The sequence below is a fragment of the Scyliorhinus torazame genome, chromosome 10 (genome assembly GCF_047496885.1).
Source record: "Scyliorhinus torazame isolate Kashiwa2021f chromosome 10, sScyTor2.1, whole genome shotgun sequence".
In the NCBI taxonomy this organism is placed as follows: domain Eukaryota; kingdom Metazoa; phylum Chordata; class Chondrichthyes; order Carcharhiniformes; family Scyliorhinidae; genus Scyliorhinus; species Scyliorhinus torazame.
This window is the reverse complement of record NC_092716.1, coordinates 113,399,727-113,471,815: the sequence shown is the minus strand read 5'-3', so window position 1 is coordinate 113,471,815 and position 72,089 is coordinate 113,399,727. Positions and strand designations below refer to the sequence as shown.

At 50.5% G+C, this 72,089-nt stretch overlaps 1 protein-coding gene across 1 annotated transcript; it reads left to right on the top strand.

Moving 5' to 3' along the window:
• Positions 1–11,901: 11,901 nt before the first annotated feature.
• On the top strand, positions 11,902–56,293 carry LOC140430871 (lysosomal protective protein-like). Its single transcript, XM_072518634.1, has 11 exons — positions 11,902–12,113; positions 20,787–20,898; positions 21,832–21,969; positions 24,436–24,594; positions 25,640–25,731; positions 39,398–39,482; positions 40,814–40,963; positions 41,342–41,472; positions 45,523–45,685; positions 50,580–50,669; positions 54,666–56,293. Exons 1-11 carry the CDS (start codon positions 11,959–11,961, stop codon positions 54,747–54,749), a joined length of 1,359 nt encoding a protein of 452 aa, XP_072374735.1. The 5' UTR covers positions 11,902–11,958; the 3' UTR covers positions 54,750–56,293.
• Positions 56,294–72,089: the final 15,796 nt, after the last annotated feature.

Sequence of the window (72,089 nt, the reverse complement as noted above, 5' to 3'; positions counted from 1 at the left end):
CTGAGATGAGCAAGGGGTGCAGTTTACAAACATGGAGATAAGGCAGGTCAGCTCCGGAGGGAAGCAGTGGCAAGGGAAATTCTTCAGGTGAGGGATAGGGCAGGGAAGTTGGTAGTCGCTCCGGATCTGATTAACAAGGATTTTGAGATTTATGAGAGGTTGTACAGGTCAGAGCCACCTGGGGGAGACCATGAGTTGAAGGAATTTCTAGATGGGTTGGAATACCCGAGGTTAGGGGAGGGGGACAGGGATACATTAGAAGGAGCAATAGTGGAGCAGGAGATAAAGGATGAGATTGGGAGGATGCAGTCGGGGAAGGTGGCAGTGCCGAATGGGTTTCCAGTGGAATATTATAAAAAATTCAAGGATAAGCTGGCACCCCTGATGGTGGGATGTTTGAAGAGGCGATAGGGAAGGGGGTGTTGCCACAAACCTTGGGGCAGGCATTGATTTCACTGTTGCTAAAAAAAGATAAGGATCCGACGGAGTGTGGGTCGTATAGGTCCATATCGCTTCTGAATGTGGACGCAAAAGTATTGGCGAAGGTACTGGCGGGTAGGCGGGAGGAGTGCCTCCCGAAGGTGATAGGTGAGGATCAGACGGGGTTCGTGAGAGGGAGGCAGCTCTTTTTGAACATTAGGGTATTGAACGTCGTTATGGCACCGGCGGAGGGAAGGAAAGAGGTGGTTGTGGCATTGGACGCTGAGAAGGCGTTTGACCGGGTAGAATGGGGGTACTTGATGGCAGTTCTGGAGCGGTTTGGGATTGGACCAAGATTTGTGAACTGGGTAAAGCTACTATATAAGGAGCCGAGGCCGAGTGTCCGCACAAACAACAGCAGCTCGAGATACTTTTCTCTCCACCGTGGGACTAGGCAGAGATGTCCTATGTCCCCCCTGCTGTTTGCATTTGCGATTGAGCAGTTGGCCATCGCATTAAGAAGTTCGGGAGCATGGAAAGGAATAGTGCGGGGTGTCCTTATATGCTGTCGACTTGCTGTTATACGTGTCAGAACCGAGTGTGTCGATAGGGGGAATATTTGGAGCTGCTTCGAATATTTGGGTCTTTCTCGGGGTACAAGCTGAATCTAGACAGTATTTTGTGGTGTCTCGGCCGGGGGTGGGGACAGAGGTGAGGGGGCTGCCATTCCGTAGGGCAGGGACTCACTTTAGATATCTGGGGATGCAGGTTGCCTGGGAGTGGGGGGGGCGGCGGCTTCGCAGGTACAACATCTCTAGTTTGGTGGGGAGAGTGAAAGCTGATCTGGCAAGGTGGGATGGTCTCCCTCTGTCACTGGCGGGTCAGGTACAGGCGGTTAAAATGAACGTGTTGCTGCGATTTCCGTTTATTTTTCAATGCCGGCCTCCACATTGCTGGAGGAGGTGCTGACGACAGGGGGACTGGAGAAGGGGGTAGTGTCAGCGGTTTATGGAGCTATTTTGGAAGAGGAGAAGGCACCACTGGAAGGGATCAAAGCAAAGTGGGAGGAAGAGTTGGGAGAGGTTATGGAGGAGGGGGAATTTTGGAGCTGCTTCAAGTATTTGAGTCTTTCTCGGGGTGTGAGGTGCTCCGGAGAGTAAATGCCTCCACCTCGTGCGCGAGGTTGGGGCTGATACAGCTGAAGGTGGTATACAGAGCACACCTCACGAGGGCGAGGATGAGCCGATTCTTTGAAGGAGTAGAAAATGTGTGTGAGCGTTGCGGGGATGGCCCCGCTAATCACGTTCATATGTTTTGGTCCTGTCCAAAGCTAGAGGGTTACTGGAAGGAGGCTTTTAGGGTAATTTCCAAGGTGGTGCACGTGAAACTGGACCCGGGTCCCTGGGAGGCCATATTCGGGGTGTCGGACCAGCCAGGGTTTGAAACGGGTGCGGAGGCAGATATTGTAGATCGTTGCTCGCCCGAAGGTGGATCCTGTTGGGAAGGAAAGCAGCCTCTCTACCCTGTGCCTTGGCGTGGCGGGGGGACCTGTTGGAATTCTTGACTCTTGAGAAGGTTAAGTTTGAACTGAGGGGAAGGATGGAGGGGTTCTACAATTCATGGGCATTATTCATTATGCACTTTCAAGAACTGAATAACATCGAACATTAGTTGGGGGGGATGGGTGGGAGGGGTGGGGGAGGGGAGCTGTGTGTAGTAAGGGTGACTGTGGGTGATTCCTGATTCCTTTTTGTCATTTGTTTATGTAAACATGCGGGCTAATGTTTGGGGTTTGGTGGGAGGATGGGATTGTTGTTATTGATATGGGGATTGACATATTTGTTGCTGTTTATTGTTTATTGTTGGTGGATGTAAATTTGGGAGAAAATGTGAAAAAGGAGAATTAAAATATATTTTTTTAAATATTTCCTGTCTGCCTAAAAATGACCAAATTTACTTTAGCAACTCTCCTCCTTTTTATACACTTGTAAATGCTCATATAATCCATTTTTATATTTATGGCTAGTTCACTTTCATAATTCATGTTTTTCCTTTTTGTTGACTTTCCTTGCTTCTAAACTGGGTGCGTTTCCTGACTGGGACCTGTATCTCTGTCAAGAGAAGGTGCTTCCCTCACACTGAAGGGTCCTCACTCCACTTGCTCCATTTGGAATCTGAAACACCAACTCTTGGCTCAGCGTTTCCAATGGGAAAGGAAATAGGATTTCACTCTGCTAATCCAGGTGTCAGTTTGTGGACCCAATGTCCCAGGATCAGAACTAAACAGTGACAGTGTGAAGTAGTTTAGAGGACATCACAATATCAAAAATACTTGAGGATTTAATCGTTAGGTAAATAATAGGCACAAAGAACTCTTGGCTCTAGCACGGTGACGGCAGTCTGCTGACAGAACTAACCCTCTCCTGTTATCCCTTTACTTCAATAAATGCACGTTGAAATCTTTCATTAATCAATGGAAAACTCTGAATGTTGGACACAGGAAGGTACAGAAAAACATTGTTTATCTGAGCACTCTCAAAATCTGATACTCCCTGAACAGTCGCTGCCTCGAATATCTATCCAGTTCTCCCTTCCTCTCATCGGTCCATTTCACATGTTCACCACCACCTTCGTGAAATAGTTTGAACTAAGTTGACTGCACCTTCCCTCTTAAAATACCCACTGGTTCTAGAGCTGGTGTCAATGGTGAATTTATTATTGGAGTTCAATTTTCAGTCCTCCTCTGATGTCTGACCCGTATTCGATACCTTCCTACTTTGTATTCTGATCAGTCCTTCGGCCAATCCACATAACCTGCACATCTTTGGGTGTGGGGGTGGAACCCGTGCTGACAAGGTGAGAATATGCAAACTCTACACTGACAATGCCCCAGGGCCAGGATCAAACCCGGGTCCTCAGCGCCGTAAGCAGCAGTGCTTACCACTGTGCCACCATGTCGCTCATTAATGCGTACTGGGTGAAACATCCTCTCTATATGTTCCTTATATTAGGTGGGCTACTATCTCCTCTAGGCATCAACCTTCTGTCCATTGCAGATCGCATTTCAAAGCAGCCTCTTTAATTTCAATGGATGATCTCTTCCAGATTGCTCTCCCCCCACTCATCCCATTCTCTTGCTCATCTGTTATCCTTCACCACTTCCAACTCTCACTGGCCCCAAGTCAACTTTCCTCTAATACATCAATTGTGTGTCACATGTCCAAATCCACCCCCCCCCCCCATACCCCCCCCACCGCCACTCCCCACCCCCATCCAGTTATCCCTCTTTTCACCAATCCCATTCTCCCTCTCCTCACACATCACATTCTCCCCCACTCCTCACTCCACTCATGCTCCTCACACCTGTGTAACTCTCCTTTTCCTGAGAGATTATGAAATGTGAACAGATAGGAAAGGATGCACACAGCTTGAAAGTATTGGCTTCGATCACGCTTCTCCAACCTAATATTTCAAAATTTCGTTCGCTCAGGAGCCAATGAGGAAATTTCAGAAAGATAAAGTTTGGCACAACATTAAACATGAGGTGTGAGGGGATTGAGGCGTTAGGGGAGTGTGCGCGCGAGGGGAGTGGGGCGCGCTGGGAGTGTGCGCGCGGTTGCAGATTGTGTCTATCAGTGTGGCTCACCCCCAGTCTTCAGGTTCTCGTTCATCCACACTCACCATCACCCACTCTCAGTCAGCACCCCGAGGCTGCGGGGAGCCAGAAACCTACCCTTTCACCCCAATATATTTTCATTTATTACTTTTTTTTCCACTCAACAAGTTGTTTCTTTTCGCACCTAAGTGTGTCAAACTATCTCCTCACGTCCCTATACCCTCACTCTCTCACCCCCCCCCCACCGCTCACACACACACTCACCCCCACATTTTATCCTCCCTCACACTCTCTCTCCACAAACACTCACCCACACACTCTTACCCCCCTCACACACACTCCCCCCTACACACACTCACCCTCCCTGCTCCCACACTCTCATCCCCCTCACACATACTCACCCTTCCTCACACATACTCTCGCCACCCCAGCTTACCCCACACGCACTTCCCCCAATATATTCACTCCCCCCCACACACCCCACACACACTCACCCCCCACATACATACTCACCCCCCACACACACACTCACCCCCCACACTCACTTACAGCCCACACTAACCCCCCCCACACACACACTCCCACACAAATCCACCCCACACACACACTCACCCCCCACACACACTCATCCCCTCATAAACTCACCTCTGTCTCACACACACTCACCTCTGTCTCACACACACAATCATCTCCGTCTCACACACACACACACACCTCCCTCAAACACAGTCACCGTACTCGCACATACAGACTCTCACCCCATCACACTCTCACCTCCTCACACACACAATCACCCCCTCATTCTCTCCTCCTCACAATCTCTCTTGACCCTCCCACGCTCACTTTCTCATGCAATCTCCAGTCACTCTCACTCTCAGATGTCAGTAGGCTCTGCTCCTGCTCTGCTGTGACGTACCTGAGCCCAGCTCCAGCTGCCTCACACCCTGTACCAGCCCTCATGGGATTCGCTCTGGATGCCTGGGCCCCACTCTCATCTAAAGTACTGGCGCAAGTTTAGGGGCATTGTTAATGACACCTCTGCCATTCTTGCCGGCTCGGTACTCCACAAGCCCAGTAGTAGTGGCTGCCCTGAGGGTGTGGGGACAGTAGCGGACGCATATGGGAGTAGAGGGGACGTCGGTATGGGTGCCGATTTGTGGCAACCACCGGGGGGCTAGATGGGGGGTTTCGGAGGTGGCAGTGGGGTAGGATCGAGCGGTTTGGGGACTTGTTTATCAATGGGGGCTTTCCATGTTTGGAGGATTTGGAGGAGGAGTTTGAGCTGCCCGGTGGGAATGGGGTCCTTTACTTGCAGGCGAGGAACTTTCGACCTTTCCGCACCTGCCGCTCCAGGGGATACTGGACAAGGTAGTCTCGAAAACGAGAGTGGGGGAGGGGAATGTATCAGAGATTTATAAGGAGCTGATGGAATGGGAGGGAGCCCCGATAGGAGAGGTGAAGTGAAAGTGGGAGGAAGAACTGACAGGGAATTAGAGGCAGGGTTGTGGGAGGATGCCCTGAGTCAACTCATCCTCGTCGTGCCAGGGTTAGCCTGATACAATTCAAGCAGGTCCACAGGGCGCATATGAAGTGCAGGTTCTTTGAAGGGGTGGAGGACAGGTGTGGGCGCTGTGCGGGAGGGCCCGCAAACCATGTCCATATGGTTTGGGCATGTCCGAGGCTTAGGGGATTTTGGCAGAGATTTGCCGATGTCATGTCAAAAGTACTGAAGGTACGGGTGGTTCCGAGTCCAGAGGTGGTGATTTTTGGTGTGTCGGAAGACCCAGGAGCCTAGGAGCCGAGAGAGGCTGATGTTTTGGACTTTGCCTCCCTGGTAGCCCGGAGACGGATATTATTGGCGTAGAGGGACTCGGAACCCCAAAATCGGGGTATGGGTTAGTGACATGGCTGGGTTCTCAGGCTTGAGAAGATCAAGTTCGCCCTGAGGGGATCAATGCTAGGGTTCGCCTGGAGGTTGCAGACGTTTATCGACTTCTTTGGAGAACATTAAGCTGTCAGCAGAGTGGGTGTGTGGGGTAAAAGGAAAGAGGGAGGCATCAGGGGTTGGTTGAGGTGGGAAATAGTTAGCAGGAAAAGGGGATTGGCGGAACTGTGTTTGTGAGCCATGTTGGCTGGGTTTGATTGCTGGTTGGGTGGGTGCTATTTACTTTGTTGGTTTTCCTCTTCAAAATTGTTAAAATTATATGTGCCTTAGTAAATTTTTTTTTTTTAAACATTCAGGTTTGGGCTGCTAAGTGGTGCATAACATTCAATCCATACTTTTTGTTAGTGCTCTTTGGGGGGGTTTAAACTAATGCAGCAGGGGCATGGGAACCTGGATTGTAGTTTTAGGGTAAGGGAGAATGAGAGTATAGAGGTCAGGAGCACAGATTTGACGTCGCAGGAGGGGGCCAGTGTTCAGGTAGGTGGTTTGAAGTGTATCTACTTCAATGCCAGGAGTATACGAAACAAGGTAGGGGAACTGGCAGCATGGGTTGGTACCTGGGACTTCGATGTTGTGGCCATTTCGGAGACATGGATAGAGCAGGGACAGGAATGGATGTTGCAGGTTCCGGGGTTTAGGTGTTTTAGTAAGCTCAGAGAAGGAGGCAAAAGAGGGGGAGGTGTGGCGCTGCTAGTCAAGAGCAGTATTACGGTGGCGGAGAGGATGCTAGATGGGGACTCTTCTTCCGAGGTAGTATGGGCTGAAGTTAGAAACAGGAAAGGAGAGGTCACCCTGTTGGGAGTTTTTTATAGGCCTCCTAATAGTTCTAGGGATGTAGAGGAAAGGATGGCGAAGATGATTCTGGATATGAGTGAAAGTAACAGGGTAGTTATTATGGGAGACTTTAACTTTCCAAATATTGACTGGAAAAGATATAGTTCGAGTACAATAGATGGGTCGTTTTTTGTACAGTGTGTGCAGGAGGGTTTCCTGAAACAATATGTTGACAGGCCAACAAGAGGCGAGGCCACGTTGGATTTGGTTTTGGGTAATGAACCAGGCCAGGTGTTGGATTTGGAGGTAGGAGAGCACTTTGGGGACAGTGACCACAATTCGGTGACGTTTACGTTAATGATGGAAAGGGATAAGTATACACCGCAGGGAAAGAGTTATAGCTGGGGGAAGGGCAATTATGATGCCATTAGACTTGACTTGGGGGGGGATAAGGTGGAGAAGTAGGCTGCAAGTGTTGGGCACACTGGATAAGTGGGGCTTGTTCAAGGATCAGCTACTGCGTGTTCTTGATAAGTATGTACCGGTCAGGCAGGGAGGAAGGCGTCGAGCGAGGGAACCGTGGTTTACCAAGGAAGTGGAATCTCTTGTTAAGAGGAAGAAGGAGGCCGATGTGAAGATGAGGTGTGAAGTTTCAGTTGGGGCGATGGATAGTTACAAGGTAGCGAGGAAGGATCTAAAGAGAGAGCTAAGACGAGCAAGGAGGGGACATGAGAAGTATTTGGCAGGAAGGATCAAGGAAAACCCAAAAGCTTTCTATAGGTATGTCAGGAATAAGCGAATGACTAGGGAAAGAGTAGGACCAGTCAAGGACAGGGATGGGAAATTGTGTGTGGAGTCTGAAGAGATAGGCGAGATACTAAATGAATATTTTTCGTCAGTATTCACTCAGGAAAAAGATAATGTTGTGGAGGAGAATGCTGAGCCGCAGGCTAATAGAATAGATGGCATTGAGGTACGTAGGGAAGAGGTGTTGGCAATTCTGGACAGGCTGAAAATAGATAAGTCCCCGGGACCTGATGGGATTTATCCTAGGATTCTCTGGGAGGCCAGGGAAGAGATTGCTGGACCTTTGGCTTTGATTTTTATGTCATCATTGGCTACAGGAATAGTGCCAGAGGACTGGAGGACAGCAAATGTGGTCCCTTTGTTCAAAAAGGGGAGCAGAGACAACCCCGGCAACTATAGACCGGTGAGCCTCACGTCTGTAGTGGGTAAAGTCTTGGAGGGGATTATAAGAGACAAGATTTATAATCATCTAGATAGGAATAATATGATCAGGGATAGTCAGCATGGCTTTGTGAAGGGTAGGTCATGCCTCACAAACCTTATTGAGTTCTTTGAGAAGGTGACTGAACAGGTAGATGAGGGTAGAGCAGTTGATGTGGTGTATATGGATTTCAGCAAAGCGTTTGATAAGGTTCCCCACGGTAGGCTATTGCAGAAAATACGGAGGCTGGGGATTGAGGGTGATTTAGAGATGTGGATCAGAAATTGGCTAGCTGAAAGAAGACAGAGGGTGGTGGATGATGGGAAATGTTCAGAATGGAGTACAGTCACAAGTGGAGTACCACAAGGATCTGTTCTGGGGCCGTTGCTGTTTGTCATTTTTATCAATGACCTAGAGGAAGGCGCAGAAGGGTGGGTGAGTAAATTTGCAGATGATACTAAAGTCGGTGGTGTTGTCGATAGTGTGGAAGGATGTAGCAGGTTACAGAGGGATATAGATAAGCTGCAGAGCTGGGCTGAGAGGTGGCAAATGGAGTTTAATGTAGAGAAGTGTGAGGTGATTCACTTTGGAAGGAATAACAGGAATGCAGAATATTTGGCTAATGGTAAAGTTCTTGAAAGTGTGGATGAGCAGAGGGATCTAGGTGTCCATGTACATAGATCCCTGAATGTTGCCACCTAGGTTGATAGGGTTGTGAAGAAGGCCTATGGAGTGTTGGCCTTTATTGGTAGAGGGATTGAGTTCCGGAGTCGGGAGGTCATGTTGCAGCTGTACAGAACTCTGGTTCGGCCGCATTTGGAGTATTGCGTACAGTTCTGGTCACCGCATTATAGGAAGGACGTGGAGGCTTTGGAGCGGGTGCAGAGGAGATTTACCAGGATGTTGCCTGGTATGGAGGGAAAATCTTATGAGGAAAGGCTGATGGACTTGAGGTTGTTTTCGTTGGAGAGAAGAAGGTTAAGAGGAGACTTAATAGAGGCATACAAAATGATCAGGGGGTTAGATAGGGTGGACAGTGAGAGCCTTCTCCCGCGGATGGAAATGGCTGGCACGAGGGGACATAGCTTTAAACTGAGGGGTAATAGATATAGGACAGAGGTCAGAGGTAGGTTCTTTACGCAAAGAGTAGTGAGGCCGTGGAATGCCCTACCTGCTACAGTAGTGAACTCGCCAACATTGAGGGCATTTAAAAGTTTATTGGATAAACATATGGATGATAATGGCATAGTGTAGGTTAGATGGCTTTTGTTTCGGTGCAACATCGTGGGCCGAAGGGCCTGTACTGCGCTGTATTGTTCTATGTTCTATGTTCTATGTTCATACAAGGGGCAGGCAATGACCTCCACTAACAAGAGAGAATCTAACTGGGGCAGCACGTGGTGCAGTGGTTAGCACTGGGACTATGGCACTGAGAACCCGGGGTCGAATCCCAGCCCTGGGTCACTGTCCGTGTGGGGTTTGCACATTCTCCCCGTGTCTGCATGGGTTTCACCCGCACAACCCAAAGATGTGGAGGTTAGATGGATTAGCTAAATTGCCCCTTAATTGGAAAAAAAAATAATTGGGTACTCTAAATTTGTTTAAAAAGAGGGAATCTAACCATCTCTCCACAATATTGAACTGCATTGTATTGTTGAATACCCGAATACATCCTGGCCCCGAGTCACTGGCCGTGTGGAGTTTGCACATTCTCCCTCTGTCTGTGTGGGTCTCACCCCACAACCAAAGGATGCCAAGAGTAGGTAGATTGGCCACGCTAAATTGCCCCTTAACTGGGATTTTGTTTTAATGAATACCCCGCTATCAACATCCTGGGGTGACCGTTAACAATTAAATTGGAACAATCAGATGAATGCTGTGGTTATATGAGCAAGTAAGAGGCCGGGAATTCTGTGGAGAATATCTCACCTCTGACTCCCCAGAGCCTGTCCGCCATCTACAAGGCTGTCCACCATCTACAAGGTGAAGTGAAGGTAAAGGTAAGGAGGAAATAGCGGGGCACCTGGAGGGAAATTGTCCCATTGGGCAGACGCAGCATGGGTTCACAAAGGGTAGGTCGTGTCTGACTAATTTGGTAGAATTTTTTGAGGACGTTACCAGTGCAGTAGATAACGGGGAGCCAATGGATGTGGTATATCTGGATTTCCAAAAAGCTTTTGACAAGGTGCCACACAAAAGGTTGCTGCATAAACTAAAGATGCATGGCATTGAGGGTAAAGTGGTAGCATGGGTAGAGGATTGGTTAACTAACAGAAAGCAGAGAGTGGGGATAAATGGGTGTTTCTCTGGTTGGCAACCTGTAACTAGTGGGGTCCCTCAAGGATCAGTGTTGGGCCCGCAGTTGTTCACAATTTACATAGACGATTTGGAGTTGGGGACCAAGTGCAATGTGTCAAAGTTTGCAGACGACACTAAGATGAGTGGTAAAGCAAAAAGTGCAGAGGATACCGGAAGTCTGCAGAAGGATTTGGATAGGTTAGGTGAATGGGCTAGGGTCTGGCAGATGGAATTCAATGTTGCCAAGTGTGAGGCTATCCATTTTGGGAGGAATAACAGCAGAATGGATTATTATTTAAACGGTAAGATGTTAAAACATGCTGCTGTGCAGAGGGACCTGGGTGTGCTGGTGCACGAGTCGCAAAAAGTTGGTGTGCAGGTGCAACAGGTGATTAAGAAGGCTAATCGAGTTTTGTCTTTCATTGCTAGAGGGATGGAGTTCAAGACTAGGGAGGTTATGCTGCAATTTATAGGGTGTTGGTGAGGCCGCATCTGGAGTATTGTGTTCAGTTTTGGTCTCCTTACCTGAGAAAGGACATATTGGCACTGGAGGGAGTGCAGAGGAGATTCACTAGGTTGATCCCAGAGTTGAGGGGATCAGATTATGACAAGAGGTTGAGTAGACTGGGACTGTACTCATTGGAGTTTAGAAGGATGCGGGGGGATCTTATTGAAACATATAAAATTATGAAGGGAATAGATAGGATAGATGCGGGCAGGTTGTTTCCACTGGTCGGGGAAAGCAAAACTGGGGGGCATAGCCTCAAAATAAGGGGAAGTAGATTTAGGACGGAGTGTAGGAGGAACTTCTTCACCCAAAGGGTTGTGAATCTCTGGAATTCCTTGCCCAGTGAAGCAGTTAAGATTCCTTCTTTAAACGTTTTTAAGAAAAAGATAGATACCTTTCTAAAGAATAAAGGGATTCGGGGATATGGTGTATGGGCCGGAGAGTGGAGCTGAGTCCACAAAGATCAGCCATGATCTCATTAAATGGCGGAGCAGGCTCGAGGGGCCAGAAGGCCTACTCCTGTTCCTAGTTCTTATGTTCTTAAGGCACAAGTCAGGAGTGTAATGGAATACTCTCCATTTGCCTGGATGAGTGCAGCTCCAACAATCAAGAAGCTTGACACCATCCAGGACAAAGTGGCCCACTTGATTGTCATCCCATCCACAACACTAAACATTCACTCCCTCCAGCACCCACACAAATAGCAGCCGTGTGTATCACCTACAAGATGCACTGCAGCAACTCAACAAGGCGCCTCAGACAGCAACGTCCAAACCTGTGGATGGTTGCTGGGAAAACTCTGGAAAATATGTCAATGGTTGAGAGGAGCACGAGTTCTTATCTGCACTGAATTAATGTATTTAAAGGACAGGCTAAGGACACAAGCCATTTAATTACTTTACCAAGACTATTGGTACATTTTCCAGTGCAAATGATAGATTGTCACCTGCATTGATATTCCAATATTTGGTTTAATACCTTGCGATTTATTTCCTTATCATCTGATATTGTAACTCCCTGCCTCTTTGTATAATTTACTATCAGTCATGTGATCATGCAATTCCTAGCCCCAGTTATATAAGGAGTTGTCTGCCACCACATTCCTGTGAGATCCTCCGGGTTGTAGTTGTTAATCTTACGGTCTCCCTCTCTCCGCCTGCTTCGCAGCAATGTGGTGGAGTTTGCTGTTGCTCTGTGTGGGCGGCGCTCTGGGATATTACGCCCCAGATGAAATCCTGTCCTTGCCGGGTCTGAACACCCAACTAAACTTCAGGCAGTGGTCCGGCTACCTGCAGGCATCTACAGGCCAACATCTACATTACTGGTAAGTGAATGGGGCTCCACAGGAGCTAAGGCACGGGGATACCCTACCCTGGCATTGGGCACAAGGTAAAGTTAGTGTCTGACAGTCCCCTGGTCTCCTGAACTCACAGTGGGTGAAGATCCCAGATTAGATCCCTGGTCTGTGTAGAGTTGGAAATTAAAACTGGGCTAAACTAAATTCTGGATTTGTGGATGAGGTGGAGTTGGGGAAGATTGTGATTGAGAGACTGTGCAGCGTTCGCTAATACTAATCATTTTCCAGTTAATTCCTGAGTGATGCCCTCCACTGTTCAATATCCCATTGGCACCCAGTGTTTGGGAAAAGGCAGGAAGAATGGGTGTTGGGGAGAGAACAGATTCTCATTACTGCTCATCTCAAAGTGCATTACAGCCAATGACGTTGTTTTGAAGAGTAGCCACTGTTGAAATGTAGGAAATGGAGCAACCGATTTGTGCACAGCAAGTTCCCACAGACAGCAATGTGACTCTGACCAGATAATTTGATTTTGTGATGCTGATTGAGGGAGAAATATTGGCCAAGGTAGTGGGGAGAACTGCCCATTCTTCTTCAATGGGATCTTCGAGGTCCACTCGAAAAAACAGTCTTGATTTCACACTCATCTATCCAGGGCTGGAAAAGTTTGTTTATGAGGAAGATTGGGTCAGCTGGGGGTGTTTTCACTGGACATTGGAGGCTGAGGGAAGATTTAATTGAGGTGTATAAAATGATATGAAGTCAAGGGTTAATAGGAAGGATCTATTTATCTTCGCAAAGAGGTTAATAACCTAGATTATTAAAAGGAATTGACAGAAGGATGTGCCCAGCTGGTCAACATCATTTGTCTAGTGTGTGGGTCAGAGAATGTATTTGTTTTCTGCTTTTGTGTGATTGTTTTCTCCACATTTTCAGCCTCCACCACTGAATAGCAGCAATGTGAAAAAGAGAGCCGAACGTGTAAATCTTTCTCTGTCAGTAAATAGCCCCTCCATCGGCAGCAAGTCCTCCATTGTGCCTCCTCATGGAGACACACAAAAACTAGGCCCCTCGCAGCCCCTAGGTTAATGTTTCAGAGGAACACAGAGGAGGTTTGACTCTCAGACATGTGGGGCTGGATTCTCCATTATTGAGACTATGTCCCCCACGCCGGTGTCAAAACAGTGCAGATTTACTCCTGAAATTCCTGCAAAAAAGTGAAACGAATTCCCTGCCCTGCAGGGGGCGAGCAGAGACGCAGAGTGAATCTCGCAGCTTTTGCTGCAGATACGGGAACCCGCACTTCCGGGTCAGAGGACATGCAGCCGCGCTGTGCTCCATGGCGGACTCGAACGCAGAGCCAGAGTCAACAAAGAGACCCCCGATCAGCCGCACGCCCATCCCTTAAACCCCGCACATTAATGCCCTGGCCACCTATAAGGCACCCCCAGTCACCGATCCGCCCGACCCCGACCAGGGCGGCTGCGGACTAGTGAGCATCCCGACCGGCAATAGCAGGTTAGTTCCACGCCAGCGGGAACTCGGCCGATCGGGAACGGAGGATTGCTGAGCAGGCCTCTGGAATTGGTCCCATGGCGACGTGGTGTACTCCCCGGTTGTGGTAATACCAGGTATTGCGGTACCAGAGAGAGGAATGACCATTGGCTAGACCGCGGGGTCTACCATTGGGCAATGTACATAGCCCCGCCCTGAGAGGCAGGGTACAAGAACCAATGCCATCCCAGGAGCCTTCACTTCTGTAACTTCGCTGCTGGGTACAGTTCTATCTGATTAAAGCTGAATCGATATGACTCCACATGGACTCAAGATTATTGACTGTGTATCAATTTAATCAGATAAGTACTTTGAAGGATGGATCTCCGCATCAAGCCGGCGTGCCTTCAGCTCAGCCCTCACGCAGAAAACTCTGCCGCGATTTTTAAGCATTGGCTGGCATGCTTCCAGAGCTACCTCGATACGGCTGCCGACACCCCCACGGAAAGGCAGAAAATACACCTCCTACGCTCGCGGGTCAGTCCGGCGATCTACCCCCTGATCGAAGGGGCGGCGAACTATGATAAAGCCATGGAACTGCTGGAAGGACACTATATTCGTCCACTTAATCAGGTCTACGCCCGTCACCTGCTGGCAACGAGACGGCAGAGCCCAGATGAGACGCTAGGAGATTTCTACCGGGCACTGATCGTGCTGGGCCAAAACTGCGGCTGCCTAGCGTGATGGCGAACGAGCACTCCGAACTTTTAATTCGAGACGCTTTTGTGGCAGGTATGATCTCCCCCAAAATTCGCCGAAGGCTACTCGAAATGGACACGCTGGGCCTCACCGAGGCCCGGGCCCTGGCAGGGTCCATGGACGTGGCGTACAAAAACGCCCTTGCGTACGCCCCCGCGCGCTCCGCGCCCCCCTGGGCTGCGTGGCACCCCGCCGCAGCAGCCCCCAGACTTACCCGCTTAACCCCCAGACTTACCCGCTAACTCCGCAGGCCTGCGCGGCAAGGCACCCCACTACCGCCGCCGGCCAACGCTGCTTCTTCTGCGGTCAGGCGAATCACCCACGCGCGCGCTGCTCGGCCCGCACCGTCACCTGCAAAGGGTGCGGCAAGAAAGGCCACTGTGCCGCGGTCTGCCTCGCCCGTGCGGTATCTAATGACTACCCTCAGCCGTTCTTTCAGCCGCCCGCTGTGCAACCACAGCCGTTCTTCCAAGTCCCGACCGTCCCAGGCCCACCGCCGCACTCCCTTTTCCCAGCCCCGCCGGCCCAACGCGCACCACAGCCTTTGCCCCGCGAGGCAGCGTCGCAGCCGCAGCCATTCTTCCCCCCGGCAACCATGCTGGAGGAGTGCGCGCAGCCATTTTGTCCCTCGCCGGTCCAATCGTCGGAGTCTCCGTCCCCGAATTCCATGGGCGATCCCTGGCCTGCGCCATCTTGGATGGGGCCTCAAGCCCCCAGCACGGCTGGCTACGCGCTGCCGGACCAAAACCCCTTGCTGCAGCTGGCCTCCACCACGCTGGAGCAGCATGCGCCGCCAGTTTGCTCCTCCCCGCCGCCATCTCCGGAGTTCCCGGACTCCACGTGCGATCCATGGCCGGCGCCATCTTGGATGGGGCCTCAAGCCCCCAGCACGGCTGGCTACCTGCTGCCCGACCAAAACCCTTTGTTGCAGCTGGCCTCCGCCTCGCGGGAGCAGAGTGCGGCGCCATTTTGTCCCTCCCCGCCGCCATTTTGTTCCTCCCCGCCGCCATCTTCGGAGTCCCCGGACTCCATGTGCGATCCATGGACGGCGCCATCTTGGATGGGGCCTCAAGCCTCCAACACGGCTGACGATGCGCTGCCCGATCTTCACTCCTTGCTGCAGCTGGCCTCCATTACCCTGGATCAGAGTCGGCCCCGAACGCTAGCAAAGGCCACCACGACGATCGCCATCAATGGCCATGTGACATCATGCCTCATCGACTCCGGGAGCACGGAGAGCTTCGTCCACCCCGACACGGTAAGGCGCTGTTCTCTGGTCACCTATCCCACCCAACAAAGGATCTCCTGGCCTCCGGGTCACACGCGGTGCAGATAAAAGGGTTCTGCCTCGCGAACCTCACCGTCTAAGGCAGAGAATTCCGCAATTTGCGCCTATACGTGCTGCCGCACCTCTGCGCAGCCACCCTTCTGGGACTGGATTTCCAGTGCCACCTACAAAGCCTTACTTTTAAATTCGGCGGCCCTATACCCCCCATTACTGTTTGCGGCCTCGCGACCCTCCAGGTCGACCTGCCTTCCGTTTGCGAACCTCAGCCCGGATTGCAAACCCGTCGTCACCAGGAGCAGATGGTACAGCGCCCAGGACCGGACATTCATCAGGTCCGAGGTCCAAAGGCTGCTGAAGGAAGGGGTCAGTGAAGCGAGCAACAGCCCCTGGAGGGCTCAAGTAGTGGTGGTAAAGACCGGGGAGAAGCATAGGATGGTCATCGACTATAGCCAGACCATCAACTGGTTTACGCAACTGGACGCGTACCCCCTCCCCTGTATTGCCGACCTGGTAAACAGGATCGCGCAATACAAGGTCTTCTCCACGGTAGATCTCAAGTCTGCCTACCACCAGCTACCCCTCCGTAACAACGACCGCCAGTACACTGCCTTCAAAGCAGATGGGCGGCTCTACCACTTTTTAAGGGTTCCCTTCGGTGTCACAAACGGGGTCTCGGTCTTCCAGCAAGAGATGGACCGAATGGTTGACCGGTACGGCTTACACGCAACGTTCCCGTATCTTGACAACGTCACCATCTGCGGCCATGACCAGCAGGACCACGACACCAACCTCCGTAAATTTCTCCAGACCGCGCACCTCCTGAATCTGACCTACAATAAGGAGAAGTGCGTGTTTAGCACCGACCGTCTAGCCATCCTAGGCTACGTTGTGCGAAATGGAGTCATAGGCCCCGACCCCGAACGCATGCGCCCCCTCATGGAGTTCCCCCTCCCTTACTGCCCCAAGGCCCTAAAGCGCTGCCTCGGCTTCTTTAGCTACTATGCACAATGGGTCCCTAATTACGCCGACAAGGCTCGACCCCTAATCCAATCCACAACCTTCCCCCTGTCGACGGAGGCCCGCCATGCCTTCTGCCGCATAAAGCGGACATCGCAAAAGCCACGATGCGCGCCATCGACGAGTCTCTCCCCTTCCAGGTCGAGAGCGACGCGTCTGACGTAGCTCTGGCCGCCACCCTCAACCAAGCGGGCAGGCCCGTGGCTTTCTTCTCCCGCACTCTCCATGCCTCCGAAATTCGCCACTCCTGGGTCGAAAAGGAGGCCCAGGCCATAGTGGAAGCTGTGCGACACTGGAGGCATTACCTGGCCGGCAGGAGATTCACTCTCCTCACGGACCAACGGTCGATGGCCTTCATGTTCGATAATGCACAGCGGGGCAAGATTAAGAACGACAAGATCTTGCGGTGGAGGATCGAACTCTCCACCTTCAATTACGAGATCTTGTATCGTCCCGGGAAGCTGAACGAGCCTCCTGATGCCCTATCCCGCGGCACTTGTGCCACCGCACAAGTAGACCGCCTCCGAGCCCTCCACGAGGACCTCTGCCACCCGGGAGTCACCCGGTGTTTCCATTTTGTTAAGTCCCGGAACCTGCCTTACTCCATCGAGGAGGTCAGGACAGTCACCAGGGACTGCCGAATCTGCGCGGAGTGCAAACCACACCTCTACCGACCAGAGAGGGCGCATCTGATAAAGGCTTCCCGTCCCTTTGAACGCCTCAGCATGGACTTCAAAGGCCCCCTCTCCTCCACCGACCGCAACACGTATTTCCTGAACGTGATTGATGAGTACTCCCGGTTCCCATTCGCCATCCCCTGCCCGGACATGACCACAACCACCGTCATCAAGTCACTCCAAACTATTTTTACACTGTTCGGTTTCCCCGCATACATCCACAGTGATAAGGGGTGCTCCTTTATGAGCGACGAGCTGCGCCAGTTCCTGCTTAGCAAAGGCATCGCCTCAAGCAGGATGACCAGCTATAACCCCTGGGGAAACGGGCAGGTAGAAAGGGAGAATGGAACGGTCTGGAAGACCGTCCTGCTGGCCCTTTGGTCCAGGAATCTCCCAGTCTCCTGCTGGCAAGAAGTCCTCCCAGTGACCCTTCACTGCATTCGGCCACTGCTATGTACTACCACGAACCAGACACCTCATGAACGTCTCCTTGTTTTCCCCAGGACGTCCTCCTCTGGGACCTCGCTCCCAACCTGGCTAGCAACACCCGGAACCATCCTGCTGCGGAAATATGCGAGGGCGCACAAGTCGGACCCGCTGGTCGAAAGGGTCCACCTGCTGCATGCCAACCCCCAGTACGCCTACGTAGCGTTCCCCGACGGACGCCAAGATACGGTCTCCCTCCGGGACCTGGCACCGCCCGGAGCCCCACACGCGCCCGAGCCACTGCCCCCCCCCCCCCCCACACCACACCTGACTGGAGGGTCAGTACTGCCGCCAGAACCCCGACCCAGAGCTGAGCAGGCACCGACGCCCCCTACAGGCACCCCTTCCTTCTGCCCATTTTTCGACCTTTCCAGCGCCGCCTAGGGGTGACGAAACTGCCTGGGAGGAAGACACCACGTTTCCGGAGTCACTACCGCCGGGGCCCTCACCAGGATCGCCGCCGAAACTTAGACGCTCCAGTAGGACGACCAGGACGACCGATTGTCTGATTGCAGCACCATGAAGAAAATTAACAACGCAAGAACTATCTCCGCAACCCTCGATAGCATGGTACCTGCAATACCTGGTCCTACCATGAAAAGGCGACAGTAATACTGGCCATCACCCCACTGGTTCTAACAGGGGGTGAATGCGGTAATACCAGGTATTGCGGTACCAGAGAGAGGAATGACCATTGGCTAGACCGCGGGGTCTAGCATTGGGCAATGTACATAGCCCCGCCCTGAGGGGCGTGGTATAAGAACCAATGCTGTCCCAGCAGCCTTCACTTCTGTAACTTCGCTGCTGGGTACAGTTCTATCTGATTAAAGCTGAATCGATATGACTCCACGTGGACTCAAGAGTATTGATTGTGTATCACCGGTGACGCCAATTTTCGGTGCCCGGATAATCGGCAAACCGGCGCCAGGCCGATTATGGAATAAAACTGGATTCTCCGCCCTGGCGCCAGCGGCGATTTCGGCATCGGGCTGCGGAGAATCCAGTCCGTGGTGTGCAGGCCCACATGCATCTGGACACGCCCTGGCACTCATGAGCCAAACTCCCAGCTATGGATGGATAGCCCCATAATCTTAAGGAATGTGGGTTATGGGGGTGAGACCCTCCAGACATGGGGAGAATGTACAAACTCCACACAGGCAGTGACCCGGGAGCATGATTGAATCTGGTTCCTCGGCGACGTGAGGCAGCAGTGCTAACCACTGCGCCACCTTGCTGCCCTATTTAGCTCTTTCTTAAAACCCTTTGACTCAGATTCCACCGCACAATGGGCAGCGAGTTTCACATATTTGCCACCCTCTGCGAGAAGTAGTTCATCCTCATCTCAGTTCTAAATCTATCGCCTCTCAACCTCTATCCGTGACCATTCTTTCTAGATTGCACACAAGGGGTAACCATTTGGTCTACGTTTACTTTATCAATCTCATTTTGTATTTTATACACCTTCCAACAAACGTTGAGACAGCGTCCACAATTCTGCACTCTCAACAGCAAGAGCAGAAAAATGTTGATTGGTTTGAAGCTAACATCACTGTGATGTAGCCTGTCATTGAAGCCAAGGTTACCTCTCATTAATTACAAAGGAGAGCCGAACGAGAAGACTCTGAATGCACCAAGAGTTGCATTAGCATTCCAAATTGAAGAACAGCTTTGGCAGCAAATGGTCAGACCCTTTTACATCTGGAACACTGTGTGCAGTTGCGGTCTCCATATTTAAGGAGGGATACACTTACATTAGAGGCAGTAGAGTGAAGGTTCACTAAATTGGTCCCTGTGATGAGGGGGTAGTCCACTGATGAGAGGCTGAATAATAGAAGAGACGTCATCTCATTGAATGATAAAAGATTCTGAAGGGGCTTGATAGGATAGACGCTGAGAGATCATTTCTGCTCATTGGGGAATCCAGAACATAGTTTCAGAATAAGGGGCTGATCATTTCGGACTGAGATGAAGAGCAATCTTTTCATTCAAAGGGTTATGAATAATTGGAATTCTCTACCCCCAGAGAGCTGCGGATGCTTCATTGCTGGATATATTTAATGCTGCTATATAGATTTCTGGTCTCTCAGAGAATCAAGGGATATGGGAAGTGAGTGGGGAAATGGAGTTGAAAGTCAAGATCAGCCGTGATTAGTTTGAATGGTGGATCAGATTGACGGGCCGAATGGTCTACTCCTGTTCCCATTTCTTGTGTTCTGATCTGTACCTCAGCTCCACCGCCCCCCATCTTTACTTCACCTCCCTTGATGCCGCTACCGAACAGAACTTCATTGATCTCCATCCTGAAAGCTCCAAATGCCCCTCAAAGTCCCCAACCTTGTGGGTGAGACCTCAAGATTTCCACTCCCCTTTGGCTGAAGAACTAATTTATAATTTCACTCCTGAAGGGTAATCCACTAAAGGAAATTGATTCTCCATATCTATCCTGTCAAACCCTTTTAACATATTAGAGACCTTAATTAGATTGCCCTTACTGGAAAATGTCAACAGTATAAACAGAATAATTGCTTTCAGAAGACCAGGGCCAGAAGTGACCTTGATGGATCACTCTCCAATCCAGTGACTATAGAGTAGATAGGGAAATACTGCTCCCATTGGTTCAAGGATCACAAAACCAGAAGACATTGATTTAAAGTGTTTGACAAAAAAGAGTGATGTGAGGGAATGGTTAAGAGCTGGAGAGCACTACCTGAGTGGGTGATGGAGGCAGCTCCATTTGTGGTTTACAAAAGGAAATTGGAAATTATGAAGGGAAAAGATTGGCATTGCTACAGTGAACAAACAGGAGAGTGAAACTAGCTGAGTAGCTCTCATAGAGAGTTAGTATGGTTACAAACCGTTGAATAGCTTCCTCCCTGTGCTGGAATTGTTTAATGATTCTAAAACTGTGCCTCACCTCTCCATGCTCTTGCAGGTTCCTCTGTCCCAGACATTAATTCCAACTTGTTTTGGCTCCTGCAGGTTTGTGACATCCCAGCAAGACCCAGCCAATGACCCTATGGTCCTGTGGCTGAATGGTGGACCTGGGTGCAGTTCCTTAGATGGATTGCTTGCTGAAAATGGACCTTTGCATGTAAGTGCTCGCCTTACTGAAGGGTGATGATTGAGTTTACTGTTGGCAAATCTCAGTTAAGACAGCAGTGTTGACTTTAAGTCACGCCCGGGCTGGTTGGAAGGGACAGCGAGGGCTCCTGGTTCTGTCCTGACCCATTGCTCACCGACCAGCCCAAGTTGGTGTTTGAAGATCGGAAAACCCAAACTCTTGTTTCCCCTTTCCATTCCCAGAACATGGATTAGGAATGGAATCTGTAACCTTCTGGTTAGTCTAGCTCAGTGCTGTCCAGGGTTGTACATTCATACTCTGAGCCATTGGGGGAATTGAGAATACAGTTTTGATTTGGAAACATAGAAAATAGGAACAGGAGGAGGCCATTTGCCACTTCGAGCCTGCTCCACCATTCATTATGATCATAGCTGATCATCCAACTCAGTAACCTGTTCCTGCTTTCCCTCCAAATCCTTTGATCCCTTTAGCCCCAAGAGCTATGTCTAACTCTTTCTTGAAAACATACATTTTGGCCTCAACTGCTTTCTGTGGTAGCGAATTCCACAGGCTCACCTCTCTCTGGGTGAAAAAATCACTCATCATCTCAATCGAAAAAAGTTTACTCTGTACCCTTAGACTATGAACGCCCACCACCGGGAACATCCTTCCTACATCTAGCCTGTCTATCCTCTTAGAATGTTATAGGTTTCTATGAGATCCCCCCTCATTCTTCTGAACTCCTGCAACGAAATAAGGGGAAATTGCACCGAGTGAACAGGAGGCAAATAGCCAAGGAGCTCTTGAAGGTGTGTGTCGGGTTCTTTGTGTCGTGGGGGGATGGGGAGAGATTGTGGAGGCTGGGGGACAGTTGCAGTAGCAAGTGGGTGTCTGGGGGAGTTGGTTAATGCAGATTCAGGTCGATAGATCACCTTCTGTTAACTCCAGTGTATTTACTTCCAGGTGAATGACAATGGCCGTACACTCTACATGAACGAGTACAGCTGGAACAGGGTGGCCAATGTTCTGTACCTGGAATCCCCGGCTGGTGTTGGCTTCTCCTATTCAGATAATAAAAACTACGCCACCAATGATATGGAGGTATTGCGCTCAATCTGCTGCCGCTGCTGTGACACCCAGGGAGTGAGAGCAGTTTGTTGGGGGCTGGGTCACCACTTCTGGCCCGGAGAGGGTAGAAATGTGCCAGTAAAAGACAAAACAGGGATCCTTTGTCAGGATCTGCTATTTATTTCTTGTGTCCACCAATCAGCGTGTCACACAAGATAGCTGTTTGAGCAGCTGCTGTTAATAATCTTATCCAGACTGTTGAGTGAAATGGACCTTGTTCTAAGTGAGCCTTTGCACATCACCAGCTTCATTTTCTTCACTGAGAGACTGAGTCTCTGATCTTCTCTTCATCCTCTCTCTATAATGTTTTCTGCCTTCCTGCCTCTGATTTTGAGAATGATGGAACTTCCCCTACTCTGTTTTAATTGTTTTTTTCAATAGTTTCTGACATTGAGATGTCTCATTGCGCTTCATGCAATGATCTATCTATTGATACGTGACAACAGTTGCCATGTAGGTTAATAGGTTAACTTTCTGTGCTCTGTCGCTCTGATACGACGTTCCTTGCTTTTAAACTGGGTGCGTTTCCTGACTGGAACATGTATCTCTGTAAAGTGAATTTGCTTCTCTCACGCTGCAGGGCCCTCACTCCACTTGCTCCATATGGAATCTGAAACACCGACTCTTGGCTCAGCGTTCCCACTGGGAAAGGGTTTAGGATTACACTCTGCTAATCCAGGTGTCAGTTTGTGTACCCAATGTTCCAGGGTCGAAACTAAACAGTGACAGTGTAAAATAGTTTAGATAATCAGGCCATCACAATATCAAAAACACTTGAAGGATTTAATCGTCAGGTAAATAATTGGCACAAAGAACTCTTGGCTTTAGCACAGTGACTGCAGTCTGGTGACAGAACTAACCTTCTCCTCTTATCCCTTTACTTCAATAAATACACTGAAAAATCTTTCATTAATAAATGGAAAACTCTGAATGTTGGACACAGGAAGGTACAGAAAAACATTGATCATCTGAGCACTCCCTAAATCTGATTGTCCCTGATCAGCGCTGTCTCAAATATCTAGCCAGTTCTTCCTTCCCCTCGTCAGTCCATTTCACATGTTCACCACCACCTTCGTGAAGTAGTTTAAACTAAGTTGACTGCATCTTTCCTTTGAAAATACCCACTGGTTCTAGACCTGGTGTCAATGGTGTATTTATTATTGGAGTTCGGTTTATCAATTCTCTTAAAAATCTTGGATAAAACTCTCCTCAGTCTCATCTTCACCACAATGAACAATCCCAGGCTCTTCAAATTTTCCTCACAGCTCCGTTGTCTTAAGCTGGTTAACCGATCCTTGCACTCCCTGTAATGCTACAATATTCTTCTTGTGGCACAACCACCAGTATAAGTAGTTAAGTACTCTCTAGGGATTTTCCTCATATTCCTGTGTAACACATCCCAATATTTGGCTTACTGCTACTGCGTACAATGCTATTGGCTTCAATGAAATCTCCATCATTGCCGCATGTCTCTCTGTATTGTATCACGGAGCAACGTTATTTCATTTATGTTCTCACTTGTTTCCAATTCCTAACTAACATTTAGCCACTTTTTTACTAACTTCCCAAACTATCCACTTTCTTGTTTATGTTGTCTCTTCCCTCCTGTTTGCCTCCACCTAATAATGTGTCCTCAGCAGTGAGCCCGGTGGAACTGAGTCATGACCCTTTTCCACTCTGATGATGGGTCATTGTGCTCAACCTGTTGGACACCCCGGGTAGTTACAGCAGTTTTCTGGGGGTTGGTGATCCCTGTGGCACTAAGTCATGACCCTTTTCCACTCTGACCCAGCTCCATTCACAAAAACACTTTCGCTTTCTCTCGTTTCATCAATTTTCAGAACTCCTGCGCCGTTCTGTAGCCAAGAACAGTTTGATTATCGGGTCAAAGAAAGTAAAAAAACTTGTATTTCACAACCTCGGGATATCCCAAAGTGCCTCAGAATCAATCGAGTATTTCAAAAGCGTGGTCATTGTTGTAGGAAATATGGCAGCTAGGGTTGGGCACAGCAAGATCCCACAGTCACTAGCAAAAATTTCCCTGGTTGTCTTCATAATAGTGCCATAGGCCTCTTGCTTCGCTAAGAGGCATTTGGGACCTTGGCTTGGTGTCTCATCTGTAAGACAATGCATCTGACTGCAGGCGGTTCAATACCAGCACTGGGGACGACCCTGGATGGTGCTCTGAAGTCTCCTGAGTGGGACTTGAACCCACATCCTACTAACTGTTTGAGGTACCGGAGCTACCCAGCGAGCTGACACTCAAATGACTTGGATGATGAACAACTTCAATCTCAAAGTTTTCAGGGCAGCCAGCACCCTGAACCCAGTAATGTCAATGACTTTAGCTGGCAGGTTCTTTATGAGTCTTTCACCCTGCAGGAAGCACAGCTCTAACTCCTGATCTTGTATTCGCCTCCCTACTCCTCACTTCAACAGGTTGCCGAGAACAACTACCTGGCCCTGCTGGCTTTCTTCAGAAAGTTTCCCAGCTTCCAGCGGAATGACTTCTACGTCACTGGTGAAAGTTATGGGGGCGTCTATGTGCCGAGTCTGAGTCTGAAAATCGCCAATGGCCCAGCCAAGATTAACTTGAAGGTATTCCCATTTCCTTCTGCTCGAGAAACTGGATCAGCGTCTTCTCGGCTCCGTGTTCATCCCTCTACCTGTTATTGTTTGGGTGGATTGTCCTGCCTGTAATCTGGAACAGTGGCTCAGCCCCACACATGGGATTGAAGCAATTAATAATGGGTGTGAGAGAGTAAAGAGTCTGTATTTGATACAACATTTTATCACAATGTCAGAAAGAGCCTCGCAGGTAATTTTCTTTTTAATAAATTTAGAGTACCCAATTCTATTTTTCCAATTAAGGGGCAATTTAGTGTGGCCAATGCACCTACCCTGCACATCTTTCAGGCTGTGGGGGTGAGACCCACACAGACACGGGGAGAATGTGCAAACTCCACACAGTGACCCTGGGCCAGGGTCGAACCCGGGTCCTCAGCGCCGTGACCACTGCGCCACCATGCCGCCCTAGCCTCACAGTAATGAAATACTTTTGAAGTGTCATCATTATAGTAATTTAGGAAACATGACTGCCAATTTGGACACCACCAGATGAAACAAACAGCAATAATTTGCTTTACTAATGTTGGTGAGATAAAATGTGGCCAGAACATTAGGGAGGACTACCCAGCTGTTCTTTGATATTGTGCCGTGAGATCTTTTACCCCCATCTGAGATGACGAGGTGAAGATTTGGTTTAATATCTCATTAAAAAAAACAGTACCTCTGACAATGAGTCGAGATGTATCAGGCTCGATTTCTCTCCTCCAGTTTTTGAAGTTGGTTCAAACACACAAACTCATGACTCGGAGATGAAAATGATACCCATTGAGCGACTTGCACAGGCTGCTCTTCTTTAGTGTCTAGGTGGGCAGGAGCAACGCCCAATCCTACAGCCAATCCTTGGTGGCAGCTGATTTAGGCATATCGCTGCAGTGGGTATCCTTCCAGTTAAAATTTTCCCCATTGTACACGCTGATTAATGTCGGCATTGGTATATCCTGGAGTCACTGTCTTCCGAATGTGGATGGGGGCAGGGGCCCAGCTTGTTGTGGTGATGCTACATTCTCTGTTCTAGGGATTTGCAGTCGGGAACGGATTAAGCAGTACGTATTTCAATGACCAGTCAGTCGTCTATTTCGGATATTACCACGGACTCTTCGGGGACACGTGGGTATTATGTTCGAACCTCTAAACCAGATGTATTAAATCAAAACGCGAGGTCGGGCTAAAAGGGGCATCGTGTTCTCTCCCTGAAATGTTGCACAGACCATGGTTCAATGTTGGATAATCTATACCCACTGAATGGCAGCCAGACCACCAGTCCGAGCAGTGATCCTATTAACACATGTAAGATTCTGAGGGGACGGGGAAGATGCAAAGAAAATATTTTCCCTCATGGAGGAATATTGAAGGGCACGGTTTCAGATTAAGGTGTTCTTCTATGTAAGGTCGCGATGAGGAAGAATTTCTTCTCTCAGAGGGTCATTAATCTTTAGAATTCTCTCCCCCAGCGAGCAGTAGGAGGCTGGGTCATTGAATATATTCAAGGATGAGCTCGACAGATTTTTCATCTACAAGGGAATCAAGGGATATCTGCCAGGCCATGATGAGATCGGCTTTGGTCTTATTGAATTGCAAAGCAGTCTCAAGGGGCCGAATGGCCTATTCCTGCTCCTATTTCTTTTGTTAACTTTGGTTGGAAAAGATAAATGTTATTTCTCTCACATTTGTGACTTTCCAACTCCTTGGGTACAAATCACAAAATGGTGACAAAGAGACAGGGAGCCTTTCCTTATTCTAATTGGAGTTCATTTTGGAAAAGCAAAACACAACAGATTGAGCTTTGAAAATCACAGAAGGGAGACAAGGAAGGGAATAAGATACTGCTTCTGGGTTAGGGGAGCCGATCCTTTTTCTCGCTGCTCTTTGGGGAGCAAGTACGAACGGGCTGACTGGGGCAGGGTTTGGGAAGAGCACGAGGATGGAGCAGGTGGTGTGAATATGTAAGTACATGATAGGATGCAGGAACAAAGAACAAAGAAAAGTACAGCACAGGAACAGGCCCTGCTGCCCTCCAAGCCCGTGCCGACCATGCTGCCCGTCTAAACTAAAACCTTCTACACTTCCGGGGTCCATATCCCTCTATTCACATCCGATTCATGTATTTGTCAAGACGCCCCTCAAACGTTACTATCGACCCTGCTTCCACCACCTCCTTGGCAGCGAGTTCCAGGCACCACTCCCCTCTGTATAAAAAGCGTCCCTCGCCCATCTCTAAATTGTGCACCTTGCACCTTAAACCTATGTCCCCTCGTAAATGACACTTACACCTGGGAAAAAGCTTCTGACTATCCACTCTGTCCCATGCCCCTCATCATTTTGTAGACTTCTGTCAGATTGCCCCTCAACCTCCATCGTTCCAAAGAACGAGTCTATCCAACCTCTCCTTATAGCTAATGCCCTCCATATCAGGCAACATCTTGGTAACCTCTTCTGTAACCTCTCCAAAGCCACCACCTTCTGGTAGTGTGGTGACCAGAATTGAACGAGAGTAAGGAAACACATTTTCTCCACAACCTCCAGTTGATTAGAGGCTCCTTGCCCCGATACAATATCTCACATCGGAAAAGAAATGAAAGGCAAGACAGAAAGGCAGAAGCAAAAAGAATAGTTAAGAGGAAAGAAGCAGGAAGAAAGAGGAGGCAACATGAGACATCAGAGAGAGACCAGAGATATTTTCTAACTTATCATGTTCAATGTCACAGGAGATTGTTTAGTTTCCATTATACATTCCAATGTCTACATTTATAATAGAAACATATTATTTAACAATAATTAAACATAATTTTTAACAATGTAATTGCATCTTCCCAAAAATGGTCCTGCAGCATCTCCACTGGTAGGGGGGGGGGAGGGTGGTAATTACAATGCTAAAAGTCGACATAGACACCTTACATTCTAAATGTGGACATAGGGGGCGCGATTCTCCCATGCCATGCCGTATTGGAGAATCGCTGTTTGCGCCATTTTTTCCCGGGGCGCCGGTCCGACTCCAGCAGGCGATTCTCCGAGGAGCAGAGAATCGGCGCCATTTGCGTGGCACGTTTGGCGCGGCGCCGCTCGCGGGCTGCTGTCCACGGCCGGGCCGCCGATTCTCCGGCCTCGATGGGCCAAGCGGCTGCGCGTAAACGGTAGAGTCCCGCCGGCGATGTTCACGCCTGGTCGCTGCCGGTGGTAACTCTGCCCGATGGGTCGGGAGGTGGCCTGTGGGCGGGGAAAAGTGCTCCTTCACCAGGTGGGGGCCTCCGATGGGGTCTGGCCCGCGATCGGGGCCCAACGATCGGCGGGCCGGCCTCTCCAGCCCCGGCCCTATTTTATTACACGGCCGGCCCCTGAACCCCCACGCCATGTTGCGTCGTGGCCGGCATGCTGAAGAAGTCCCCCACGCATGCGCGGGTTGGCGCGACCCAACTGCACATGCACGGCTGGCACGGCGCCCATTTGGCACCGGGAAGGGAGCGTGAACTGCTCCAGCGCCGTGCTAGCCCCCTGTGGGCGCCAGAATCAGTAGTCCCCACGCCCGTTTCGTGCCGGTGTGAAATGCAACGCCGTTCATGATTGCGTGAACACTCTGTCTCCATTTCGGAGAATCACGCCCAGGGGTTCATAAGGGAGAAAATTGACAACAGGAAGTTAGCTTTTGTAGACAGGAAGTGCTTGCAGGGATAGGATTAAATTAGCCAATGGTATTTTTATGAATAAATTCTCAATATTCCATTGAATTAAATTGACAGACTATTGGCTGAGGCACCATTTTGTCAGAGACTGCAATGTTGGGTAATATCTTTGGCACAGAACAAGCGCCTGTCAGTGATCTTGAGGTAAATTGACCAGGAGATTCCCCTCTCCCAATTGGGAGATCTTGGCCTCCTTGTTTCTGTCATAATATGCACTCACACACATCATGAGGTAAAGACAGGTAGTGATAGACACCTAGGATAGCCAATCAACACACAGGACAGAACACAACCAAACACTAGACAGAACACTAGAGGGGGGCATCCTACTATAAAACACACGAGGCATCAGCACTCCGCCTCTTTCCACTGGTGACAACTGTAGTGACAGTCAGGGTGTATGATGCACTGTATTACGACGAGGCGAGATTAGAGAGTAATCGAGGCTTTATTACACAGAGATGTGTGGCCTCCTACAGCTACTGCCGAAATGGCTGCAGTTCGGAGAGCGCACACATTTATACTCCGCCTACTGGGCGGAGCCAGCAGGCAGGGATCTACCCCCGTACCTGTAGTACAGGGGCCTTACCGTAATACCTTGGTATGCAGTGCAGTATGTACAATATAACACAACAGTGGTGACTACCACATTCACCCCTGTTAAAAATGAGTCCAGGGGGGTGGTGGAAAACTATTTACAAACAGGTTGTCATTAAAATTTCAGAGTAGGTTACAAATTTAGACGGTCGGGTGCCTTGATCCATCGTTGAGAGCGCCGCAGTGCTGATGGCGAGTCAGGCATCGGCTCAGTCGTCGGTGACTCCGGGAGCGTGTCGACATCCTCTTCATCCCCGAGTGGGTCCCACGGGAGGACGGATTGTCCTGGAGCAGGGGCTGTGGTTGGGTGCGCTGGGGAAGGGAGGGTGGCGTCGGGGCAGAGGGGGGGGGGGGTGTGTGGGGACCCAGCTGGTGCCAGGTCCCTGAGGGAGACTGTGTCTTGGTGGCCGTCGGGGTATGCTACATAGACGTACTGCGGATTTGCGTGGAGTAGCTGTACCCTCTCAACCAACAGGTCCGCCTTGTGGAGCCGCATGTGCTTGCGGAGGAGAACGGGTCCTGGCGCTGCCAGCCACGTTGGGAGCGAAACACCGGAGGTGGACTTCCTGGGGAAGGCCAAGAGACGTTCATGGGGAGTTTCGTTAGTCGCCTGCAAAGGAGCGACCAAATGGAGTGAAGGGCGTCAGGGAGGACCTCCTGCCAGCGGGAGGCCGGGAGATTTCTGGACCGTAGGGCCAGCTGGACGGCCTTCCAGACCGTCCCATTCTCCAGCTCCACCTGCCCGTTTCCCCGGGGGTTGTAGCTGGTTGTCCTGCTCGAGGCAATGCCCCTGTTGAGCAGGTACTGGCGCAGCTCATCGCTCTTAAATGAGGATCCCCGGTCGCTGTGGACGTAGGCGGGGAAACCGAACAGAGCGAAGATGGTGTTGAGGGCTTTGATGAAGGTGGCAGACGTCATATCGGGGCATGGGATGGCGAAGGGGAATCTGGAATATTCGTCGACCACATTGTTGCGGTCGGTGGAGGGGAGGGGCCCTTTGAAGCCAAGGCTTCAAAGGGGCAGGAGGCCTTCACCAGGCATGCACGGTCTGGCCGGTAGAGGTCCGGTTTACACTGCGCGCATACCTGGAAGTCTCTGGCGATAGCCCTGACTTCCTCGATGGTGTAGGGCAGATTGCAGGCCTTAACGAAGTGATAAAAGCGGATGACCCCTGAGATCGTCGTGCAAGGTCCGGAGTCGGTCCACTTGTGCGCTGGCACATGTACCTCGGGACAGGGCATCGGGGGGCTCGTTGAGCTTACCGGGGCGATGCAAAATCTCATAATTAAAGGGGGAGAGCTCGATCCTCCACCGCAAGATCTTATCATTTTTGATCTTACCCCGCTGTGTGTTGTTAAACATGAAGGCAACTGACCGTTGGTCTGAGGAGAGTGAATCTCCTGCCGGCCAGGTAATGCCTCCAGTGCGCACAGCTTCAACGATAGCTTGGGCCTCATTTTCGACGGAGGAGTGCTGAATTTCAGAAGCATGGAGGGTGTGGGAAAAGAATGCCACAGGCCTGCCTGCCTGGTTGAGGGTTGTGGCCAGAGCGACGTCTGATGCACCACTCTCAACTTGGAAGGGGAGCATCTTGTCGACCGCGTGCATCGTGGCCTTGGCGATGTCGGCCTTGATACAGCTGAAGGCCTGATGAGCCTCGCCCGTCAGTGGGAAACCGGTGGAGTGGATGAGAGGGCGGGCCTTGTCCACATAGCTAGGGACCCACTGGGCGTGGTACGAAAAGAACCCCAGGCATCGTTTGAGGGCCTTGGGGCAGTGGGGAAGGGGGAGATCCATGAGGGGCGCATGCGATCGGGGTCAGGCCCTAGAACTCCGTTCTGAACCACATAGCCGACGATGGCCAATTGGTTCGTGCTGAACACACACTTCTCGTTGTTGTAGGTTAGGTTGAGGAGTTTGGCGGTGTGGAGAAATTTGGAAAGGTTAGCGTTGTGACCCTGCTGGTCGTGGCCGCAGATGGTGGCGTTATCCAGGTACGGGAAAGTGGCCCGCAGTCCTTACTGGTCAACCATTCGGTCCATCTCCCGTTAGAAGACCGAGACCCCGTTAGTGACGCGGAAGGGAACCCTAAGGAAATGGTAAAGGTGGCCGTCCGCTCCAAACGCGGTGTACGGGCGGTCCGCCTTGCGAATGGGGAGCTGGTGGTAGCAGATTTCAGGTCCACTGTCGAGAAGACCCGGTACTGTGCAACCTGATTGACCATATCAGATAGGCGTGGGAGGGGGTACGCGTCGAGCTGCATGTACCGATTGATGGTCCGACTGTAGTCAACGACCATCCTGTTTTTCTCCCCCGTTTTCACCACTACCACTTGGGCTCTCCAGGGGCTGTTGCTGGCCTCGATGATACCTTCCTGCAGCAGCCGCTGGACCTCAGACCTGATGAAGGTCCTGTCCTGGGTGCTATGCCGTCTGCTCCTGGTGGCGACGGGTTTGCAATCCGGGGTAAGGTTTGCAAACAGAGAAGGTGGGCGACATTAAGGGTCGTGAGGCCGCACACAGTAAGGGGTGGCAGGGGCCCGCCAAGTTTCAGGGTTAGGCTCTGGAGGTTGCACTGGAAGTCCAGGCCGAGTAGCAAGGCAGCGTAGAGGTTGGGGAGGACTTAAAGCCGGAAGCCGCTGAACTCTATGCCCTGGATGGTGAGGGTGGCGATGCAGTACCCCCGGATTGCCACGGAGTGGGATCCAGAGGCCAGGGAAATTCTTTGGTTAATGGGGTGTACCGCGAGGGAGCAGCGCCTTACTGAATCGGGGTGGATGAAGCTCTCAGTACTCCCGGATATCTCATGCCCATCAACCTTCACCTTTGTCGACGCGGTCGCGAGGTTTTGCGGTCGAGACTGGTCGATCATGACGGAGGCGAGACGCGGCTGGTCGTCAGCGGTTGCAGGCGATGAGCGGCCCGATGAGGTGCCTGACGGGCAGGGGTCCTGAGGCGGGGAAGATGGCGACACCCACGGGCCGCACGTGTCCTGAGGCAGGCAAGATGGCGGCGCCCTTGGGCCGCACGTGTCCTGGGGCAGGCAAGATGGCTCCGCCCATTGGTTGTGAGGCAAGCAAGATGGCGACGCCCACGGGCCGCACGTGTTGTGAGGGGAGCAAGATGGCAGCGCCCACGGGTCGCACGTGGTCTGAGGTGAGGAAGATGGCGGCGCCCACTGGCCGCACGCAGGGGGTGCAGAGACAATAGCGGCGATTGAGCAAGCCTGGCACACTGCATCAAAATGTCCTTTCTTGCCGCAGGCCTTGCAGAGCGCGCTCTGCGCAGGGCAGCACTGCCGGGGGTGTTTTGTCTGTCCACAGAAGTAGCACTTGGGTCCCTCGGGGTTGGTTGGCTGCCGCGCGGTGCAGGCGTGGGGTTGGCTGGGTGCAGTTGCTGATGGGGTCCACGATGGGGTGGCCGCTGGCGGGGTCCACGATGCCCAGGAGGGGTGAGCCGTGCGGTCGGGGGCATACGCCTGTACGTTGGGTGAGGCGACTGTGAGCGAGAGCGCTAGTTTCTTGGTCGCCGCGAGGTCAAGCGTAGCCCCTTCTAAGAGGCGCTGGCGGATATAGGCCGACCCTATGCCCGTAATGAACGCATCACTCATTAGCAGGTTAGAATGTTCAGCGGCCGAAACGGCCTGGCAATCACAGTCTCTCACCAGGGCGAGCAGAGCACGCCAGAAATCTTCCACAGACCCACTGGGAAGTTGGTGCCGCGTGGACAGGAGGTGCCTGGCGTAGATCTTCTTAGTCTGCTGAGCATAGTTCTCCTTCAGTAGCGCCATGGCCTCTGCGTAGGTAGGCACGTCCTGGATGAGGGGAAAGACATCGGAGCTCAGCCACGTGTACAGAATCTGGAGCTTCTGTGCTTCTGGGGTTGGGTCTATCGCAGATCCGATGTATGCTTCAAAGCAAGCTAGCCAATGTGCAAAGTGCTTTTTGGTGTTGTCTGCTTGAGGATACAGCTGTAGGCGATCCGGTTTGATGCGGAGATCCATCTTTGTAAAATCTCTGTGTAATAAATTGATGCACTATCAATTACGACGAGACGAGAGTAGAGTAATCAAGGCTTTATTACACAGATGTGTGGCCTCCTACAGCTGCTGATGAAATGGCTGCAGTTCGGAGAGCACACACATTTATACTCAGGCCTACTGGGCGGAGCCATCAGGCAGGGATCTACCCCTGTACCTGTAGTACAGGGGCCTTACAGTAATACCTTTGTATGCAGTGCAGTATATACACTATAATACAACAGTGGTGATTACCACAGGTTATATACTAGTTAGCACCTTCTACATGTGGCAAAGGGCTAGCCTGGTCGAGTTAGTTAGAGTTAGCATACTTAAGAGTAGTAGAGTGTCAACCCACAGCAAGCTGTGCCTAGTTACGGAAGTTCAATAACTCGTATTGAATCAACGTCTAGGTTTGGTGTCCGCTTTACAGTCTTACTGCAACCAGTTGCAGTCCGTGTTACCCCAGGGTCAATAACACAACATGATACCAGGCACGGCTACTTCATCTAAGTAATTTACCTTGAATAATTCAGTGACGACCAGCAAGTGCCTTCAAGCGGCATGGAGAAGATCCAGGCCCCTCCACAGCTCAGGATTTCCGGAAATCTCTGCGCCAACTGGCGGGTCTTCAAGCAGAAGTACAGTCTCTATATTGAGGCCTCGGGCCTCGAGGATGCGTCCGATGCCAGAAAGATTGCGCTGCTCCAATCGACTGCGGGGGACCAGGCTATCCAAATCTTCAACTCACTCACTTTTGCTGACGGCGAGGTCAAGATCAAGTTCAAGACCGTTCTAGCCAAATTCGACAGTCACTGTGAAGTCGAAACGAACGAGAGCTTTGAGCGCTATGTCTTCCAGCAACGCCTTCAGGGTAAGGATGAGCCTTTCCAATCCTTTATAACTCACCTCCGCATATTAGCGCAGTCCTGCAACTATGGTGACACCACTGATTCCCTCATCAGGTAACAGATCGTGTTTGGGATCCACTCCGACGCCCTGTGGGAGCAGCCCCTAAAAATAAAAAACATGACCCTGCCAGTCGCTATCGAGACGTGTAAAGTGCATGAACAGATGAAAAGTCGTTATTCCCGCCTTAAGTCGGCAGAACAGGACCAACCTGCCTCCCACGAGGCAGAGAGTGTACAGGCCATCGCCCGGATGCGGCGCCTTAGCATCCTTGAAGGCTGCCATCTTGCACGCTTTTCCCGGAGTCCCACGCATGCGCACCACGGACGGGAGAACAAAGCGGTTGAAGACCACACTGCGCAGGTGCGAACGGCGGCTGACCGCACTGCGCATGTGCGACGACGCACGGAGCGTGATGACGTCAACGTCATGACGTGCCCAAACTGCGGCACCGCCCACTTAAAGCGGCAATGCCCTGCAAGAGGCAGGCAATGTTGGAATTGTGGGAAGCCTGGACATTATGCAGCCTTGTGCAGGTCTGCACCACCGGTCGTGGCCCGGAGATCCCAGTTCCACCGCAAACACGTTAGATGTGTGCAGCACAGGCTGCTGGATTCTGATCCTGGTAGCACCAGGGATCCGGAGGACGAATGCCTGGAGTCCCCATATTGTGTGGGCATCATTTCTACGTGTGACAAGGCCTCCTCAAACTCAGCCGCACGCCTATCTATCCTCAACGTAGATTCTGCGGACGAATGGCGGGCTGTCGTTCATGTTAACCAATGCAGCATCCGGTTCAAGCTGGACACTGGTGCTTCAGCCAATCTCATATCTCAAGCAGATCTTGATCGCATCAAAAGGCAACCAAAAATTCTTCCGCCGGCCTGCCAGCTGCTTGATTATAATGGCAATGCCATTACTGCGTTAGGGTCTTGTCACCTGCAAGTCTCCAACAAGACCATCAATGCCATACTGCGATTCAAAATCGTCAAGCCTGACAAGGCTACCCTGCTTGGTGCCCATGCATGCAAACTACTCAATCTTGTGCAACGCGTACATGCCACGTCCTCTGCCAATATGAATCTTCAGGCTGACATTAACAAAATCCTGTCACAATACCCAGATGTGTTCAGTGGGATGGGTACACTGCCGTACTGCTACAAAATCTTACTCAGGCCTGATGCCACGCCTGTGATCCATGCACCACGCCGGGTGCCAGCTCCTCTGAAGGAACGTTTAAAGGCACAGCTGCAGGAACTCCAAGACCAGGGCATAATATCTAAAGTGACGGAACCAACTGACTGGGTCAGCTCGATGGTCTGTGTGAAGAAGCCCTCAGGAGAGTTGCGCATTTGTATAGATCCCAAAGATCCTAACCGGAACGTAATGCGGGAACACGACCCGATCCCGAAGCGGGAGGAGCTAACCAGTGAGATGGCACATGCCAAATTTTTTACAAAGCTAGATGCATCGCATGGTTTCTGGCAGATACAACGGGACAAGTCCAGCAGGAAGCTCTGCACGTTTAATACACCTTTCGGAAGGTACTGTTACAACCGCATGTCATTTCGGTATTGTTTCAGCCTCTGAAATCTTTCACAGGATCATGGAACAGATGCTGGATGGCATTGAGGGTGTGCGGGTCTACGTAGATGGTGTAATCATATGGTCCACGACCCCAGAGGAACACACATCGCGTCTCAAAAAAGTCTTTCAACGCATCCATGCCAACGGCCTCAAGTTAAACAAGGCCAAGTGCTCCTTTGGCATGTCATCAATCAAGTTTTTGGGTGATCAAATATCCCAGTAGGGTGTGCAACCAGACTCGGACAAAGTCAAGGCCATCAACACCATGAAGACCCCGGAAGACAAGAAGGCGGTACTACGCTTCCTCGGTATGGGTAACTTTTTGGGAAAGTTCATTCCCAACCTCGCATCACACACTACGGCTCTCAGGCATCTGGTGAAGAAGTCAACGGCCTTCCAGTGGCTACCCACACATCAAGCTGAGTGGCTCGAGTTAAAGGCAAAGCTCATCACTGCTCCAGTACTAGTGTTCTTTGACCCGGAGAAGGAGATGAAAATCTCCACGTACGCCAGCCAGGACGGCATTGGTGCAGAGCTCCTCCAGAAGGATGACTCCTCGTCCAGGGACCAGTGGCCTATGCGTCAAGGGCCATGACTCCCACTAGCAGAGGTATGCTCAGATTGAAAAAGAGTGTCTGGACCTCCTAACCGGCATTGTAAAGTTCTATGATACGTCCATGGTCTACCAACCTTCACAGTAGAGACTGACAACAGACCCCTAATCCATATCATTCATAAGGACTTGAATGACATGGCGCCCAGGTTTCAGCGCATTCTCCTTCGTCTCCGCAGGTATAATTTCGAGTTGGTTTACACACTGGGCAAGGAGCTAATCATTGCGGACATCCTGTCGCGCTCCATCACCTCACCCTGTGAACAGATTGAGGCACAGGTGCAACTGTGTGCCAGCAACCTCCTGGCCTCAGATGAAAGAGTGGTCAACATTCGAGAAAAGACTGCCAAGGACCCTCTTCTGCAACAGGTAATGCATCACCTTGCAAATGGTTGGCAGAAAGGGCAATGCCCCCAGTTCATTAATGTCAAGGACGACCTAACAGTTGTCGAGCGGATCCTCCTCAAGCTAAATCGTATTGTTATTCCTCGCAGCCTCCAGAGCTTAGTGCTCAAACAGATCCACGAGGTACACCTCGGTGTCGAGAATGCAGGCGCAGGGCCCGACAGGCTGTCTATTGGCCTGGAATCAACCAGGACATGTCCAACATGGTCCTCAATTGTGCAACTTGCCAATTTTTCCAGCCTGCTCAGCCCAAAGAAACTCTCCAGCAACACGAGATTGTGACCTCTCCGTGGTCTAAGGTGGGAATCAACCTTTTTCACGCCAATGGGCGTGACTATGTGCTCATTATCGATTACTTTTCGAACTACCCGGAAGTGGTAAAACTGTCCGACCTCACATCAAGGACAGTCATCAAGGCCTGCAAGGAGAATTTTGCCAGGCATGGTATTCCGCTCACTGTCATGAGCGACAACGGTCCCTGCTTCCACAGCCAAGAGTGGTCCAACTTCGCAAAGCTGTATCAGTTCAAGCACATTACCTCCAGCCTGCAATCTAACGGGGAAGGTCGAAAAAGGGGTCCATATCGTGAAGCAATTGCCCTGCAAGGCTGCGGACTCAGCTTCTTACTTTAACCTTGCGCTGTTGACGAACAGGGCAACCCCTCTGTCCACCAGTATGTCTCCGGCACAACTCCTTATGAATCGTGACCTGCGGACGACTGTCCCGGCCATTCATTTACCAGATCTGGATCACCTCCCAGTGCTGCAAAAGGTGCAACAACTCAAGAAACCGGCAAAAGCTGACATACGATGCTCATGCTACCGATTTGCCTGTGCTCTCTCCGGAAGGTTCTGTTCGCATCAAGTTACCTGATGGAGGCTGGTCAGCTCCAGCTGTTGTTGCTCGGCAAGCTGCACCCAGGTCGTTCGTGGTTCACATGGCTGATAGCTCCATTGTCAGACGCAACAGAAGGTCACTACGCAAACATGCCTGCCCACCACCGAATCTCACTTTTCCAGCTGTCGTTATGCCTTCTCCGGACACCTCGCTCCATGAGGCCACCACTCTGGCTGCAATCTTGCCTGTCAAGGCACCGTCGTCCCCACCTCCACCTCTCTGGCGGTCGACACGGATCCAACGCCAGCCCCAGAGATTGGACTTATAGACATTTCTTTTGTACATATTGTTCTGCATCTGCACGCTAGACACCTTACATGTACATATGCCTTCACTCGCTGTAAATAGTTATATCTGTACATATGTCGTATATGCTCTAAGCAGCCGACAATTTTTTTTTTAAAAGGGGGCTGTCATAATATGCACTCACACACATCATGAGGTAAAGACAAGCAGTGATAGACACCCAGGTTAGCCAATCAACACACAGGACAGAACACAACCAATCACTAGACAGAACACTAGAGGGGGGCGTCCTACTAGAAAACACATGAGGCATCAGCACTCCGCTTCTTTCCACTGGTGATAACTGTAGTGACAGTCAGGGTGTATATACTGGTTAGCACCTTCTACACGTGGCTCAGGGCTGGTCGAGTTAGTTAGAGTTAGCATACTTAGAGTAGTAGAGTGTCAACCCACAGAAAGCTGTGTGCCTAGTTACGGAAGTTCATTAAATCGTATTGAACCAACGTCTAAGTTTGGTGTCTGCTTTACAGTCTTACTGCATCCAGTTGCAGTCCATGTTACCCCAGGGGCAATAACACGACAGTTTCCATATTCATTTATGGCACATGGGCATCACTGGCATTTATTGGCCATTGTGGGTGTCGAGAGGATGAGACGGTGGGCCGTCTTATTCCAACCACTGCTGTGGGTCAGTACAACTGAAGCCAACATTAATTTATTGAATTAATTTTCTCATATTCAAAAAACTGTACATTTATGGTTTTTTTAACATAACATTTAACACTTTTGTAATTTGGAGTAATTTGATGGTATGCTGTTTCAGCTATAAGATGATGTACTGCCATCATTACACCGAGAGACTGTAATCTCTCTCATTGAGAAGTGTGTGTAGGGGAGGGGACAGTTTAAACACAGTGGATTAATTAATTTCATTAATTTCTATTGGTATTTGTAGAATCTGCAACAATGCATTAAATATTGCAAGAATAGTGATCCAATCTATGCAAGCATTGAGTTATATACACATTGACAGAAACAATGTCACAAATTTCTTTCTTTATTCTTTTATGGGATGTGGATGTCACTGGCAAGTCCAGCATTTGTTGCCCATCTCCAATTGCCCTTGATCTGAGTGACTTGCTCGGCCATTTCAGCAGGTGGTTCAGAGTCAGTAAAGTCGCCAAAATCCCCGATGACCAATGGCTGCTTTCCCCTTTAAGGGGGAGAGCTGACTGGTGGTGATTTAACCTGATGATCACACCTCAGACAAGGGGTATAAATAACCTCAGCTGGTACAGGAATTGAACCTGCATTGTTGGCCTTGCTCTGGATCACAAACTAGTTGTCCAACCAACTGAGCTCAACGGGCCCCCATTAGGAGATAACCATGTTATTGGAGTCACATGTAGGCCAGATCGGATAAGGATGGCAGATTTCCTTCCCTAAAGGGCAAAACTGAACCAGATAGACAATCGATGAGAGTTGTTATGGTCATACAGAGGGCTGACTTTATATTCCAGATTTATTAATGGAATTTAAATTCCACCAGTTGCCATGGTGGAAATTGTACCCCTGCCTCCAGAGCATGAGCCTGGTTCTCTGTATTACCTGTCCAGCGACATCATCTCAATAATCAACTAATGGCTTCTGCCAGCTGAGATAAGAAACTCGGTGAGTGCATGGAGGATCAATGAAAGGATGCCCAAAGACTAGGGTAAAGGGATGGGATGGGAAGGAGGGGAACTACCTCATGATACACACAAAAAGCACGATCCAATGTTGTGACTTAAATTACAATTTTCTCTTTCTTTCTTCCCTGATTAAGATTGTGGAAAAACCTGAACACATACTGCTGTCTCGGTGGATCCTGCAACTTTGTCACCAACAGCAACTATAACTGCCGAGAATCAGTAGGTTTCCCCTCATTCACTTACAAAGAATATAGAACCTACAGTGCAGAAGGAGACCATTCGGCCCATTGAGTCTGCAACGGCCCACTTAAGCCCTCAGTTGCACCCTATCCCCATAACCCAATAAATCTTCCTAACCTTTTTGGACACTAAGGGCAATTTAGCATGGCCAATCCACCTAACCTGCATGTCTTTGGACTGTGGGAGGAAACCGGCGCACCCGGAGGAAACCCATGCAGACACGGGGAGAACGTACAGACTCGGCACAGACAGTGACGCAGCGGGGAAATCGAACCTGGGACGCTGGCGTTGTGAAGATACAGTGCTAGCCACTTGTGCGACAGCGCTGTCCTCTGATTCCACCGCGCTCGCTCTCTGGCTCCACACCCTGTGAATATATGAAAGATTTGTATTTCTGTAGGGCTTGTCACAATCTCAGAACATGTTTGAAAACCAATGACGTACATTTGAAGTCTAGGTAATGTTGGAAATGAAGCAGCCAATTTTCACACAGCAAGATCCCACAGATTGCAATGTAATATATCAGATTATCTGTTTTTAATGTTGCTGATTGCAGTTTTTTTTTAAAATTCATGGGATATGCTCATCACTGATGAGGCCAGCATTTATTACCCATCCCTAATGCCCTTAGCTTGCTTGGCCATTTCAGAAAGTCAACAAAAGTCAACCAATTGTTGTGGGTCGGGAGTCACATATAGGGCAGACCTGGTAAGAATGTCAGATTTCCTTACCTGAAGGACATTACTGAACCATTTGGGTTTTTACAACAATAACTAGCAACTTCAAGATCTCCATTACTGAGACTCACTTTGAATTCCAGCTGTCTGTTCTTTTTAATTGAATTTAAATGCCACCAGCTGCTATAGTGGGAACACGGACCCATGTTCCGAATGCATTACCTGGGTCTCTGGATTACTCGTCCGGTGACATTGTCATTATGCCACCCCCTCTCCTGGTGGCCGGAACATGGAGGGGAATTCCCCTATTATGCTTCAAATAGCACCGTAGAATATTTTCCTATTTCATCTCTTCTAATACAATAGTTGACAGTTTAACATCTCATTTAGCAAACTTCCTTAATTTCACACTTCCTGCCTCTGTGTATAAAGCCCAGGATCCCATAATGTTTTACAAAGGCTTCATCAACTTGCCCTCATGGATGTGTGCGTGTGACTGTCAGTTTCCATGGAGATATAAGTCCAGATGTATGGTCCCAGTTGGACAGAGTGACAATTGTTACAAATTTGACAAAGTGATGGGTATCCAGATAACCTGAGAAAACAGTCGGTGAAAAATTATTTTCTTTCCAGGTCAACAAAGTCTTCACGATCCTCTACTATAGTGGACTCAACTTGTACGCGCTTTATATGAATTGTGCTGGGGGAGTAAAAGGAAGTAATGTCCGGTTCCATACAGAACTCAAGAACCTCTTCCGCTTTTACCAGTTTGAAGTGCCAGAGGTATAAACTGTCTATTTCTATTTTATATGCCAACTCTCTTTCCATTCATTCATTCATTCCCATCATATAGAATCCCGATGAGCCCAACCACATCCCATTCATTCCCTGTGGACCAGACCCCATTTCATTCACTCTCTGCACAATTCTGATGTGCCCAACCCTTATTTCCAAATCTACAAAATCCTAATGATCCACTCTTCTTCCATATAGATATTTCCCGATCTCACTGTAAAATATTTCCCAATTATCTGGTGTGTCCAGTACACTTTAAAAATGATCTCACCTCTCTTTCTGTGATGCACTGGTTATCTTTGGCATGTGTGTAAATCACATGGTGTATCTGTGTGTTCCTAATACTTTCCTTTTCTCGATTATCAGAAACCAGCTATATTAAGTGGCAATGTTCCCCCATGTATCAATGATACTGCTCAGTGGACCTGGCTAAATCGCGCAGATGTGAGAAAGGCCCTGCACATCCCAGACTTTGTCCAGACCTGGGAACTCTGCAGGTAAGAGGACATTCTGGCAGTATCAGCAAGACACACCGTCGACTGGCGGCACATAAGACCATAAGACATAGGAGCGGAAGTAAGGCCATTCGGCCCATCGAGTCCACTCCACCATTCAATCATGGCTGATTTCAACTCCATTTACCCGCTCTCTCTCCATAGCCCTTAATTCCTCGAGAAATCAAGAATTTATCAACTTCTGTCTTAAAGACACTCAACGTCCTGGCCTCCACCGCCCTCTGTGGCAATGAATTCCACAGACCCACCACTCTCTGGCTGAAGAAATTTCTCCTCATCTCTGTTCTAAAGTGACTCCCTTTTATTCTAAGGCTGTGCCCCCGGGGTCCTAGTCTCCACTGCTAATGGAAACAACTTCCCTACATCCACCCTATCTAAGCCATTCATTATCTTGTAAGTTTCTATTAGATCTCCCCTCAACCTCCTAAACTCCAATGAATATAATCCCAGGATCCTCAGACGTTCGTCGTATGTTAGGCCTACCATTCCTGGGATCATCCGTGTGAATCTCCGCTGGACCCGCTCCAGTGCCAGTATGTCCTTCCTGAGGTGTGGGGCCCAAAATTGCTCACAGTATTCTAAATGGGGTCTAACTAATGCTTTATAAAGCTTCAGAAGTACATCCCTGCTTTTATATTCCAAGCCTCTTGAGATGAATGACAATATTGCATTTGCTTTCTTAATTACGGACTCAACCTGCAAGTTTACCTTTAGAGAATCCTGGACTAGGACTCCCAAGTCCCTTTGCACTTCAGCATTATGAATTTTGTCACCGTTTAGAAAATAGTCCATGCCTCTATTCTTTTTTCCAAAGTGCAAGACCTCGCACTTGCCCACGTTGAATTTCATCAGCCATTTCTTGGACCACTCTCCTAAACTGTCTAAATCTTTCTGCAGCCTCCCCACCTCCTCCATGCTACCTGCCCCTCCACCTATCTTTGTATCATCGGCAAACTTAGCCAGAATGCGCCCAGTCCCGTCATCTAGATCGTTAATATATAAAGAGAACAGCTGTGGCCCCAACACTGAACCCTGCGGGACACCACTCGTCACCGGTTGCCATTCCGAAAAAGAACCTTTTATCCCAACTCTCTGCCTTCTGCCTGACAGCCAATCGTCAATCCATGTTAGTACCTTGCCTCGAATACCATGGGCCCTTATTTTACTCAGCAGTCTCCCGTGAGGCACCTTATCAAAGGCCTTTTGGAAGTCAAGATAGATAACATCCATTGGCTCGCCTTGGTCTAACCTATTTGTTATCTCTTCAAAGAACTCTAACAGGTTTGTCAGGCACGACCTCCCCTTACTAAATCCATGCTGACTTGTCCTAATCTGACCCTGCACTTCCAAGAATTTAGTAATCTCATCCTTAACAATGGATTCTAGAATCTTGCCAACAACCAAGGTTAGGCTAATTGGCCTATAATTTTCCATCTTTTTCCTTGTTCCCTTCTTGAACAAGGGGGTTACAACAGCGATTTTCCAATCCTCTGGGACTTTCCCTGACTCCAGTGACTTTTGAAAGATCATAACTAACGCCTCCACTATTTCTTCAGCTAGCTCCTTTAGAACTCTAGGATGTAGTCCATCTGGGCCCGGAGATTTATCAATTTTTAGACCTCTTAGTTTCTCTAGCACTTTCTCCTTTGTGAAGGCTACCATATTCAACTCTGCCCCCTGACTCTCCGGAATTGTTGGGATATTACTCATGTCTTCTACTGTGAAGACTGACGCAAGCACTTAATTAGTTCCTCAGCTATTTCCTTGTCTCCCATCACAAAATTACCAGCGTCATTTTGGAGCGGCCCAATGTCAACTTTTGCCTCCCGTTTGTTTTTAATGTATTTAAAGAAACTTTTACTATCATTCCTAATGTTACTGGCTAGCCTACCTTCATATTTGATCCTCTCTTTCCTTATTTCTCTCTTTGTTATCCTCTGTTTGTTTTTGTAGCCTTCCCAATCTTCTGACTTCCCACTACTCTTTGCCACATTATAGGCTTTCTCTTTTGCTTTGATGCATTCCCTAACTTCCTTTGTCAGCCATGGCTGCCTAATCCCCCCTCTGATAACCTTTCTTTTCTTTGGGATGAACCTCCTGTACTGTGTCCTCAATTACTCCAAGAAACTCCTGCCATTGCTGTTCTACTGTCTTTCCCACTAGGCTCTGCTCCCAGTCGATTTTCGTCAGTTCCTCCTTCATGCCCCTGTAGTTACCTTTATTTAACTGTAACACCTTTACACCTGATTCTACCTTCTTTCTTTCAAATTGGAGATTGAATTCTACCATATTATGACCATACCATATTACATCCAGTAGTGCCACAGTCACTGAGTCTTTCAGCACAGAAATAGGCCCTTTGGCCCATCCTGTCTGCAATGGCCATCAAGCACCTCTCTATTCTAATCCCATTTTCCAGCGCATGGTCCATAGCTGTGGCTGAGATTTGTTTGGAGGCGGGTAACTGGGCATCTTGTCAAGTTAGTCTAACCTCAATAGTGGGTTAATGTTCCTGCTTGTGGATCAAACGGCCAATTTGCAACCCCTACAAATGGGGTCAGTGGGAATGAAAATCAGGGAGGTATAAATTGGGCTGCTGACCAATTACCTCCTATGGGTAAGAGTTAAAATTCACCCCATAACCCTGAAGATTGCTGATGATCCCCCAAAGACAAGATGTTTAGAAAATGGCCACCAACTAGAAAAGACATTGAAATGTTAGTGGATGGTTGTCAGCTTTAAATTGCACATGATGTGGACAAGGGAAAGGGAAATATTTAAAGAGGAAAAATTAAAGTGAGGGAGTGTGCATTAAATCGAAACACATTGAAGATGTGGATGAAAAGAGCCCCAAGAGTTTGAATACATGGGGCGCGATTCTCTGAAATGGAGACAGAGTGTTCGCGCCGTCGTGAACGCCGTTGAGGTTCACGACGGCGCGAAACGGCCCCTATCCCGACCGATTCAGGGCCCGAAAATGGGGAAGGAGCGGCGCCGCGTCATTTACGCGCGCCATGCTTTGGCGCCGCGTAAAGGCGGCGCCGCATACATGACGCGGCCGGCACCGCATAACTGGCATCACCCATGCATGCGCGGGTTGGCCGGCGCCAACCCACGCATGCGTGGTTGCCGTCCTCCCCAAGTCCGCGCCGCAAGAAGATGTCCGACGGATCTTGCAGGGCTGCGGAGGAAAGGAGGTCCTCCTTCAGCGAGGCCGGCCCGACGATCCGTGGGTACCGATTGCGGGCCAGACCCCATTTGAGGCCGCCCCCCGGTGCAGGGTCCCCCCTCTCCCCCCTGCAGGCCACCCCCCCCCCAGCGTTCCCACGCTATTCCCGCCAGCAGCGACCAGGTGTGAACGCCGCCGGGGGGAACCCGCCGTTTTGGGCAGGCCGCTCGGCCCATCCGGCACTGAGAATCGTGGGGGTACCGGTGAATCGCCATTTTGGCTGTCTCGGGCGATTCACTGGAGTCCAGCAGTAGCAATGTTTGGAATGTCAGAAGAGCCAGGAGTCCAGGGGGCAAGAGAGGATAATATGCTGGCCTTTGCCTTCCGGAGACGGATCTTGCTCGAATGGAGGGACTTGGGGCCGCCGAAAAAGGGGCAGTGGGTGAGTGACCTCGCGGAATTTCTCAGTTTGGAAAAGATCAAGTTCGCCTTGAGAGGGACTTTGGAGGGGTTTGCCCAGAGATGGACACCGCTCATCGACTACTTCAAGAATAGTTAAGAAGTCAATGGGGAGACGAGTATTAACAAGAGGCTATTTGGCCCCTCAAGCCTGTCTGCCATTCAACAAGATCATGACTAATTTCAATTCCATTTAGCTGCCTTGGTTCTTTGGCCCTTAATCCCCTTGACTAACGAAAATCGATCCTATTGACAACTCCTTTATCCTTTAAACACCTCGATTAGACCATGCCACCATTAGATTACTCAGTTTCCTTCTAAACTCATGAACTGAATCTTGGATAAATTTTGAGTTATTTATTGTATTTATTCTAACCTGAGCTAAACATTCTCCTCCCCTGCAGTTCAGTGGTTAGTGCCAACTACCAACGTATCTATGACAACATGCAAGACTTCTATCTGCAACTGCTCAGCAAGGGTCTCCGTGCATTGGTCTACAACGGGGACATTGACATGGTCTGTAACTTCCTGGGGGATAACTGGTTTGTGCAGTCGCTGAATCAGAAGGTATGTATTTGATACTCAGACTCGAGCTTAGATGTTCTGAATTAATTTATAAAGCTCCGTGACTCTGAACGTTTCAGGTTTTAATGCTGTTATCATCATATTCTGTGCTGTTAGGCAGCTGATCCAGCTCTGGGTGTGGGGCAGCGGAGGTATTTGTAGTTATGAAAGGGAGTTAATAAGTGGGAGTTTCCCTATGACTGATCACTGACCCCTGTGGAAAGAGTGTAGATGGGTGTGGGGTAAGGCCTGGATCGATGATGAAGTGTCTGCTGAGGTTTCAGTTTTTATTAATTTACAGGATGTGGGTGTCACTGGCTGTAGCACAATCAATCACTCGCGAGACGAGATGAGAAGGAGTCGAACGATGGCTTTATTACGCAGACTTGTTCCCCAGCAGCTCAGTTACAGAATGCGGCTGCTGGGAGAAACCGGGCTCTTATACTCCGTCTTACTGGATGGAGCCAGCAGGCGGCTGATCCAATCGGGATCCAGTTTCTATCCACCAATAGCCTCTCGGCATCACAGGATACCTTAATACCCCTAATACATACCACCACATTCACCCCTTGTTAAAAAAGAACCCGGCGGGGTAGTGGGCCATATGCTGGTAGGAGTTTCTAGAGTCAGTACCTAGGATGCTGCTAACACAGCGGCTATGCTCCGATATCAACTACTTACAATGCCTCTTTTACTGGGCAACCCAAAAAAAATATTTACAGAGGCATTTCTCGCTTTACTATACTGATTCAATGAGGAGAATGGGTGACCTGGTCGTCCTCGCCGATCGTCTTAGCCCTGGTGGTGATGCAGGCGTTGGTTCAGGCCCCGTCGTCTCTGGGAACGTCGCGATGCCTCTTCCCGCTCCAATACCCCTATTCGGGTCCGGGGGAAGGACCGATCCACCCGGGAAGGGGGCGGCTGTGGGGTGCGCCGGCGGGAAGGAGGGGGTGTTTGGTGTTGGGGGTGTGGGGGGTGGCTCCAGAGGGGGTCACTGGTGTTGGGGGGGGGGGGGGGGGGGCTCCGGCGGTTGCCAGGTCCGGCAGGGAGACCGTGTCCTGTCGGCCGTCGGGGTACCCCACGTAGGCGTATTGAGGGTTCGCGTGGAGGAGATGAACCCTCACGACCAACGGGTCCGATTTGTGCGTCCGCAAATGCTTTCGGAGCAGGATGGGTCCTGGGGCTGCCAGCCAGGTCGGAAGTGATGTTCCAGAGTAAGACTCCCTAGGGAAGACAAGGAGGCGTTCGTGAGGTGTTTGATTCGTTGTTGTACACAGCAGTGACCGGATGGAGTGGAGGGCGTCGGGGAGTACTTCCTGCCAGCGGGAAACTGGGAGACTTCTGGACCGTAGGGCCAGTAGGACGGTCTTCCAGACCGTTCCATTCTCCCTCTCTATCTGACCGTTCCCCCGGGGGTTGTAACTGGTCGTCCTGCTCGAGGTGATGCCCTAGCTGAGCAGGAATTGACGCAGTTCGTCGCTCATGAAGTAGGACCCCCTATCGCTATGTATGCAGGCAGGGAAACCGAACAGTGTAAAGGTGGTGCCAAGGGCTCTAATGACCGTGGCCGCGGTCATGTCGGGACAGGGGCTGGCGAATGGGAACCGGGAGTATTCGTCAATCACGTTCAGGAAGTACGTGTTGCGATCGGTGGAGGGGAGGGGGTCTTTGAAGTCCAGACTGAGGCGTTCAAAGGGACGGGAAGCCTTTATCAGGTGCGCTTTATCTGGCCGGTAGAAATGCGGCTTGCACTCTGCGCAGATCTGGCAGTTCCTGGTGGCGGTCCTGACCTCCTCGATGGAGTAGGGCAGGTTGCGGGTCTTTACGAAGTGATAGAACCGAGTGACCCCCGGGTGGCAGAGGTCCTCGTGGAGGGTTCGGAGACGGTCCACTTGTGCTTTGGCACACGTGCCGCGGGATAGGGCATCGGAAGGCTCGTTCAGCTTTCCAGGACGATACAAGATCTCATAGTTATAGGTGGAGAGTTTGATCCTCCACCGCAAGATCCTGTCGTTCTTGATCTTGCCCCGCTATGCATTATCGAACATGAAGGCAACCGACCGTTGGTCAGTGAGGAGAGTGAATCTCCTACCGGCCAGGTAATGCCTCCAATGCCGCACAGCTTCCAATATGGCCTGGGCCTCCTTTTCCACTGAGGAGTGGCGGATTTCTGAAGTGTGGAGGGTGCGTGAGAAAAAGGCCACGGGTCTGCCCGCTTGGTTGAGGGTGGCCACCAGAGCTACGTCAGACGCATTGCTCTCGACCTGGAAGGGGATGGACTCATCGATTGCGTGCATCGTGGCCATTGCGATATCCGCTTTGATGCGGCTGAAGGCCTGGCGGGCCTCTGTCGACAGGGGAAACACCGTGGACTGGATTAGCGGACGGGCCTTGTCCGCGTAGTTGGGGACCCACTGCGTGTAGTAAGAGAAAAAGCCCAGGCAGCATTTCAGGGCCTTGGAGCAGCGGGGGAGGGGGAACTCCATGAGGGGGCGCATGCGTTCAGGGTCTGGGCCTATCACTCCATTTCGCACTACGTAGCCGAGGATGGCTAGACGGTCGGTGCTAAACATGCATTTTTCCCTGTTGTATGTGAGATTCAGGGAGTTCACGGTCTGGAGGAATTTGCGGAGGTTGGCGTCGTGGTCCTGCTGGTCGTGGCCGCAGATGGTGACGTTGTCAAGGTATGGGAACGTGGCCCGCAAACCGTGCCAATCGACCATTCGGTCCATCTCCCGTTGGAAGACCGAGACCCCGTTAGTGACGCCGAACGGAACCCTTAAAAAATGATAGAGCCGCCCATCTGCTTCGAAAGCAGTGTATTTTCGGTCGCTCGGGCAGATGGGGAGCTGGTGGTAGGCGGACTTAAGGTCCACCGTGGAAAAGACCTTGTACTGTGCAATCCGATTGACCATGTCGGATATGCGCGGAGAGGGTACGCATCCAGCTGCGTGTACCTATTGATGGTTTGACTATAGTCTACGACCATCCTCTGCTTCTCCCCGGTCTTTACAACTACCACCTGGGCTCTCCAGGGTCTATTGCTGGCCTGAATTATGCCTTCCTTCAGCAGCAGCTGGACTTCTGACCGGATAAAAGATCGATCCTGGGCGCTGTACCGTCTGCTCCTAGTGGCGACTGGTTTGCAATCCGGGGTGAGGTTCGCAAACAGGGAAGGCGGATCGACCTTGAGGGTCGCGAGGCTGCAGATAGTGAGTGGGGGAATAGGGCCGCCGAATTTACACATTAAACTCTGGAGATTACACTGAAAATCCAATCCCAGGAGTGTGGCAGCGCAGAGGTGGGGAAGGACGTAAAGCCGGTAGTTCTTGAACTCCCTCCCCTGCACCGTGAGGTACGCGATGCAGAACCCTTTTATCTCTACCGAATGGGACCCTGCTGCCAGAATTTGTTTTTGATTACTTGGGTGGATCGGAAGGGAACAGCGTCTTACCGTATCGGGGTGTATAAAACTCTCCGTGCTCCCAGAGTCGATCAGGCAGGGTGTCTCGTACCCGTTTATAAATATAGTCGCTGATGCTGTTTGGAGCGTTCGGGGCCACGACTGGTCCAGGGTCACAGAAGCCAGTCGTAGTTGCAGCATCGGGGTGTTTTTTTCAGGCCCCATGTGGCCATCCATCCCGGGGTCCTTAGCCGTCAGCCAAGATGGCATCGTCCACGGGTCGCACACGGTCGGGGGTGGACAAGATGGCGTCACCTATGGATCACACATTGCCGGGGGAGCACAAAATGGCGGCGCCCATCCCTCCCGCATGGAGTCCGGGACCCAAGATGGCGGCGCCCGTTGGCCGCACATGGATCGCTGGGGGGTTGAGTTTGGGGTTCTGGTCTAGGCCAGCATTTATTGCCCATCCCTAATTGCCCTTGTGAGGGTGGTGGTGAGCTGCCTGCTTGAAACATTGCAGTACATGTGGCGTAGTTACATCCACAGTGAGGTTGCGGGGGATGGGGGCGGTGTTCCAGGATTTTGATCCAGGGACATTGAAGGAACGCCGATAGGTTTCCAAGTCAGGATGGTGAGTGAGGGACTCGGAGGAGAACTTGCAAGCGATGGTGTTCCGATGTATCTGCGGCCCTTGTCCTTCCAGGTGGTAGTGGTCGCGGATTTATAACATGCTGTTGAAGGAGCCATGGTGAGTTACTGCAGTGGATCTTGTAGATGTACACACTGCTACTATTGTGTGCCTACGGCAGAGGGAGTGGATGTTCAAAGTGTTGGATGGGCTTTATTTTCCTGGATGGTGTCAACATGCTCACCAAATGAAGGCTTGTAGCCTTGGGAAAGGTGTTAAACCTGTGCAACTGAATCTAAACAAGGATCAGCAACCTCAGGTGGAATGGTGCAGAGAGTGGGATGAACAGTCCTGTTAATCAAAGAGTTAAGCAGTTCGCACCTTGCAGATGGGACTGTGCTGCGATCCCAGATGCTGACATGAGCTCAGCACTCCCAATGTCCCATCTACATGAAAGGTCTATGTCGACAGAATCACCCTGACACAGGGCAGGATTTTCCAGCTATTCCCACTGGCAAGAACACACAGTCCCACCGATAGCGATCCCCCACCGCGGGATCCCTGGTGGAGGACAGCGCAAACAATGGGAAATCCCGTTGACAGCGGAGGGATAAGGTGATCCTGTCACCAGTGGGCCACTTCCACCACAGCAAAACATGCCAAGGAGTGGGCAGAAAATACTGCCCACAATCTCTGAACTGTCTCTCTCACACTAATCTCAGAATCTGCCCAGCAGTGTGTCGGTGAGCAAGGTCTTTTACAGGTCATTATATAATCTCCAGCTTGTGTGGAGGCCTTTGAGCTTCAGTAAGAGGTGTGTCATTCCCAATGAATTATTAACTCACTGGCTGTTTCACTACCAGAAAACCATGGACTACCAACCATGGATTTACAATAACCAGATTGCAGGGTTCTACGAGCGGTATGGGAACCTCACCTTCCTGACTGTCAAGGTAACTCCCACTTCTTTACATTGCTTTTCCTTTAGATTTTATCCAGAATCATGTGCGTAATAGTGGAATCTGCATCTAGAAATAAAAGTGTAACATGAGACCAGACACATTCTGATTCCACATCACTGAATGAAGCAGAGTGATTGCTACAGTTTATCTGAGATATAAAGAAAAACCTGCATTTATATATCACCTTTCTTGACCTCAGCCTGTCCCAAAACACTGCAGTCAATTATTTATTTTTAAAATGCCGTTATTGTTATAATATAGGGGTCATATTGTGAACAAGAATCTATCAATTTCAGTTTTAAAACTGAAAAGGACACCCAGTGGGGCACATTCCCCAACATGCTGTGTTAACTCAACATTATTACAATGACACAGCTCATCCTAGGGGCTTTTCCCTGCCTGGTTGAGGCTCCATAAAAAGAAAACCTGCAAAAGTTTTTTTTCCATCGCACTTGCGGCAATCTATATCGAACAACCTGATCAGAAAACTCTGCTCACATTTTGAAAGCAGTGTCAAATTGCACCACAGCAGCTGAGACAACCTTTAAAAAATTCCAGGATCCAGATCCAGTTTGGTCTTTGCCAAAACTATTAATTCTTCTTTGAGCTATAATCTACCCGAGTACAAATTTTGTTGAAATTCTTTCATTGGTTTTTATTTTTGCCGAATTTGAAATCCATTCGCCACAATTTTCCCATTCACTTAATCTATCAACATCTCTTTATAATGTTATGGTTAATTCTACCCTGCTGACAATGCTGCCTATCTTTGACAGCAAATTTGGATATGTGACTGTCTATCACATTATCTAAGCCATGAATAAATGCAGTGAACAGTTGAGGCACCAACACGGAAATTAGCCGGACACAACTAGTTACATCATGTCACTTTGAGTAACTGTAGCTAAATAAAGGTCTTTGGCCATTCGCACTTATTTCACAAATGCTGCCAGACCTTCTATTTCTCGCATTTGTTGTTTTTATTTCAGATTTCCAACTTCGGCTGTATATTGCTTTTGTGTGCCTGTGCATTATTTAAACTCCGTCTTCTTCTGGTCAGCTGATTTCCTAATCAGGACAATAATTCACCGGCAAGTCTATGGGCTTACACTTTAGCTAACAGTTTTTTATAGGAACGTTATCAAATGCCTTCTGAAAGCCCATATAAATAACATCCACAGACATTCCCCTGTCCACTACTTCAGTTACACCTTCAAAAAATACAATTAGATTCGTCCTGCATGACTTTACAAGTCCACACTGACACTCTCTGATCAGCTGAAAATTTTGAATGTATTCAGTTCCTCTATCCGTAATTACAGATTTGTGCAATTTCCCAACCATTGATGTTAGGTTAGCAAGCATATAAACCCCTGGTTCCCCTAATCTTTGTAAAATAGCAGACTGGCATTTACTATTTTCCAATCTAGAGGAATGGTTTCCAAATTGAGTGAACTTTGGAAGATTGTAACTCGGGAATCTACAATATTCACATCTACTTAGCTTAAACCCTGTGGTGGAAACCTTCTGTTCCTGTGGATTTGTCACTCATCAGTGCTAATATGTCCTTCATTACTATTATATTGTTTATCCTAATTTTATTGGGTCAATGTTTTGCACCTTTGCTAAAAACTATATCTTGCTGGCGTTTTCCACTACAAAACCTGCCACAAAGCAATCAGCAACTGATCACTATGATCAGTTTCTAAGATGACCACATTTCTCCTGCCAGGAGCTATAGTCAACATTCCAGCAGTGCTTCCATCTGTCTTTATCCATATCCTCACAGGAAGCAAGTGCATTGTACCTGTTGGATAGGGTTCGTTTCTGGACTTCCTCATTCTCTATCTCACCTGGTTTTGTTCATTCTACACCATCAGTCACACGGGCCCCATTCTGAATCCATACTTCTCTGCCAGGTGTGACTGTACTCTGGAGCATACGGTCCAAATACTGGGCCCCCGTCGCTTATGTGTCGGAGTGCTCACACTCCAACCCAATGACTCCAGAATGGATTTTCTTTTTTTTAAATTTAGGTACCCAATTCATTTTTTCCAATTAAGGGGCAATTTAGCGTGGCCAATCCATCTACCCTGTACATCTTTGGGTTGTGGGGGCGAAACCCACACAGACACGGAGAGAATGTGCAAACTCCACACGGACAGTGACCAAGGGCTGGGATCGAACCTGGGGCCTCAACGCCGTGAGGCAGCAGTGCTAGCCACTGCGCCACCATGCTGGTCGAGAATGTATCTTCATCAATTCTCATGATCACTTTAAAAATGGAATCCGGGGTCCGATTCCAGAATTCCCAATTTTCATAGATTATCATAGAATTTACAGTGCAGAAGGAGGCCATTCGGCCCATCGAGTCTGCACCGGCTCTTGGAAAGAGCACCCTACCCAAGGTCAACACCGTCACCCTATCCCCATAACCCAGCAACCCCACCCAACACTAAGGGCAATTTTGGACACTAAGGGCAATTTATCACGGCCAATCCACCTAACCCGCACATCTTTGGACTGTGGGAGGAAACCGGAGCACCCGGAGGAAACCCACGCACACACGGGGAGGATGTGCAGACTCCGCACAGACAGTGACCCAAGCCGGGACTCGAACCTGGGACCCTGGAGCTGTGAAGCAGTTGTGCTATCCACAAGGCTACCGTGCTGCCCCAAATGTTCACTAATGCCTTTTTAACCGGGTGGGCTAGTTTGAATCATGGGCCCACAACCTGCACTCCTGACCTAGCTGGCTGCAGTCAAGGAATGTTTTCTCTGGGGCCTAGGAGTTTCAGTACTCTAATGGATGCCTTGGCAATTTTGGCTTGGATAAGAGCCCAGAAATCCATCTACCTTCTCCCATCTCACCATACACTCACTTGTCCGTACATTTGCCCACTTATTCATTCACCCACCCATACATTTGAGACTTTAAAAACTTACCTCCTAAAATGAGGGCTCCACCAGTTTTCTCCTGGATGGCTGCATTGAAGCTTTGTTGTTCTAACATCGATTGGAGATCCTAGCTGAGAGGGTACAAAGAGATAAGCATGCAATGAACATTAGCACTGTTTGGAAGATCAGGCCCATTATCTTGTACTAACCTTGAAAAACCAGGGGCGAATTTTAAACACTTGTAGCCTCAAGTTTAAAGGAACCAATACAATCTCAGAAACATAAAAACAGCAGCTCCTCCCTCCTCTGCACAAAATTGCTAACTTTTCCAATCAGTGCGACCACACATGCCATCTCTCACTGATCGCTGTTATGCCCTCCCAAGAAACTGACCCCTATGATACTCCCTCGTCTTTGGTATCACACTGACCCTGTAACATTCCACCCCCCAGTCTATTTAAATTCTCTCTGGAGTTTTGCTGACAAGGCCGCAATTTATTGTCCAACCCGAGCTGGCCTGAGATGTTGGTGGTAAACACTTGCCTAGATATACAAGCATCCTCAATTCCAGTAGTTTTATTCTCCCAAAACCTAGAGGGTCAGCATCATCCAGTCACTGGTTATTGTTCTTTGCTCCTGTTACCTGAGCTTGGGTATTAATGTCCGTACTCCAACTCTCACCTCCAATTCTCAGCAAAAAGGACAGTATCGATTAGGAGGTAGCAACTCATGTCTCCCGTCAAGGAGAAATGGCTCAACTCTTTGGAAATTGCAAATCTATCCACAGCAGTAACATTTGTGATCGGATGTGTGTGTTTGAATATTGATTAGCTGGTTGGCACAGCAACATTGTTGTCAATAAAATTCACTGTTGCCAAGTTCCATCTATGATGTCACAATATTCAGGCAAAGTGTCATGGAACTGCTTTATGACATCTCTGATGCAGTGCCTAGCAACCAACCTCCCTGGACACGTATTATGGGCTGTTTCAAGTTCAGGAAGGGAAATGGAATTGATGTGTGGATTAGAATTACCAGGGTTGTGATGGTGTCCATTGATCCTAACTCTTCATTCTCTCTCTTCCTCAGGGAGCTGGACATATGGTACCAGAGTGGGCACCAGCACGAGCCTTGAATATGTTTCGATCCTTCCTCTCCAATTCTGCGTACTGATAGGAACACCGTCTTGACATTGCAGCTCGTTGCCTTGCTGTCTTGTTGTCATATTCTCATCTAATTGTTAATTTTCTGTCCCTCTCTCTCACACACAATGAAATTTTAATAATAATCTTTATTATTGTCACAAGTAGGCTTACATTAACACTGCAATGAAGTTACTGTGAAAAGCCCAGGGTCGCCACACTCCGGCACTTGTTCAGATACACTGCGGGAGAATTCAGAATGTCCAATTCACCTAACGAGCACGTCTTTCAGGACTTGCGGAGGAAACCGGAGCACTCGTAGGAAACCCACACAGACACGGGGAACGTGCAGTTTCTGCACAGACAGTGACCCAATCCGGAATCGAACCTGGGACCCTGGCACTGTGAAGCAACAGTGTTAACCACTGTGCTACCATGCCGCCCGTTTATTGTAGCACCGGGACCAAAGCAAACCGCAACTAGTTGAGCCAAGTGAAACAAAACACCTTGCCTAGTAAGAGAGATTCGATCAGAATACCAACTTGAGTGAGAGAAGGGTTGCTGTCAATAATCAGAGAACAAGAGGAGAAAAGAGCTCAAACTGACGGTAGTGCTCAATAAGGGCACCCTGCATTTTCCTATTCTTATTAAAGTAACCTCGGTCAGTGTTCCTGGGACTGTGTATAATGCTCCAAAACCCACGTTTCAAGAGCCAGTCCCACACCCTGGATATTCTCTGTCAGGGCCACTCACCATCACTGGCTAATCAGGGTATGGAGCAGCAGCCAGAAACAAAATATTGGACCCAGCACAATGACCATTATAAAAAGATAAATCTCCCCCAGGGGGCGATTCAGAACATCTCACATCACGCTTTCATGTTGGGTTGCTGCGTTGCCCTGGGAATCAGACCACTCCTCACAGCCCAGTGAAAACCCTTCAACAGGGAAGGCCCCTCAGCATGGTCTGGAACAGGGCCATGTGTACACAGGAATTCCACTTCAGACCAGTCTGGGGTCCTGTGTACACCCCAAGCCACCTTGGCCTAGTCTGAGACCTGGGCTGGATTCTCCGTCGTCGGGATGTTCCGTTTTGCCGACAGCCCGGGGGTTTCCTGACAGCGTGGGACTGCCCCACAATGGGAAACCCCATTGACCAGCCGGCAAAACGGAGCATCCCGCCAGCGTGCTGAACCAGAAATCTGGTGCTGCGGGACGGAGACGCCAGGTCCCTATGTCTACATGGAATCCCCATTGACCCACCTGGGGTGGTGTGTACACGGGGCGTTCCTCGTCCCAGTTTGGAGTCCTGTGCTCAAAGGGAGTTCCCCTCAGCTCAGTCCAACCAAGATTGTTGCTGTTGCTATGTTGAGGAGGTAAAAATCCTGTTTTGGAATGTGGGTTTTTGTAATTTTGAAATTTGCTAATCATTGGCATGTCCAAGTCAATCAGTTCCCTGCTGGAGCTTTTAATCACTTTCTCAAGATAATTGTTAAATATGATTGTTAACAAAAAGTGAGAGTGTGCTGAATAAACTCAACTTTACTTCCTCCAGAAAATATATATTTTTAAAATATTTTTGTTCAAGGCTTTGTACACATATATATATATACACAAAATATCAGAAGACCATAATATCAACCTGAAAAAACAACCACAAATCCCCAACCTCCACTGAATCCAACATCGCACCTTCCTATTCGTTTACTGCCTTATCCCCCCAGCATCACCCCCCCCACCCCCCCTCCCCCCGCCCCTTCCTGACCCCTCAATCCTCCCTGAAGAAATCAATAACAGTTTCCACCTCGGGTGAACCGCTCTACCGACCCCCGCAAAAGGAACTTTGTTACAATATGGTTATTGTATAGTCAATGAAGGGTTGACAATTTCATGTGAATACATCGACCACCAGATGGTGATCAAGAGCAATCACGTGATACCCTTGATTCTGGGAGAAGGTTTTAGGCGTGAGACAGAGTAGTCGTGTGTTCTGGAGATCCTGTAGTTAAAGTTATAGCATAGTTTATTTATCAATCCTTGTACCTACATAGAACATAGAACATTCAGTGCAGAAGGAGGCCATTCGGCCCATCGAGTCTGCATCGACCCACTTAAGCCCTCACTTCCACCCTATCCCCATAACCCAATAACCCCTCCTAACCTTTTTGGTCACTAAGGGCAATTTATCATGGCCAATCCACCTAACCTGCACATCTTTGGACTGTGGGAGGAAACCGGAGCACCCGGAGGAAACCCACGCAGACACGGGGAGAACGTGCAGACTCCGCATAGTTGACCTAGCGGGGAATCGAATCTGGGGCCCTGACGCTGTGAAGCCACCGTGCTATCCACTTGTGCTACCGTGCTGCCCACCTAGTAAGAGGTTCAAATCCAATTCTAAGTAGTGTTAATAAATTAGTTGTTAGTTAACAACGCTTGATGTTCTTTGTTGAACACTGCACATCCAAGCCATCCTGAGCAAGAGAACAAAGAACATCACATGGTACCAGGAAACAACATGTTAAGGTACGATAGAAAAGTCTAGTGAGAATAAAAAAGTTGCGAAGAAAACAAAAGTCTTCCAGGCTCCGATCGCAACTACCTCATGGAAGGCAGTAATGTCAGGAAAAACTGCCCAGTCAAAGAGAAATGGAGGGTTTGAAGAGTCCAATGCAATTCCGGACAACAGATAAAGTTGATGTTAACTGGAAAAATTTCAAACAACAGTTTGAGTTATATCTCTCCAGTAATCAGCGAAAAATAGAGCTGTTCCTAACAATGGCTGGACCACAAGCATTTGAAATATTCAACTCATTCCGTTTTGAGAATGAGGATGATAAAAAGAAATATATAGCCAGTAATCGGAAAGTTTGACAAAGATTGCGAACTTCAAATCAATGAAACCTTTAAGAGGTATATTTTCAAAACAAGATCTGCTTTATTACAGATCTCAGGCTTAAAGCACAGACCTGTAACGTTTCCATTTTAGCAGACTCCCTTCTGCGCGATTAAATTGTACATGGCGTTAAAAATGAAAATCTGCGAGAAAGATTACGAAGACAATTGAAGTTAACGTTAGAAGACACCATTAGTATATGTCGTGCAAGCGAACTGCCGAAAAATTAATATACTGAAATGTTGGTCTGTGAAAGTGGCGCGAAAACGAACACTTGAAAAAACAGCGCGCTCTCGACGGCAGCCATTTTGCACATGATGTCAACAACGTCATGACATGCAAATGTTGTGGACACGCCCACCCATGGACCCCCGGGTCTTCTGACACACCAAAAATCGCCACCTCTGGACTCGGGACCACCCTTACCTTCAGAACCTCCGACAAGACGTCGGCGAACCTCTGCCAGAATCTCCCAAGCCTCGGACATGCCCAAAACATGTGGATATGATTCGCGGGCCCACCCACACAACGCCCACACCTATCCTCCACTGCCTCAAAAAACCTGCTCATCCGGGCCACAGTCTTATGTGCCCTGTGGACCACCTTAAATTGTATCAGACTAAACCAGGCACACAACGAGTGTTAACTCTCCTCAGGGCATCCTCCTATAACCCAGCCTCCAACTCCCAACCCAACTCTTCCTCCCACTTCCGCGTCACTTCCCCTATCGGGGCTCCATCCCAGTCCATCAACTCTTCATTGATTTCCAATACCTTCCCCTCCCACACTACCGTTTTCGATACTATCTTATACTGTAGCCCCTGAGGCGGCAGGTGCAGAAAGGTCGATCCCTGCCTCCACACAAAGTCCCTTACTTGCATTCCCGCCGGGCAGCTTAACCTCCTCCTCCAACTCTTCCAAGCACGGAAAGCTCCCGTCTATAAGCAGATCCCCAAACTGCTTGATCCCCGCCCACTGCCATCCCCAAAACACCCCATCTAGCACCCCCCCCCCCCCCGGAGCAAACAGGTGGTTGCCACTTATTGGTGCCCACACTGAAGCCTCCTCCAACCCCATGTGCTGTGGTCACTGTCCCCACACCCTCAGGGCCACCATCACTACCGGGCTTGTGGAGAACCTGGCCGGCGAGAACAGCAGAGGTGCCGTTATTAGTGCCCCCAAACCCGTGCCCCTCTATGAGGCCGCTCCACCCGCTCCCATACAGACCCCTCCCCCACTATCCATTTCCTGACCATTACTATATTCGCCACCCAGTAGTAATGTATAAAGTTCGGCAAAGCCAACCCCCCAACCCCACTCCAGCAACACCCTCTTGATCCACGGGGCTTTACCCGCCCCCTAAAAAACACCTCGGCAATGAAGATTGGGAGGCTCTGAAATATGAGCAAGAACCTCGGGAGAACCGTCATCTTCGCCATCTGAACCCTCCCCGCCAATGACAATGGGAGCGCTTTCCACCTCCTAAAGTCCCCCTTCATCTGCTCTACCAACTGAGCCAGATTTAACCTATGCAACTGCTCCCACCCTCGCAGCGCCTGACTACCCAAATACTGAAATTCCTCTAAGATCCCCATAATCCCCCCAACACCACCCAATTGGTCCGAAATATACAGTAACAAGTTGTCCGCGTAAAGTGAGATGCTGTGTTCCACACAGCCCCCCTCGCACTATCCCCTGCCAGTTCCTCGACGCTCTCAACGCCATCGCCAGCGGCCCTATACCCAGGGCAAAGAGCATTGGGGAGAGTGGACATCCCGGCCTCGTTCCCCGGTGCAGCCTTAAATAGTCCGAACTACCCGGTTCGTCCACACACTCGCCACCAGTACCTGGTCCAGCAGCTGGATCCAATCCACAAACCCCTGCCCAAACCCAAACCGCCCCAAAACCTCCCACAGATACTCCCACTCCACCCGATCGAAAGCTTTTTCCGCGTCAATGGCGGCCACCACCTCCACATCCCGTCCCTCGGGGGGCATCATTATCATATTTAATAACCTCCCAATATTAGCCACCAGATGCTTCCCCTTCTCGAACCCCTTCTGGTCCTCCCCTATCACCCCTGGCACACAGTCCTCATTTCTCAAGGCCAAGATCTTGGCCAATAACTTGCCGTCCACATTTAACAGTGTGATCGGCCAAACGACCCACACTGCTCCAGATCCTTATCCCGCTTCAAAATCAAAGAGATTGAGTCCTGCGATAGTGTCAGGGGGAACACCCCCACTCCCTCGCCATGTTAAATTCCCTCACCAACAAGGGCCCCAGGACCCCAAAAAAACTTTTAAAGAACTCCATTGGATATCCATCCAGGCCCGGGGCCTTGCCCGACTGCATCGCCTCCAGCCCCTCCACCACTTCTACCAGCCCGAGGGGGGCACCCAGCCCCTCCACCCTCGGGAACTCCAACCCCTCCAAAAACCACCTCATCCCCTCCACCCCAGCCGGGGGTTCCAACTCATACAGCCTACTTTAGCAATCCCAAAGCACCCCATTCACCCTCACTGGGTCCAAAACCACGCCCGCCCCCGTTCTCCCCCCCGCCCCTGTCCTTCACTTTCTCAATCTTCCTCGCTGCCTCCTGCTTCCTCAATTGGTGCGCAAACATCCTGCTCGCCTTCTCCCCGTATTCATAAACCACCCCTCTTGCCCTCCTCAGCTGCCCAACCGCTTTCCCTGTGGATAACACCCCAACTCCATCTGCAGCTTCTGCCGCTCTTTCAACAGCCCTGCCTCAGGGGCCTGCGCGTACCTCCTGCAGGATCTTCTCCACTGGCCTCTCTATCTCCACCTGCTCCGCCTTCTCCCTGTGTGCCCATATCGGGATAAGCTCCCCTCTCACCACTGCCTTCAATGCTTCCCAGCTGATCTTTATTGTTAACGATCATGATGACTGGACAATACCAGTGAAAATTAATGGAACCAATATTCAATTTAAACTGGATACCAGTGCACGAGCTAATTTGATAAATCAATTAGATTTAGCCAAACTGAAGACCAAGCCTAAAATTGATGACGACGGTCAGTTGCGTGACTATAATGGCAATGTCAGTATCACAATGGGCACATGCTATCTCGCGGTTAAGATTAAAGACATGAAGATGCCTATCAAATTTGAGATTGTAGGACTAAACCGTTCTTCATTGTTAGGTGTTCAAGCATGTGAACTACTTCAGCTGGTGACGCGCATTCACAGCTCAGACATAATCTCAGCCAATGGCAAAGACAAAATTGATGCCACTATCAATAAGTTTCAGAATGTGTTTCACGGAATGGGAATGTTACTATTCAAATATAAGATTCAGCTTAGAGAGAATGCCAAGCCAATCATTCATCCACCAAGGAGAGTACCAGCTCCCTTGAGCGAACGCGTGAGTCCAGAACTTAACCGTATGCAGCACTTGGGGATCATCACAAAAGTGGTAGAACCCACTGACTAAGTTAGTTCGATGGTGTGTGTCAAGAAGGAAAATGGCAACCTCAGAATCTGCATTGATTCTAAGGATCTTTTTGTAAGGGCCACGAAGAATCCAGCACGAGTTTTAAGGATACAAAATAATAACGTTTATTTACTATAACAATATATACATAACAGTAGCAGTAACTTCCCTTGCTACCTTCTCCTTCCTGCTGGTTCCTGAACTGGCCAGCTTATTTATACGAGGAGTTTCTCCGCCCCCCCTCATTGGGGAAGTTCATACTCCCATAGGATTGTGGGATAGTCATTAGTCCCCAGCCAATCGTAAGTAGGCAGGTTATAACATCCCTCCGCCCCCAAAGTCCAAGGAATCCACCGAAGACCCTGGCGAAGGAAGGCGTCAAACTCGTTTGGCCGCAGGCCGGACGCCATTTGCACGCGGCGCTGGATCAGGCGGCGTGTAATGAGACGGAGACCGGCGCTTCCGTGATGAACGGCGCGGTTGTACATCCACGGCCTGTGGACCCGAGGATTCCCCCTCTGATTCATCCTGTGTCTCCATCTCGGAGTCAGAGTCTGCTGCCTCCATCATGTCAGCGCCTCAAACTCCATTCGGTCCCGTAACGACCTGCGCAGGCTTCGAGTGAGGCACCAGTGGAAGATTTTGAGGACTACCTTCCCTTGTCTCTGGTCTTTGCGGCTGTTGAACTGAGCTCCGGGGGCGGGGAATCTTTTGAGGGGATGATCTTCTGGACCGGACGTGGTCTACATGTTTTCGCTGGAGGCGACCCTGGGCTTGCACTTGGTAAGATATAGAGCCCGTTTGGCGAAGGATTACACCAGGAACCCATTGGGCACCACCAGCAAAATTCCGCACGAATACTGGGTCACCGGGCGCAAACTGCCGAATCGGACGATGCCGAGATAATCCCTGTCCCTGCCGTTCTTGTGTGCTGCGTACTTTTGCGCCAATGTCCGGGAAGACCATACTAAGGCGGGTGCGAAGTCTTCAGCCTATTAGGAGTTCTGCGGGAGCTACCCCAGTCACTGCATGGGGGGGGTGGTCCTGTACGTAAACAAAAAGCGAGCCAGTCTCGTGTCCATTGATCCGGAAGACTGCTTCTTTAGGCCTCTTTTGAATGTTTGCACTGCACGCTCTGCCAACCCATTTGAAGCCGGGTGGTAAGGGGCAGTGCGGATATGGCGGATGCCGTTCATCTTTGTAAACCTAGCAAACTCCTCACTCGTGAATGGAGTGCCATTATCCGTGACCAGCACCTCGGGGAGGCCATGCGTACTAAATGATAAACGCATCTTTTCAATTGTTGCGAAGGACGTTGTCCCCTGCATCTTATGCACCTCCAGCCATTTGGACTGGGCGTCAATGAGTAGAAGGAACATGGATCCCTGAAAAGGGCCTGCGAAATCTGCATGTAAGCGTGCCCAAGGCCGCCCTGGCCATTCCCAGTGATGTAGGGGCGCAGCCGGCGGAAGCTTCTGATGCTCCTGGCAAATGGAGCAGTTTTGGGCCACCTTCTCAATGTCGGTGTCGAGGCCTGGCCACCAGACATAACTCCGGGCCAACATTTTCATTTTGGTCACACCTGGATGCCCATTGTGCAAGTCTGTTAGTATCAGCTCCTGGCCTTTTTCCGGGACAATCACACGCGTCCCCCACAAGAGGATGCCGTCTTCCACGCTGAATTCTGACAGCTTGGAGGAAAATGCCCGCAACTCGCCTGGGAGCTGTCTATCCTGCCCACCATACAGGACTATGTGCCGAACCTTTGACAAGACTGGCTCCGTCTGGGTCCACTCACGGATCTGTGATGCCGTGACAGGCAAGGTGTCCATAAAATTTAGGGCTGCAACCACCTCACCGGTCGTGGGGGTCGACATGGGGCCGGTCGATAAAGGCAATCGGCTCAGTGCGTCGGCATTTGCTATCTGCGTACCTGGTTTGTGCTCCAGAGAATACTCATATGCAGCAAGCAACAAAGCCCAGCGCTGGATCCGTGCAGAAGCAATGGGCGGTATTGGCTTATCCTCTCTGAAGAGTCCCAGCAGGGGCTTATGATCAGTCACGATAGTGAAATGGCGGCCGTACACATACTGGTGGAAGCATTTCACCGCGAAAACCACTGCCAGGCCCTCCTTCTCGATCTGCGCGTACTTTTTCTCCGCTGCAGTCAATGTGCGGGAGGCGAAAGCTAACGGTCGCTCGGCCCCGTTCTCCATCTTGTGGGACAGGACAGCCCCAATACCATACGGGGATGCATCACATGTGACGAGCAAAGGCTTTCCCGGATCATAGTGGGTTAGTAACCCAGACGACGGTAATTGTTGCTTTACCCGCCGGAAAGCGGTTTCTTGCGGCTGACCCCAAACCCAGGTGTGATTTTTCTTTAGCAGCAGGTGCAGGGGGGCCAGCGTAGTTGCCAGATTGGGGAGGAACTTCCCGTAATAGTTTACGAGACCGAGAAAAGAACGAAGATGCAAAGTGTCAGTCGGGGTGGGGGCATGTTGAATTGCACGCACCTTCTCTGCGACGGGGTGCAGACCCTCGCGGACCACCCGATAACCTAGGTAGACTACTTCTTTTGCCTGAAATACGCACTTTGTGTGACGTAAACGGACTCCAGCCTCCGAAAGGCGTCTAAGGACAGCCTCCAGAGTTTCCAAATGCTCTTGCTCCGACGTCCCTGTAATCAACACGTCATCTAGGTAGACAGCCACACGTGGTAAACCTCTCAAAATGCCCTCCATAACACGTTGAAAAATTGCGCAGGCAGAGGATACTCCAACCGGCAACCGTGTATATTCATACAGGCCCCGGTGTGTGTTAATTGTTACATATGGTCGGGAGGCAGGGTCCAGCTCCAACTGCAGGTAGGCGTGACTCATATCTAATTTTGTGAATGAGAGTCCACCTGCAAGTTTCGCGTAGAGATCCTCTATGCGAGGCATTGGGTATCGCTCGAGTCGGGAAACTGTATTCACTGTAAGTTTATAGTCGCCACACAAGTGAACTGTGGCATCTGGCTTCATTACTGGTACAATTGGTGCTGCCCAGTCAGCAAAACGGACGGGCCTGATAATATCCAAACTCTCCAAACGAGTGAGCTCCCCTTCTACCTTCTCGAGCAAAGCGTAAGGCACTGGGCGCGCCCGGAAATAGCGCGGCGTGGCTCCTGGTTCAACTTGGATACGGGCTACGGCCCCTTTTATTTTCCCCAAACCAGGCTGGAATACCTCTGGGTATCGTCCTAGCACCTCAGTCAACTCTCCAGAAACTGTTTGGAGGATGTGCTGCCATTGCAACCGCAAATGGCGCAACCAGTCCCGACCCAACAGGCTGGGCCCATGGCCACGCACTGCGATAAGTGGGAAACGCCCCTCCTGGCGTCCATAGACAACAGGGATCATTGTAGTTCCTGCAATGTCCAGTGGTTCCCCCGTGTAGGTGGCCAACCTGGCCTGTGAGTCAGTTAATGTAAGGGTCTGTATACCCTGCTTGATGCGGTCAAATGTCCTCTGGGCGATCACGGAGACCGCTGCGCCAGTATCCAACTCCATCTCCAGCGGGTGGCCATTGACCCGTACTGTCACCTTAATGGGGGCCACACGGGGAGCTGCCACACAATGCAGCTGCAGGCAGTCGTCCTCCGTCTCCACGTCCTCAGGAGTAGTCGCCGCAGGTTCATCCATATGGAAGGTACGGCCTCTGGGCTGGTCCCAGTTACGGCCCCTGGGCTGGTCCCAGTTTCGGTCGGAACGACGGCGCCTCTGGCGCCCCCAGGACCGCCGTCCGCGACGGGGTCGGCGCCTACAAGTCTGACACGGACATGGCTCCTCATCCATTGGCTCTGGAGAAGGCTCCCTTCGGGGAGGAATGTCCGATGGCCACTGGCGTCGGTCCGGTCGTTGCCTCGCCCAAGGTACCGCAGGAGTGCGGGGGGACGTTTTTGGGTGGAAAGGGTTGCGCCCCAAGGCATGCACTTCCATTCCCTGTAGCTCCTGTACTCCTCGCTCTGCGCTCTCTCGGGACAAGACTATTTGTATTGCCTGTTGAAAAGTCAATGTTGGCTCCGCTAACAACTTTCTCTGGGTTGCTGCATTGTTAATACCGCAAACCAAATGGTCGCGTAACATTTCTGACAAGGCCTCACCATAGTCACAGTATTCCGCAATCCCGCGTAGCCTGGAGAAAAAATCGGCAAGGGATTCTCCAGGGGTCCTCTCAGCGGTATTAAACCGGTAACGCTGGACTATCGTGGACGGGGTTGGGTTAAAGTGTTGCCCCACTATATTCACAAGTTCGTCAAACGTTTTGGTGTCCGGCGCAGCTGGGTACGTAAGGCTCCTAATCACCCCAAACGTATGCGGCCCGCAGGCGGTGAGCAATATGACCACCTGGCGCTCGTTTTCAGTGATATTGTTTGCCCGGAAATAGTAACGCATCCGTTGTGCGTACTGGTTCCAGCTTTCCAGCGCAGCATCAAAAACATCCAAACGTCCGTACAGAGGCATGGTATAATAGAAAACAACTTCCAACCTGTATCCGACAAAAATCCAGGGAGGTGGCTTCAGCAGTGTAGACAGCTATTCACTTTTACCTTCGTCGCCAGTTTTGTAAGGGCCACGAAGAATCCAGCACGAGTTTTAAGGATACAAAATAATAACGTTTATTTACTATAACAATATATACATAACAGTAGCAGTAACTTCCCTTGCTACCTTCTGCTTCCTGCTGGTTCCTGAACTGGCCAGCTTATTTATACTAGGAGTTTCTCCGCCCCCCCTCATTGGGGAAGTTCATACTCCCATAGGATTGTGGGATAGTCATTAGTCCCCAGCCAATCGTAAGTAGGCAGGTTATAACAGATCTCAACCAAAATAGAAAGAGGGAACATTCCCCTATTCCCAAGCGTGAAGAGATCACAAGTGAAATGGCAGGTGCAAGAATATTCACGAAACTAGATGCCTTCAGAGGGTTTTGGCAATTGAAGCTAGATGAAGCCAGCAGAAAACTCTACTTTCAACACTCCACGTGGAAGATACTGCTTTTGTTTTTGAAAGGTATTTTATTGAGGCATTTATATTTTATACATTAAACACAACCATAAAACAAAACAAGCCAACAGGGCTGCAAATAATCAAACCAACTAAATACTTAATACCCCACCATCCCGCCTCCCACTCCCCAGCTCCCTCCAGCTCCTTTTATTGCCCCCTCCCCCACTGTGGACAGCTTAACTGTTCTGAAAGAAGTCGATGAACGGCGGCCATCTCTGGACAAACCCCTCCACAGACCCTCTCAAGGCGAACTTTATCTTCTCTAGCCTAAGGAACTCTGCCAGGTCACTCACCCACACCCTGGTGTTGGTGGCCCCGAGTCCCTCCATTCCAATAAGATCCGTCTCCGGGCTATCAGGGAGGCAAAGGCCAAAACATCAGCCTCTCTCGCCCCCTGGACTCCCGGGTCTTCTGACACACCAAAGATCAGGACTTGAGGGGCTGGTTTAGCACACTGGGCTAAATAGCTGGCTTTTAAAGCAGACCGAGACAGGCCAGAGCACGGTTCAATTCCCATACCAGCCTCCCCGAACAGGCGCCGGAATGTGGCGACTAGGGGCTTTTCACAGTGTAGCGCACAATGACTTACACAAGTCGAGAAGTGATGAAGTCTATCGAGGCTTTATTAAGCAAGACTTTCCCCAGCAGCTCAGTTACAGAATGCGGCTGCGGGGAGAACTCGAGCTCTTATACTCCGCCTTCAGGGCGGAGCCAGAAGTCGGTAGATCCAACGAGGACCCGGGACCTGTCAGCCAATAGCCTCTCGGCTTCACAGGTACCATATTACCCCTAATACATACCACCACATTTACCCCTTGTTAAAAAAGAACCTGGCGGGGTGATGGTTCGCATGGTGGTAGGGGTTTACAGGGCTGGTCCTGGAATAAATTTCGAACCGTGGCTATTCATTTCTAGCCCAACATTTAGCTATGTACAAGTTTGTGTCAGAATTATTTACAACAAAAAATGTTTTTTATTTACAACAGAATTCATCCTTTCTCGATGTCACGTGGATTCCACGAGTCGAGTGGGTGGTCTGGTCGTCCTCGTCGATCGCCTCAACGCCGATGGTGGTGCAGGTGCTGGCTCGGGCACTGTCGTCTCCGGGAGCGTTGCGCTGTTCGTTCCTGTTTTACTCCTGGGCGGGCACGAGGAGGACCGATCCACCCGGGAAGGGGGCGGTCGTGGGGTGCGCCGGTGGCAGGGAGGGGGTGATCGGTGTTGGGGGTGTGTGTGTGTTGCCGGCGGGCGCCAGGTTCCGCAGGGAGACTGTGTCCTGTCGGCCGTCGGGGTACTCCACGTAGGCGTACTGCGGGTTCGCGTGGAGAAGGTGAACCCTCTCGACCAACGGGTCCGATTTGTGCGCCCGCACATGTTTCTGGAGCAAGATGGGTCCTGGGGCTGCCAGCCAGGTCGGCAGCGATGTTTCGGAGGAGGACTTCCTAGGGAAGACAAGGAGGCGCTTGTGAGGCGTTTGGTTAGTGGTGGTACACAGCAGCGACCGGATGGAGTGGAGAGCATCCGGGAGGACTTCCTGCCACCGGGAAACTGGGAGATTTCTGGACCGTAGTGCCTGTAGGACGGTCTTCCAGACCGTACCGTTCTCCCTCTCTACCTGCCCGTTCCCCCGGGGGTTGTAGCTGGTCATCCTGCTCAAGGCAATGCCTTTGCTGAGCAGGAACTGATGCAGCTCGTCACTCATGAAGGAGGACCCCCTGTCGCCATGGATGTACATGGGGAAACCGAACAGTGTAAAGATGGTGCCGAGGGCTTTAATGACCGTGGCCGCTGTCATGACGGGGCAGGGAATGGCGAAGGGGAAACGGGAGTACTCGTCCACCACGTTCAGGAAGTATGCGTTGCGGTCGGTGGAGGGGAGGGGGCCTTTGAAATCCAAACTGAGACGTTCAAAGGGACGGGAAGCCTTTATCAGGTGCGCTCTATCTGGCCTGAAAAAGTGCAGCTTGCACTCTGCGCAGATGTGGCAGTTCCTGGTGACTGTACGGACCTCCTCCACAGAGTAGGGGAGGTTGCGGGACTTTACAAAATGGTTGAATCGAGTGACCCCCGGGTGGCAGAGGTCCTCGTGAAGGGCTTGGAGCGTTGGCACATGTGCCGCGGGATAGGGCATCAGGCGGCTCGTTCAGCTTTCCGGGACGATACAAGATCTCATAGTTATAGGTGGAGAGCTTGATCCTCCACCTCAAGATCTTGTCATTCTTAATTTTGCCCCGCTGTGCATTATCGAACATAAAGGCTACCGACCGTTGGTCAGTCAGGAGAGTGAATCTCCTGCCGGCCAGGTAATGCCTCCAATGTCACACAGCTTCCACTATGGCTTGGGCTTCCTTTTCCACTGAAGAGTGGCGGATTTCTGAGGCGTGGAGGGTCCGGGAGAAAAAGGCCACGGGTCTGCCCGCTTGGTTAAGAGTGGCTGCCAGAGCTACATCGGATGCGTCGCTCTCGACCTGGAAGGGGAGGGACTCGTCGATGGCGCGCATCGTGGCCTTTGCGATATCCGCTTTGATGCGGCTGAAGGCCTGGTGGGCCTCTGTCGACAGGGCGAAGGTAGTGGACTGCATTAACGGGCGGGCCTTGTCTGTGTACTGGGGAACCCACTGAGCGTAATATGAAAAGAAGCCCAGGCAGCGTTTCAGGGCTTTGGAGCAATGGGGGAGGGGAAATTCCATAAGGGAACGCATGCGTTCGGATCGGGGCCTATCACTCCATTGCGCACTACGTATCCCAGGATGGCCAACCGGTTTGTGCTAAAAACACATTTTTCTTCGTTATATGTGAGGTTCAGGGCGTTAGCGGTCTGGAGGAATTTTTGGAGGTTGGCATCGTGGTCCTGCTGATCGTGGCCGCAGATGGTTACGTTGTCAAGATACAGGAACGTGGCCTGCAACCCGTGCTGGTCAACCATTCGGTCCATCTCCCGTTGGAAGACCGAGACTCCGTTCGTGAAGCCAAATGGGACCCTTAGTAATTGGTAGAGCCGCCCGTCTGCCTCGAAGGCTGTGTACTTGTCGTCACCTGGGCGGATGGGGAGCTGGCGGTATGCGGACTTGAGGTCCACGGTGGAAAAGACCTTGTACTGTGCAATCCGATTGACCATGTCAGCTATGCAGGGGAGAGGGTACGCATCTAGCTGCGTGTACCTGTTGATGGTCTGACTATAGTCTACGACCATCCTTTGCTTCTCCCCGGTCTTCATGACTACCACCTGGGCTCTCCAAGGACTATTGCTGGCCTGGATTATGCCTTCCTTCAGCAACCGCTGGACTTCAGACCGGATAAACGTCCGATCCTGGGCTCGTCCGTGGCGATGGGTTTGCAATCCGGGGTGAGGTTTGCAAACAAGGACGGCGGTTCAACCTTGAGGGTTGCGAGGCTGCAGATAGTGAGTGGGGGTATTGGGCCGCCGAATTAGAATGTTAGGCTCTGGAGATTACACTGGAAGTCTAATCCCAGTAATGTGGGCGCGCAGAGTTGGGGAAGGACGTAGAGCCTATAGTTCTTAAACTCCCTCCCTTGCACCGTTAGGTTCGCGATGCAGAACCCTTTGATCTCTACTGAATGGGATCCTGCAGCTAGGGAAATCTTTTGAGCGCTTGGATGAATGGACACAAAACAGCGTCTGACCGTATCTGGGTGAATAAAACTTTCCGTGCTCCCGGAGTCGATCAGGCATGGCGTCTCGTATCCGTTGACCAGCACCGTTGTTGTCGTCGTTTGGAGCGTCCAGGGCCGCGATTGATCCAGAGTCACCAAAGCCAGTCATGGTAGTAGTGTCGCGGCGTTTTCTTCGGACCCCATGGAGCCGTCTATGCTGGGGTCCTTTGTTGTCAACCAAGATGGCGGCGTCCATGGATCGCACAAGGTCGGGGGTGGACAAAATGGCTGCCCCCATGAATCGCACGCGGTCGGGGGTGGACACAATGGCCGCCCCATGAATCGCACGTGGCCGGGGGGTCACAAGATGGCGGCGCCCATCCTCCCCTTGTGGTGTCCGGGACCCAAAATGGCGGCGCCAACGGGTCGGGCATGGATCGCTGGGGGGGGGTTGGGGGGTTTTTGGAATCTGCTGTCCTCGTTCTTCTCTGGGGATTGCGGCGACCCCCCAGGACCGGCACACTGCCGCGTAATGGCCCTTTTTGCTGCAGCTTTTACAAGTAGCTGCGCGGGCCGGGCAGCGCTGCCGGGGGTGTTTCGCCAGCCCGCAAAAGTAGCAGCGGGCCCCCCCTGGATGGTCTGACGCTCTAGCCGCACAGGTGGGGGGTGTCGGGGAGTCGGTCGCAACGGGGGTCCACGGAGCCCAAGGCACTGCCGCGCGGTCGGGGCCGTAGGCGCGGGCGTTTTGAGAGGCCACATCAAGGGAGTCCGCAAGGGCTCGTGCCTCTGAGAGTCCTAGCGACTCTCTTTCTAAAAGTCTCTGACGAATTTAGGGAGAGTTCATACCTGCCACGAATGCGTCTCGGATTAGCAGGTCCGTGTGCTCGATCGCGCTCACCGACGGACAGTTGCAGTTTCGTCCCAAAATCAGCAGCGCACTGTAGAATTCGTCGAGCGATTCTCCGGGAATTTGCCGTCTCGTCGCGAGTTGGTGGCGTTTGTAGACCTGGTTTACGGGCCGAATGTAGACGCCTTTCAGCAACGCGAGCGCCGTCGGGAAATCCTCTGCGTCTTCGATAAGCGAGTTGACCTCCGGGCTTACCCTGGAATGCATTTTCTGCTCTTCCGTGGTCCGGCCGGGGGCCGTTCGAAGGTAGCCTTCGAAGCATGCTAGCCAGTGTTTAAACATGGCCGCCGAGTTTGCTGCATGGGGGCTGATCCGCAGGCGCTCCGGGGCGATCCGGAGCTCCATAGTCTTTTAAGCTTGCTTAATAAATTGTAGCGCACAATGACTTACACAAGTTGAGACGTGATGAAGTCTATCGAGGCTTTATTAAGCAAGACTTGTTCCCCAGCAGCTCAGTTACAGAATGCGGCTGCGGGGAGAACTCAAGCTCTTATACTCCGCCTTCAGGGCGGAGCCAGAAGTCGGCAGACCCAACCAGGACCCGGGACCTGTCAGCCAATAGCCTCTCGGCTTCACAGGTACCATATTACCCCTAATACATACCACCACACACAGTAACTTCATTTGAAGTCTACTTGTGACAATAAGTAATTTTCATTTCTGCACTCGGGACCATCTTCACCTTCAAGACCTCTGACATAACGTCGGCGAACCTCTGCCAGAAGCCCCCAAGCTTCAGACAGGCCTAAAACATGTGGACATGATTCGCGGGCCCACTCACGCACTGCCCACACCTGTCCTCCACCCCTTCAAAAAACCTACTCATCCTGGCCACAGTCATATGTGCCCTGTGGGCCAGCTTGAATTGAATACGGCTAGCAAGGTACTGCTTTAATCAAATGCCTTTTGGTATCATATTTTCATCCGAAATATTTCATTGAGCGATGGAACAAATGATTGAAGATATTGCAGGCACCAGAGTATATGTCGATGACATTATCATATGGTCAGTGACTCAGGAAGAACACAACGCAAGACTTCTTCAGGTAATGCAACGAATAGAGACGTTTGGTTTGAAGTGAAATAGAACCAAATGTAAATTTAGTATATCCAAACTCACGTTTTTACGAGACCAGGGGCTGCCATCTCCGTTTGGGAGACTAAGTGCCCATACCGGCGTGAAAACGGTGGTGTTTTAAGCCAGGAAACTGGAGCAAAATGGCTGATTCCCCGTTTTGCTGGGGGCTAGCAGGGAGGCAGCGTAGAGATCGCAGCTCTTGCTGCCGATACGGCCCTGAGCATTTCCGGTTTAGAGACCACGCATGTGCGCGATGGCAGCCTGCCGCGCCGTGCTTCATGGCAGACTCAGCCCGTTGACCCGGACTGCAAAAGTAGTGCCCTCCTTCGACCGCTCGCGCTCCCCAGACCACCCACCCACAGTG

Bases quoted from the DNA above. Each gene is read 5' to 3' on its own strand.
- LOC140430871 (XM_072518634.1), top strand. From the start codon at position 11,959: ATGTGGTGGAGTTTGCTGTTGCTCTGTGTGGGCGGCGCTCTGGGATAT. The intron at 24,595-25,639 runs GTATTCCCATTT...TCTCTGTTCTAG, and splicing joins CAGCCAAGATTAACTTGAAG to GGATTTGCAGTCGGGAACGG. The intron at 41,473-45,522 runs GTAAGAGGACAT...CCTCCCCTGCAG, and splicing joins CAGACCTGGGAACTCTGCAG to TTCAGTGGTTAGTGCCAACT.